Source organism: Pleurodeles waltl, chromosome 1_1 (assembly GCF_031143425.1).
Source record: "Pleurodeles waltl isolate 20211129_DDA chromosome 1_1, aPleWal1.hap1.20221129, whole genome shotgun sequence".
Taxonomy (NCBI): Eukaryota; Metazoa; Chordata; class Amphibia; order Caudata; family Salamandridae; genus Pleurodeles; species Pleurodeles waltl.
The window spans coordinates 767,169,256-767,241,344 of record NC_090436.1 but is presented as its reverse complement, the minus strand read 5'-3'; positions in this window follow the sequence as shown (position 1 = coordinate 767,241,344).

Genomic DNA, 72,089 nt, shown 5'->3' with positions numbered 1-72,089 from the left:
CTAGCAACAAGCCACTAACCTCCACATAGGTACAGTTAGGTCTCAGTAAATTAATCCCAGCTCAACCCTTGCTGGTTGGCAACGAGCGTCAAGGCTTAACTTAGGAGACAAAGTGTAAAGCATTCAAATATCACAAAACAGTAATTAAATAAAACACAGGAAACAGTTTAAAAATCCAAAACCAATTAATAAAAATAGTTTATATTTTTATCTTTAAAATGACACAAAAACGATTAAAATCGGTTCAGGGGAACCGGAGATATGAATTTTTAAAGAATTATTACTTTTCTAGCGCTTAGAAACAAAAAGCGCCAATCGGGTCATCTGGTTGCACCTCGACCGGGGCAAAGTCAAACTTTCAGGCCGACCGCGATGGAGCCCTGCTCGGCTACAGGTCGCGGGAGGCCTCATTAAAAAGTTACCTTCTGACTTAGTCTTTATTTTGAAGTTTTTCTTCACCGGGACGAACCTGCCAGTTGAATCCGACCTCCTGGAGCCCTTGTCCGGATACGCGATGTGGGTTTCCTCAGTGGAGACTTTTACCTTCGGACTTAGTCGTTTTTTCGAGATGAAAATCCTTCGATCGGGGTAAACCTGGATCTTCATCCGACGTCCATGGAGCCCTTCTCGGATACGATGGCTGGGAGGTCCCGGTCAACTTTTTACGTTCGGACTTAGTCTCTTTTTTGGATGTTTTTCTTTACCGGGACGAACCACGAAGTCAGGCCGGGTCGCGGTTGAGGCAAGCCGGCTAGAATTTCCGCGGCGGGTCAGTCCCTCTCTGGAGCTTTTTTCCAAAAATTCTCAAATCTTTTCCATACTTCTGGGGCTTCACCCAGATGTTCTTTTAAGGTTCTTTTGGGGTCCACAGCTCACCCCAAGGGTCCAGAAGTTCTGTGATGGTCCTTGGGGGGTGCGGACTTCAACTCCCAGAATGCACCTGGCGCAAACTCCTTTTTGGCCACTGGACAGTGGTCAGCTGGTCGCTTTCTTCAGGAGTTGGTGCAGGGGACTCTGGTTAGCAATTTTTCAACTGTAGCAAACAGGGAGTCCCTCCTTGAACAAGTTGAAGCCAGGCAAAGTCCTTCTTGTGGTGAAGCCCAAGTGTGCAGCTGGTGCAGTCCTTCTGAGTGCAGGGTCCAGGTGCAGGCCAGGGGTCCAGCAGGGCAGTCCTTCTTCTTCTTTAGTTCCTTTCTTGTTGAATTCTGGAGGGGATCTGAGGTGTGGGGGCAGGTCTGCCAGTTTTATTCTTGCTCCTGGGTGAAAAGCAGGGGGGCCCTGGTTCTCCAATCAGGTACAGGGTCGTCCCCCTGTGATGACCACTTCCTGGGAAGTGTGGCAAAAATCCATCCCAAAAGGCAACAGTCTCTAAAAATCCAACATGGCTGAATCTGATTTTTGGAGGTTACATCTGGCTGAGCCCACCCACCTAATTGTCTGGGGTTGCAGGATGTGGGGATGTTGCTGGGTGCTGCAAATGTCCTTCTCTGCCTTTGAAGACCAGTTTGGCAGCCCTCCCCCTTCCTGCCTCACCATCTGCTGAGGGGAGATTCTCTCCCCCAAGCACATTCCTTTGTGTGAAGCCTGGCCACTTCACACCTCATCAAGGCAGCCTGGCAGAAGCTGCTGCAGGCTGGCCAATCAGAGCACAGCAGCAAAAACAATGCAGAGCTGAAATTGGCAACTTTTTAGGTAAAGTCTAAACTTTTTACCTGAACAAGTTATATTAAATCCAACAACTGGAAGTTGTGGGATTTATTATAACAATCAATTTGATACCAAATTCTTGGTATGTAACATTTAAGGAGACTTTAACATTTAAAATAAAGTCTGCCCATTCTAGCCTATGAAGGCCATTTACTTCAATGAGGGAAAAACGAATTTGGCTGTTTTTACCTCACCAGGGCTTATAAATCTATTTTTATAAAGTCCCTGCTTATAGTTACATGGCACCCAGCCCTAGGGGCACATAGGGCACACCTTAGGGGTGACTTATATGTAAAAATAAGGTAGTTTAAGACTTTGGAAGTACCTTTAATTCCAAAGTCGAATTTGCATATAACTTTAATTTAAAAGCAGCCAGCAAAGCAGGCCTGCCTTTAAAATGAGACTGGGCACCTCAGCAGTGCACCTAGGTGTGCACCACCTATGCTGTGGTCCCTAAACCTACATGCCCTACCATATACTAGGGACTTATAGGTAGGTTAACTTAGCCAATTATAATTAGCCTAATTTGCATATCCATTTTACACAGAGCACAGGCCCTGGGACTGGTTAGCAGTACCCAGGGCACCATCAAAGTCAGGAAAACACCAGCAAAAAGAGGAAATTGGGGGCAAAAAGTTATGGGGCCTCTGCAATCAGCCCTGTTTTCTCACAAGTGGCTATGCCATGGAACTCACCAGCCTCCCCCCAGACCTTCAACCGTGGCTTCCTGAGTTGCTGACATGGACTCACACAGAGGCCCACACTTTTCAGTGGTTACAAGGACGCAGAATTATCCGATCTGGGGAAGTATGCTGCGAGACCTTTTTACTTAATGTAGAAGCTAAGAACGACCTCCGTCCTCCCTGATGACTGCATTGACTCACGATACATGTTCCTGCACACATGACGAGATGCTCGCATTTGTTCTTGTGTCTTCTGTCCCTGGCTAATGGCCACACTCCTTCATTTCTCCCACTGGACACCTTTTCTATCCCTAGACAGAATGTGGCTTTTTCTCACACTATGCGCCACCAAAGCAGTGATCCGACCCCTTTGGCAGCAGTGTGACCACCACATTACGACCGTGTTGGTTGCGCCATGGTTTGATCACCAGCACTGCCAGTTTACCATCACAGGAGGGACTGGCGGTGTGGGCTGTCCTAATCCACCAGGGCAACACTGCAAGCAGCACCACCCTGGGGATTACGCCTCCCTTCTCCAGCAGCTTTTACAAGGTGGTAGCATCACCATGTGAAGGCTGGTGGAGACGGGGAGCAGGGAGCCTGTGGGGGGCCCTGCACTGGCCATGCAGCTGGCATGGGCAGTGCAGGAGCCCCCATGGCTAGCTCTGTCGCTCTATTCACTGTTTGCCTTGCATACAGTGAACAGCGCGGCGGGTGCTCGTGTACCCTACGCACTGCAGCATTGCCGCCGGCTCAATTATGAGCCAGCATCAATGTTGTAGGCTGTTTCCGACCCACTGACCCACTGGGAAAGGGCCCGTAGGAAGGCAGCCGCAGGAGTTTTGTCAGGCAGCCTCTTCCATCTGCCAAACTCATATTGACCACCTATATGTGTCCCATGAGCCTATTAACTTATGTTTGGTTGTTATATGATGTTAATTGATGATGTGTACATGTCTGTTTCTATAATTGCACCCAGGTTATAACCGAATGGCTCCTGTTCTAATGCATATTGACCCGAAGCACGTGTGGCGATATGTCATTTATTGCTGTGTTGATTATACGCAATATCTTTGGTGTTAAATATAAACTAATAAGCAAATATACAAAAATAAGTCAATAGCAGTCAAAAGGTTGCTTTAGGTCATAAGGGAGCTGTGGAAATCCAAAGTCTAGGCCAGCCACGGTACAGGGTAGGCTGGCCACAGAACCCACGCAGGGTCCGGGGAAACAGTATCTTTGATGAAGCAATGCTCACATGGCGAGGACACGATGCATCAATGTTTTTACCACACTTGGGGTACTGTGTTGCTGTCGGGCTCCGTGGAAGTGAATGAGATGCTTCGTCCTCGGGCCGTGCAGAGCGTCGTCATTGGGCTGCACAGACTGTGAATCAGCTGTCATCAGACAACTGCTGCGTCGCTGTCAGTGAAGTGATGCACTGTCAACACCAGGGCCATGCGCGCTCTATTGACGACTAGAATGCAAAAACCCAGCACTCTCAAAACAACGTAATTTATGCATTGTCTGATATGTTGTTGTTTAACCTTTTGCATTGCAGAGTTCAATCCTGAAGACTTATTTTTAATGTGTTTCCAAATGCTGTTCATTTGCAATGTATTGCTGCAGGCTTTCAGAGTGTGTTAGGGTGTGGTCCCTTTCCAGGGCCTTCTAGAGACTTTCCCTGCAACATGCCTGGGTGTGGTTGTGGGCTGGGCCAAGACTCTATAAAAAGGAGCCCGCCCAGCTCCAAGTGCTCACTATTCAGAGTTCCCGGTGCAGAGCTGCAGCTACTTCCTGAGTTCCTGTCCCGGTGGCCTATTTGATCTTCCAGACATCTGACTTTCATTCTTCATTTGGAAATCCTTGTTCTGGGTGGTAAGACGGTGGTTGGGCTGGCTTCCCGATGCCGTTATCGAGAACTCTCATGTTCTTGGGCCTAATTCTTTTATGATTTGACAGAGTACTTTGCGCGTGTGAAATATGGGCTTGAGTGTTTGTGACATTTGCAGGGTGACTTGCGAATCGGCAAGACGCGCAATTCGTTTCATGATAATTTAATCTTGTTAATTATTGCGCGCTACCATTTCTTGACATTTACATGATGGCTTAAGAATCGGCAAGACGCGCGATTCGTTTTATGGTGTTTTAATTTTGTTGTTCATTGCGCGCTACCATTTCTTGACATTTACATGGTGGCTTAAGAATCGTCAAGACGCGCGATTGGCTTTATGGTGTTTTAACTTTGTTGTTCATTGCGTGCTACCATTTCTTGACATTTACATGGTGGCTTAAGAATCGGCAAAAGACGCGCGATTCGTTTCATTGTACTTTGATCTTGTTATTCATTGTGAGCTGTTATTTCTTGGCATTTACATCGTGGTTTATGATTCGGCAAGACGCACTATACTCTCCTCGAGTTTAATTCATGTTGTTTATTGTATGCCACTATTCTAAGATATTTATCATGTAATATTCGAGTTGACAAGTTATGTGATTTGTTTTTCCTGAATCCATATTGTGTTATTCATGGTGCCCAATCCTTTTATGGTGTTTACTATATATATATATATATATAAGTCTACAATGTGCGCAATTTGTGTTGAAACATTTTAAGAGTACACAGAAGATCAGAGTGTCTAGATGCAATATTGTATGGTCCTAGTATGCATTCTCAAAAAAGGATTTATATGACTGGTTTAAAATTTATTGAGAACGTTTTTCTGATTCTCATGTAAAGTAAAGTACTTGAATAAGAAAGTTTTCATTTAATCCATCTTGATTCCCTTACAGGTATCCGGCCATCTTGAAACTTAGTCATTTTAAACTTAATTCTTAGATTGTTCATGTTTTCAGAATGACTATGCTTAGAATCATAGTTTAGTATTGATTTCAGGATATATAATTTTCATGTTGTGTGTTCTAACCTTTTTCTTATTACAGGTCTCCTTCCCAGCTTTTTCCCTTCCTAATCCCCTCTTCCCCTCTTGAACTCTCTTAGCCTCTATGATTTATCTATCAGAGTCTTGGAGCTGTTCAGTGGTGGACGTGTTGGGAACATGCTCAGACCCCGAGGATTTGGTGACTCTGACAGAGGGGGTGAGCCCACGAATTATTATCCTCCTGGATTGTGTATGTTCTCAGCATGGCCATGCTGGACGGGTTAGTCAAGGCTATCACCCAGCTCCAGGCAGAGGTGGTATCATCCAAAGAATTGACAACTAGCTTAACTGAGAGAGTGAGTCAGTTGCAAGATAAGGTAGAGAAGAAGGAACAAAGTCCCACAGGTGTGTCCTGGCCAGGTACTTCTTCTCAGGCTTCTGGAAGAAATCCGACAAACATTTCCTGGTTCAAGTGGGACTACACTTCACCTGCAGACCACATACTTTCCCCGATGCCCAGTCCAAAGTAGCTTTCTTGTTATCATATTTGGATGGGGATGCAGCTACTTGGGCAATTCCTCTTGTGCGTAAAAATAGTCCCTTGTTGTACAACTGGAGAAATTTTGTTTGTGAGTTTGAGAGAGTTTTTGATCGTAGAACTGTAACACAGTCAGCAGATCGTGAATTATTAGATTTACGCCAAGGGAATCAAGACCTAGTGTCGTATTTAGCCAACTTTAACCGGCTGGTTGCCGAGACATCCTGGCCTGAAGAAAAACAAGCGGTCTTGTTTTACAAAGGACTCAAAGAGGAACTAAAAGATATCCTAGCGCAAATCGACCCACAACCTACAGACTGTCAAGAATTAATAAACCTTGTCTTGAGGCTTGATCATCATTTAGCAGAACGTAAAAGAACGCGCAATAAGATTGAAAAATATTCATGGCGTGTTCATGATAACCGAGACTCAAGAACTCTGAAAGAGAGAACGCCGGAACCGATGGAAATTGGAACCATCAGAAGACCTTTGACCAAAGATGAAAAGGACATACGCAGAAAAAATGGACAATGTCTTTATTGTGGGCGGAAGGGTCATTTTGCCAAAGATTGTCCAATAAAACCGAAGAACAAGCAAGGTCCAGCTCAGAAGGTAGCAGCCAATGCACCAGTTGAGTTGGAAAACTAAAACACCCAAGATGCAGAGAAGGGTTGCTCTTGGGTGTCACCGTGGACCCTTCACAATCTAGACATCTTAAACTGGAAATAAGAGTTCAGGTCAAGAAAAAGATCTATTTCAAAAAGGCTCTAGTCGATTCTGGGGCTACTAGGAACTTTGTTGATGTCCAATTGGTTCGTGCATGGGGGATCCCATGTATTGAAAAGAAGACCCCAGAAATCATCCAGGCAGTCGATGGAAAACTCTTGACTGGAGGTCCAGTAACTCTTCAGACTATCCCCTTTTCGATGATTTGTGACGATAAGAATCAAAGAAAGAAACATAAAGAGAAAATCATTCTTGATGTGATCCATGCTCCCAAATATGGGAGTATCCTCGGCTTCCCATGGTTAACTCATCACAATCCAGAGATCAATTGGGCAGAACGAAAAATTGTGTTCTCATCTGCACTATGTAACGAACAATGTCTCCAAAAGATTCAAGTACCAAAAGTTTGTAACTCTTACATAGCTACTGCCGCGGAGAAAGAAATTCAGCTGCCAAAACAATATTCATCTTACAAAGATGTATTTGATGAGAAAGGAGGAGAGACTCTACCTCCTCATAGATCTTATGACTGTCAAAATGATCTAGCCCCAGGTGCGATACTTCACAACTGTCGTATATATGCCCTGTCAGAACATGAAAATCAACATTTACGAAAATACCTAGATCAGTTTTTGGAGAATGGCTTAATTCGCCCCTCTAAGTCTCCTGCAGCTTCGCCTTTGTTTTTTGTTCCAAAAGCTAAAGGAGAACTTCGAATTTGCATCGACTATAGGGGTTTGAACAAAGTCACCATCAAGAATAAATATCCTTTACCCCTAATTCCGGTATTATTGGAACAAGTAAAGAGAGCAAAAATCTACACGAAGCTTGAGCTTCGAGGTGCTTATCATTTGGTCAGAATGAGAGAGGGTGACAAATGGAAAACAGCGTTCAAGACAAGATATGGCCTTTTTGAATACACCGTCATGCCTTTTGGTCTGTGTAATGCCCCAGCAGCATTTCAATTTTTCTTGAATGACGTTCTTAGAGAGTACCTCGACATATTTGCCATAGTCTACATCAATGACATTTTGATCTACTCTGACAATGAAAACGAACATGTCCAACATGTCAAGAAAATTCTTGCAGCCCTTCCAAAGCACCATTTATATTGGAAACTAACCAAGTGTGAGTTTCATGTTACCACAGTTGAGTTTTTAGGGGTTATTCTTACCCCTCAAGGTATGGTGATGGCAGAAAAGAAAGTAAAAGCCGTATCTGATTGGCCCATCCCAAAGACTGTTCGTGATGTACAATGTTTCCTGGGGTTTGCAAATTTTTACTGGAGATTAAATAAATCATTTCTCCCAGACAGTGGCTCCAATCACTAAGCTACTAAGAAAGAAAGAAAAGTTTGTATGGTCCCAAGAAGCTGATCAAGCCTTCTCGACTTTGAAGAAAGCTTTCTCCACTGCCCCAGTCTTGACTCATCCTGATGCGAATCGACCTTTCATAGTGGAAGCTGATGCTTCAGATGTAGCAATAGAAGCCGTCTTATCACAACGAAATAAAGACACTGGTCAACTTCATCCTGTAGCTTATATGTCTCAGAAGTTGAACGAAGCCGAACCGAACTATGTCATTGCTGAAAAAGAGCTTCTGGCGATTCGTGATGCCTTTAAAGAATGGAGACATCATTTGTTGGGTGCCAAATACACTGTCACAGTATATACTGATCATCGTAATCATCAATTCATGAGTTCCGCCAGACTTTTGACCCCTCAGCAATTACGCTGGATGCTGTTTTTTGACGAATTTGATTTTGTAGTAACCTACCAGCCTGGTAAAGATAATCGCTAAGCTGACGCCTTGTCCCGTCAAGAGTCTACCACGTTGCCTGCATTTCAAGCTTCCAGAGCTATCATTGCTCCTGACAAGGTTCGATGTATCATAAAAACTGAAGATTTCTTTAAAGAAATTTGCAACTCTTTCACTGTTGAAAAATGGCAAACATGGGCCCAAGCAGATCCCAAAAGGTCAATCAAGCAAGGACTACCCTTTCATGACACTCGTTTGTTCGTACCCACTACCAAACTTCGCAAGATAGTGTTTCATTGGTTGCATGTTATACCGACGGCAGGTCACCCAAGTACTCCTGAAACTCTTGAACTGATCCAACGTTATTTTTGGTGGCCTACCCTAACTAAAGATGTAAAAGCAATGGTAAACAACTGCAAAGTTTGTGCTCGCATTAAAACAAGTCATTCAAAACCAAAAGGGTTGTTACATCCACTTCCAACCCCAAGTCGTCCATGGGAGCACATTTCTTTAGACTTTATTACCGGTCTGCCAGTGGTTCAACAGCATTCAGTAATTCTGGTGGTAGTAGATAGTCTCACGAAATATGGACATTTCATTGCCTGTAAAAAATTGCCCACTTCTAGTGAACTGCCAACTATTTTACTGAACAGAGTGGTTCGTTATCATGGACTGCCAAAAGTTATCCTCACCGATCGGGGGTCGCAATTTGCCTCCAATTTCTGGAAGACATGGTGTAAAACACTCCAAGTGACATCTACGCTATCTACTAGTCACCATCCTCAAACAGATGGTCAAACCGAGAGACTAAATCAGACTTTGAAACAATACCTACGTGCCTATGCTGAAAAGGCACTTCATTCTTGGACATCTATGCTCTGGTTAGCTGAGTTAGCTTACAATAACTCATTCCACACTTCTGTTGGCGTTGCACCCTTTTTTGGTTTATTTGGCTATCATCCTGACACCCTGCCCATCACAATTCCTCAACAAAGTTCTCTTACTCCAGCTGTGTCAGAAACCATTCAGCATTTGCATCAAACCCAGAAACTGATTCAACAGCATTTAGAAAAAGCCAAACAAAAATACAAACGGCATTATGACAAGAAACATTGTGAGGAACCGCAATATCAACCAGGTGACAAAATGTGGCTTTCCACAAAACATATAGGGGGTCATTCCGACCCTGGCGGTCCATGACCGCCAGGGCGGAGGGCAGCGGAAGCACCGCCAACAGGCTGGCGGTGCATCCTGGGCTGTTCTGACCGCGGCGGTAAAGCCGCGGTCAGAAAAGGGGAACCGGCGGTTTCCCGCCGGTTTTCCCCTGGCCCAGGGAATTCTCCATGGCGGCGCTGCTTGCAGCACCGACACGGGGATTCCGACCCCCTTCCCGCCAGCCTGTTTCTGGCGGTCTTCACCGCCAGAACCAGGATGGCGGGAACGCGTGTCGTGGGGCCCCTGGGGGCCCCTGCACTGCCCATGCCTCTGGCATGGGCAGTGCAGGAGCCCCCTCACAGGGCCCCATACAGATTTTCACTGTCTGCTTAGCTGCACCCGTCGCACCCCTGCAACTCCATTCGGAGCCGGCTTCCTCGTTGCATGGGCTTTCCCGCTGGGCCGGCGGACGGCCTTTTGGCGGTCGCCCGCCGGCCAAGCGGGAAAGTTGGAATGACCGCTGCGGTCTTTTGACCGCGGGGCGGTCATTCGCCGGTAACCGCATGGTGGGCGGCGACCGCCGCCCGCCGCGGTCAGAATGACCGCCATAGACTTCAAGAAGAAGCACATGTTTAATCCCAAATTTGTAGGTCCTTACACAGTCCTTCAGCAAATCAATCCGGCAACCTATAAACTACAATTGCCCAGATCCTTACGGATTCATCCAGTGTTCCAAACTTCCCTATTGAAAAGGGCAGACGAAAAGGTCCACCCTCATCCAGCTCCTGTTCTAGTACAGAGAGAAGAAGAATATGAAGTTAAGAAAGTGTTGGATTCTAAACTACAAGTGAGTAATCTATGGTACTTGGGGCCAGATGTAGCAAAGTGTTTGCGCCTCGCAAACAGCAAAAAACGCCGTTTGCGAGGTGCAAAAGCCTCTTTGCTATGTAGAAATGCATTTTGCGAGTCGGATCCGACTTGCAAAATGCATTTCCGACTCGCAAATATGAAGTAAATATCTGCGACTCGCAATGCTATTCAATTTCATTTGGGACCGCGAAAGCGGTCGCAAATGAAATCGCAGTTACCATCCACTTGAAGTGGATGGTAACCAAATCACAAACGGGAAGGGGTCCCCATGGGACCCCTTCCCCTTTGTGACTGGAAATAACAATAATTTTTCAGAGCAGGTAGTGGTCCTATGGACCACTGCCTGCTCTGAAAAATACCGAAACAAAAGGTTTCGTTTTTTTTTCTAAGTGCAGCTCGTTTTCCTTTATTAAAAAGCAGTCACGGACATGGTGGTCTGCTGTCTCCAGCAGGCCACCATCCCTGTGAGTGCCCATACTCGCAATGGGGTCACAAACTGCGACCCACCTCATTAATATTAATGAGGTGGGTCTTTGCGACCCCATTGCGAGTTGCAGAAGGTGTCTGAGACACCTTTCTGCATACCAAATTGCGACTTGCAATTTGCGAGTCGCAGGGACTCGCAAATTGCAAGTCGCAATTTCCTACCTACCTACATCTGGCCCTTAATCTCATGGAAAGGTTATGGTCCTGAAAGTAACTCATGGGTTTCCGCATCTGATGTTCATGCTCCAGTACTTGTGAGATGCTTTCATCATCTTAATCCAGGCAAACCAGGCCCTAGAGCGTGTCTGGGAGAGGGGAGTACTGTCAACACCAGGGCAGTGCGCGCTCTATTGGCGACTAGAATGCAAACACCCTGCACTCTCAAAACAACATAATTTATGCATTGTGCTGATATGTTGTTGTTTAACCTTTTGCATTGCAGAGTTCAATCCTAAAGACTTATTTTTAATGTGTTTACAAATGCTCGTCATTTGCAATGTATTGCTGCAGGCTTTCAGAGTGTGTTAGGGTGTGGTCCCTTTCCAGGGTCTTCTAGAGACTTTCCCTGCAACATGCCTGGGTTGGGTTGTGGGCTGGGCCAGGACTCTATAAAAAGGAGCCAGCCCAGCTCCAAGTGCTCACTATTCAGAGGTCCCGGTGCAGAGCAGCAGCTACTTCCTGAGCTCCTGTCCCGGTGGCCTATTTGATCTTCCAGACATCTGACTTTCATTCTTCATTTTGGAGATCCTTGTTCTGGGCGGTAAGACGGTGGTTGGGATGGCCTCCCGACACCGTTATCGAGAACTCTCATGTTCTTGGGCATAATAATTTTATGATTTGACAGAGTACTTTGCACGTGTGGAATATGCGCTTTAGTGTTTGTGACATTTGCAGGGTGACTTGTGAATCGGCAAGACGCGCAATTCGTTTTACGGTGTTTTAACTTTGTTGCTCATTGCGCGCTACAATTTCTTGACATTTACATGGTGGCTTAAGAATCGGCAAGACGCGCGATTTGCTTTATGGTGTTTTAACTTTGTTGATCATTGCGCGCTACGGCAAGACGCACTATACTCTCCTCGAGTTTAATTCATGTTGTTTATTGTATGCCACTATTCTAAGATATTTATCATGTAATATTTGAGTTGACAAGTTATGTGATTTGTTTTTCCTGAATCCATATTGTGTTATTCATGGTGCACAATCCTTCTATGGTGTTTACTATATATATATATATATATATATATATATATATATATATATATAAATCTACAATATGCGCAATTTGTGTTGAAACATTTTAAGAGTACACAGAAGATCAGAGTGTCTAGATGCAATATTGTATGGTCCTAGTATGCATTCTCAAAAAAGGATTTATATGACTGGTTTAAAATTTAGTCAGAACGTTTTTCTGATTCTCATGTAAAGGAAAGTACTTGAATAAGAAAGTTTTCATTTAATCCATCTTGATTCCCTTACAGGTATCCGGCCATCTTGAAACTTAGTCATTTTAAACTTAATTCTTAGATTGTTCATGTTTTCAGAATGACTATGCTTAGAATCATAGTCTAATATTGATTTCAGGAGATATAATTTTCATATTGTGTGTTCTAACTTTTTTCTTACTACAGGTCTCCTTCCCAGCTGTTTCCCTTCCCAATCCCCTCTTCCCCTCTTGAATTCTCTTAGCCTCTGTGATTTATCTATCAGAGTCTTGGAGCTGTTCAGTGGTGGACGTGTTGGGAACGTGCGCAGACCCAGAGGATTTGGTGACTCTGACATGCACGAGTTTTTCTCCCACATTCGGGTGATGCATCGCTTTTTGCAGGTTTTAGATGTAGAACCCACCTCTGAGGCCCAGGACTGGAGGACGAACTTCAGGCAAGGGTTGGACTCACAGATGGCACAGTCCAGCAGCACTAGGAGAGTTGCAGACAGTCTTTGATGGCCCTGAGACTGCAGTAGAACAGGGTAAACCAACAAGCCCTTGGAGATTCTTGGGTTCACGGATGTAGAGAGCAAGTCCAGTCCTTCTCACTGCAGGCAAGAGGGAGCAGGTAGCAGGCCAACATAGCAAAGCAAGTAGCAAAGTGACAGTCCCTCCTACAGCACAACAAGCAGTAGGTCAGCACAGCAATCCATTTGCAGAGTTGCAGTCCCTCCTGGCAGCCCAACAGTCCTTCTTCCGGGCAGAGTGTCCTTGGTTCCAATAGAGATCGGATTTACTGGGGTTTGGGGGCCAGTGCGCCCAAATGTGTCTTTGAAGTGGGTGGTCTTTATAGAGGCATTTGAAGGTCATAAAGTCCCTGTCCTTCCTTCCCTGGCTCCAGCCACTCAACAGGGTGCTATGCAGTTCTTTATGTGAGAAAAGGCACAGTCGTATTCAGGGGTGTCAGCTACTTCCTCCCCATCTAGCCCAGGAAGACCCATCTGCCTGGTAATGGGCCAACGGGATGCAAATGTCACACCAAAGCTCCTTTTATGTGTGACAGTTCTGGAGGGAATGCACAAAGCCCAGCTCTCATCTTCCCCACACAAGTATTCAGACAAAATATTGAATGTAAAATATTCAGATACAGAAATATCACATTTTAAATATTGTGATCCACAAATATCGTGATGCAGGAATATCATTGACTAGAATATCGATTTTAGAGGTATTTATTATTGATGTAAAAATATTTTTGTTTTAAATATCGATGTTAAAAATATCTATTTTTGTAATATAATTTACAAAAATATCTATGTTGTTAATATCGATGTTAAAAATATCTATGTTGTTTACATTGTTTGCAAACATATTGGTGTCAATAATATTATTTTTTATTATTTTTAGATGTTTTCATATATGTTTTAATTGTATATGTTCTCAATATTGTTAATGTGTGTCAATTTAGTTGGTAAATTTTTTGTTGTTTTTTAATATAATTTATTTGTTTATTATAATTTTTCGTTTAGTAGAGGTTTGTGGGTTTTGTAGAGGTATAAGGTGAGAAGTAAATTAATGATAATTAATAATTAATTTGTAATTATGAATAATTTAATTGATAATTCAGTATGCACATTTTCTAATAATTTTTTTTAGTTAAGTTTTATGTGTGGGTTATGGGTTTTTTAGAGGTATAAAGTGGGAAGTAATTTAATTATAATTAATTAATAAATACCTTTTCCTCCTGTTTTACTTACTGGAGTGGGAATAGTACATTTAACCTCTCTTGAGTCCAACAGTTTCCCTAGTGTTTTACCCACTGGACAGGAAATAGTAAATTTCACCTTTCCTGAGTCCAACGCTTTCCCTACTGGTGCACTTACTGGAGTAGGAATATTAAATTTAGCCCCTCGGGTGCCTGGAACGAGCTGGTCTCGCCCTCGGCCACGGTTGCCGTGTGCCTGCACTACGTCCACGAGGGAAACTCTAGCGCTCCCCCAATGGGCCTCCCACTGGACAGGGATGGAAGGCGAATTGCTTCCCCTTCCACCCACGCCCCCCCGGTGATGTCTGCGTGCAATTGCGTGCTGATGTCATCAGAGGCCGCCCCCATCGCACTGGAAGCTATTGAAAGAGAAATGCTTTACATTTCTCTTCCGATCGGGATGGGGACAGCAGAGGACATGAAAGTAAAGGTAAGGCCTTTCCTTTCCTTTCCTTTCCTTTCCTTTCTTTACCTTTCCTTTCCTTTCCTTTCCTCTACTTTCCTTTACTTTCCTGTCTGACTGGGCATTTCTGCAGCCTGATTGTGAAGTGATCGGGCTGCAGAAATGCCCACTAGACACAAGGGATTTAAGTTTTGTTTCTTTACACAATGAAGGGGAATGACCCCTTGAGCAAGGGTCGCTCCCCCAGGGGGCAGAAACCCCTAGACACCAGGATCATTTTTTTTTTATTGTTTGCACATGGGGAGCGACCCCTTAGATGAGGGTAACTCCCCTGGGGGGCAAATTATTTTTAGGTCATTTCTGCCCCATCAGCCTATTTTTATTAGGCCAATCTGCCCCCAAGGGGAGCAAAAACTAATAGACACCAGAATCTTTTTTTATGTCAGTTACACGCAAGGGTGTGACCCCTGAGGCAAGTGTCGCTTCCCTGGGGGGCAATTTTATTTTAGGCCATATCTGCTCACCTTGAGGGCAGATCAGCCTATTTTTCTTAGGCCAATCTGCCCCCAAGGGAAGCAGAAACCACAAGACTCCAGGGATATTTTTTGCGCCAATTTCACACAAGGGGAGTGACCACTTAGGCACGGGTCTCTCCCCTGGTGGTCAAATTTATTCTAGGCCATTTCTGCCCACCTTGGGGGTAGATCGGCCTATTTTTATTAGGCCGATCTGCCCCCAAGGGGGGCAGAAACCACTTAGGCCTTATTGACCATTTGTATTTGTATTTTAAGTTTTGATTTTGTTTTTTTTCTGTTTTATTTTTTACATTTCTTTTTTAATTTTAAATTAATGTTGGTGCCATTTTTTTATTTTTGAATAATTTTTGTATTTTAATTTTCATGTTTGTCAAATATTTGTTTCACTTTGATAATTTTAATATTTTAAATTATTTTTGTATTTTAATTTGTATATTTTAATAATTTGTTGTTTTTTACATTTATTAGTTTTTATTTTTTTTATTTTCATATTTTATTTGTTATATATAATTTTTTTTTTATTTACATTTTTTATTTAATTCTGTATTTTGCCTTGATCCACCCATCGGATCCATTCCATCCATCCATCCATCCATCCACCAAAGACGCACAGCTGCAGTCATTTTATTAGGTGCAATTCCATTTCCTCCAGAACATCCTGGCTGTGGAGGATGGCAGGCTAATCAACAGCATAATTCATTCCACCTGGACCACCTGTCCACCATAGATTATTTTATTTAAAGGATTATTCCATTTACCCATGCACCTCTCTCTGACTACCCCAGATGTCTACTAAAACAGAAGGAAATAAAGCAAAGAGCTAGATCTGCCTGCTGTGCTGTCTGATTTGAATATAATGCTTTTTTATGGTGTGGTGGTGTTGTTTGCTTTACGATATTTGATTATATTCTAAGGGCCGGATGTACAAGAAAGTGGTGCATTTGTCCTTATGCAGCACGTTTCTTGTGCCACCCCTGCCCCACCTAACGACACCATGGTTGTGCCTTATTTACAAAAGGGCACACCATGGCACTCGTTTCCACAATAGCATCATAATTTATGACACAATTGTGGCGCTTTGCTGGATTAGCACCATAAATTAGGGCACTAGTCACTAGGGAGGCCCATAGAAAATTATGGGCCCGTCACTTTAACACCTGCCCGAGCAGGTGTTAAAAATGATGAAAAAAATGTCACAGTGAAATCTTGCAGATTTCACTGTGCCATTGTTTGCGACCTACCTGCATGGGAACCCTTGTATATATTAGACCTGGCACGGGTATAATGAGGCGAAGGAGAATGGCCTCCTTAATGCCACATTAGCGTAAAAAATATTACCCTAGTGTGGCGCTAAGAGGCTTGAGGGACTTGAAATCTGGCCCTCGGTATATTACATAAGTAGCGGACCACACTAAGATTGCAGTTCTCTCTACTATTTTCAACCTGCTGCAACAATGCCACATTTCATTAACTACATGTTTTTCTTGTTTGGTCTTTTTACGTGTACGAGAGAAGAGACCCCATATCACCTGCAGTACTGCCAAAGAGTAGGCCTTACAGTTACATCAGTCCACAAGCAACAAACTCTTTTGCTTGTTCATCTTAGTGCAACTGCCAGCATAGAACTAGTTAAGATGGGCCAAAGAAAGTTTTTCCCAAGAAAGTGGCCAGTGAGAAGAAGCATCTTTCTGCCAATGGCGTGACAACTACAACCTTTTTTCAGGAGACATGTGCCCGCTGCCACACTAGTGTGCCACACACAGGGCCCAGAAGTAGCCACTGTCTGCCATGGCCTTGACTTTGTTACTGCCATTGTCCGTGGCAGCAAATCCAACTTGAAGACCTCTGGGTCAAAGCCGTTCAGAAACTTTGCTATTAAATTCCTTCAAGATGTTTGCAGCAGTGTATCACTTCTCCATGGCAAACATGGCTACTGTTGCATGTCGCTGAAAGCTCTTAAACATTTCTTCAAGGCCAAGACCTGTAGCTAGCTTTTGCCTTGTCCCCAGAAAAGAGATCCAGTGTGCAGTGATGCACATGCAATCAGTCGCTTGACAAATGGTCCACATGTCTGTCATCAGGTGGATAGTGTGGACAGCACTTTGCTGCAAAGCTTGTCCAACGAATTGCAGCACATTGTGATGCAGCATTTGAACAGCAACTCTTGCAAAATAGGTCTGGCTTGGAACCTTCCATTTCAGGCAGAGGGCTGCCACAAATTCTAAGAATCTTCCCCCTTACACAAAACAGAAAGGGAGGCGGTCCATCTTTAACATTTTAGCCAGCTTGCCATTGTACAACCGTGCCATTGGACGGTTGCGGTCATAGGGCCTCACCTGCTAAACATGCTAGTAATTGTAGCCTGTACTTTCTTCTTTTGCAGAGCCACTGATGCAGGCAACTTTTCAGATGTAGGTGGTGGTAGACTGAATGTGTTTCGTGGCGCAGTCACCAAATGATGGGGTGTTTCCATCTGACTCTGTCTTCCTCTGCCATTGTGAGGTCGCTGAGGTGGGTGATTCTGGCACACTGCTGTAGACAGGGTTGCTTTGAGTGAGGATGATGTAATCCTCTTCTTCCTCACCTTCCACCATGATTTGACCGGGTGTAGCTGATGTTTCCTGACTCTCCTCACCACCGTGACCACATTTAACCATTTATTTAAGGTGCTGCTCCCACTGGATTGCGTGACTTTTTTTCATATGGGTCGGCTGGCCTCCAGTACCATAATGTGAACCAGAATTACCTTGACAAACATTCACGTGGTAAATGAAATATTTGGCAATTTTCTCCTCCTGTTTGCTAATCTTAAAAAAGTCCAAAACTGGAGAGGAGTACTTTCTTATTGGGCCACTGCCAATGCCTGAAGAAGAAGTCGATATAGTTAGTCGGGGGCGTGTTGATTGCCTCTCTGCAGTGCATACTTGTACTGATGTAGGGGTTATTGCAGGTTTCCACTACGGCCTTTCAAATGTGGGAGCTGCTGGTGCTGCCTGTGCTGCATCTCTCGGAGCAGGTTGGATAGTAATGTCAGACTCCTCTGTGCCAGCCTCCACAATGGCTGTGTCATCGTCATCATCCTCATCATCCTCTTCCATGATTCTAAGACTTTCTAGAAATGTTCTTTTCCCTCGCCTTTCCTGGTGTCTCTCGGACTCTGCCGGGGTTCACTCCATGTCCCTATCATTGTCTTCAGAAGTGGAGAAGATGGTGGAGTGATACCCTTCCTTTTTCTTGCTGGAGATCTGGAAGCCCTTGAATCTAAAAGAGGAGGGTCTTGCTCAACAGAAAGCTCGACCTTCTGTTCTGCTCCAATTTCAGGAAGGTCTGGCTGCAGCTGCTGTTTCCTGAAACAATCAGACACTACTTTGCGAAAGGGACAAATCTAATTCAACATCACTGCTCATTGGCATCGCATTGATTGCAGTGGCTGCCTCACTGACAGCCATGTCATGGGCTTGGGTTGGGGTGGTGAATTTGATGCAGGAGTGCTCCCAGGTTCCTCACCTTAGGCTGGGGTGCCAATCAATGAAAGGGGAGCTGATGCAATTGGGAGAGCTATGACCATTGATGCAGACAAATGGGGCCTTGTCAAAAGCCTCACATAGATGCTGCTCCCTTTTTAGATTTTGACCCAAGATGTGAGCAAGGTGGACAGTACAATAGGCCAAGAAATTCCATTATTTCATCTGCTACACGAACAGCTAAAGAAGATTTCTAAAAGGTTCACAATTGGGGGTTACTAGCCTAAGCCATCGCTTGACTTGTAATGCAAGGCTGCAAAATTACATCATCTTGTTTAAAGAGAACATCTGTGTCAGCCTACTTTATCCATGTTACCAAAAAATTCTTTACACTATCATTCCTTTTTCTGAAGGGGATGTTTCACAATAAAAGAGGTGGATTGTTGAGCAAGCAGGAGAACTGGAAGAAGAATGGCTGGAACTTGGAGTCCCACTCTGCAGTTCTGGGGTGCCGCCTTCAACTTCCAGAGAAGGTAGTATTGTCTCACATCTGCTAAACCTACCAACAAGAAAACCAGTGACAACAGCAACAGAAGAATATGACCCAACCTCTGCAGTGACTTGGTTTCAAGTCCAGTGCAGAGGCAAAGGAAAAAGTGGTCGAGCAGGTGGCAGCACCAATGACCATTTAGAGGATGTTCCAGGAGTATCTGGATGACCCGAAAGAGGTGTATGTGGATCAAAACCCATTGGTGTGTTGGTATGGGAAGATATGCCAAAGGGCAGAGCTCAGCAGGCTGCCAAGACAGTACCTGGCTTGTCCTGTAGCCATTGTGTCTACTGAATGTGTTTTCAGTGCAGCCGGTACAGTTGTAACAATCAGAACCAGCCTCTTATCTCAAAATGTAGAGAGATTACCCATGATTAAATTGAACCAGCAGTGTATAACACCTGATTACACCATTCCTGAAACACCACAGGAGGAAAAAGAGGATGATTGGTCAGAATCAAGGCCCATATTTATACTTTTTGACGCACAACTGCGCCAACGCAGTTGTGCGTCAAAATTTTTACCGCCGGCTAACGCCATTCCAAAGCGCCATGCGGGCGCCTTATTTATGGAATGACGTTAGCCGGCGCTGCGGACTGGTGTGCGCCAAAAAAAATTACTCACACCAGGCAGTGCCGGCGTAGGGGAAAATGGAGCTTGGGCGTCAAAAAATGGGGCAAGTCAGGTCTGACGCAAAATTTTGGCCTCAACCCGATTTGCGCCATTTTTGTTGGCGCCCAACCCCCATTGAAATGACTCCTGTCTTAGCAAAGACAGGAGTCATGCCCCCTTGCCCAATGGCCATGCCCAGGGGACTTATGTCCCCTGGGCATGGTCATTGGGCATAGTGGCATGTAGGGGGGCACAAATCTGGCCCCCCTATGCCACAAAAAAAAAAACGAAAAAAAATACTTACCTGAACTTACCTTAACTTCCCTGGGATGGGTCCCTCCATCCTTTGGTGTCCTCCTGGGGTGGGCAAGGGTGGCAGGGGGTGTCCCTGGGGGCATGGGCTCCTTCTGAGCCCACAGGTCCCTTAACGCCTGCCCTGACCCAGGCGTTAAAAAACGTCGCCCATCAGGCTGGGCGCTGTTTTTTAAGGCCTGCCCCCTCCTGTGCGTCAAAATGACGTCACAGCATAAATAAGGCGCACAGGCCTTAAAGTCATTTTTTGGAAGGGAACGCCTACCTTGCATATGATTAACGCAAGGCTGGTTCCCCCTTCCAAAAAATGACGCACATGGTGGAACTTTGAAGCCCGCGGGGTCGGACTTCAAAGTATAAATATGGGGCAGTGTTTGCGCCGATTGTGCGTCAAACATTTTGACGCACATTCGGCGTAAAGAGAGTATAAATATGCCCCCAAGTGTGTTAGTTGACAAACTCTATTTCCTGGAGTGAGTATGCCAGTGCCACAGCAGAAATTTTTCATTGTTTGACATTGAACTTCTTTTTGTCTTTCTTTGTTAAAAAAAGGGAAACATTATGCTTGTGTCTGATTTATGATGCCCAGCCATTTTATAGTCCCATAAAAGCCCAGGTTATATATGGATACATATGCGGTTAAGAAGCCCCCACATACCCTGAAGGACATTGGATACAATGCCTGCCTCCCTCGCATGCCATTGCCTATCCTATTTTTTTTACCTCACCTTGCCATCAAAGAGAAGATATTTTGTTTAACTACCATGCTTGGATTGGAAGAAGTAACTAGTGCTAGTACTAAATTAACTATTTTTGCACCAATGAGTGGTGACGTATTGAGTGTTTATATTTGTGAGTGGTGACTGATGTATGTGGTAGCTGACATTGAGGGAGGGAGTGTAAGAAATTTTGTAAACTTGTTTCCGAGGATTTGCAATGTTTGGGGGCTGATGGGTGATCATTTTTTCCTGAAAGTGATTGCTCTTTCATTCTTAGTGAAATTTACCTGCAGGGTCAACTCCTTAATTTTTCTTGTTCCTCAGAACAGGCCAGACACTTTAGTTACCAAGCACAAATCTGCACAAAATACTCCAGTTATGTTTCTCTATTTGTTCTAATCTTCATTTCAACTGCAGCACACTTCCCAGGTTTACCTTGCTGGGTTTGGACCTTTGCAGGAGTTACTCAGAATCTGGAGAAGGATGGAAGGACTAAGGACGGGACTACCTCAATAGCTAGAAGAAGAAAATGATCAACTTCAAAGAGAAACTATGATGATGGCAAAGGCTCCAAGGCCTACCACTCACTCACTCAGCTCTGTGAACTGGAGAGATGATCGTTGATTTGGAAATGTTGCTGAGTATGTATTTGCTGAATTGCTGGCTCAAATGTGAAACTCCTTATTTTCTTGCTCTGAGTCTTCTTGGTACACTCCTGATTCCTCGTGAAGCTTATGTTGCTCCTTTTGTCCTTCTCCTTTATAACACATCTACTATTTTCTCTCAATACACAAGCCTTCTCCTAGTCCACTCCTGCATGAACAAAACTTGGAGTAAGCTCAAGACTCCAGTTTACCTAACAGACAGGTTCAGACTTCAGACAGGCACCAGGAGAGACCAACATTCCAAGAAGAATGGAGAGATGCATTGCCAAATTTGACAATACAGTGTCATTTTCGTTTGAACAATCATAATTTTTAGAAATAGGTGGATTATCTCCAATCTTCCATAATTTATATTTTTCAAAAATAGAAGACATACCATTTAGGATATACCATCTTGGGCTTCACTAGGGCAGAAGGGCAGTTTGTTGCCAGCATTTAACTGAACTGTGGCAAACCTATCCCTTAGTTTCCACTTTCCTTCCATAACAGATCGATGATCGTGTGTTGCTTGGCGCACCAATGAATATGGCTGCAGTTCCTTTTGTGTAGAGTTTGTCTTTGTCACACCCTTCACCAAATCACATTTCCCATCCAGTCATCAAGCCCCTAACCTGTTTCCCCCGGGTTCTGTGATTTATTGAGGTATGACTTAATTTTACACCATAAATGATTCACAGACTTGTTGGGGCGGGTGTGATGGAAGCGATAGCAACTCACTGCCTGACCTTCTGCCTTCATCTACCTGAGCAATATTCCACACTGGCCCAATCAAATCATCATTATTCATGCCTTGTGTGTGTGTTCGGTAAACACTTAACCTGGACCAACCACTTGAGTCTGAACCCACTTCTCCTGACTCCATGATTTAATTTCCTATGTTTAGCTTTAATAGCACCTACCATTGCTCAGAAGAAACTGATATTGCTAGATTTTATTAACATATCAGGTCTGACTCTTCTTTGCTGCTTGTCAAATACTGTTATTGTGGTAGTCTGGTCTCAGTCTTTTTAAAGTTATGCTATGATGACCCAATAACTCTGTTTTACTTTTCTTTCAATCAAGTTGACAATGATGCATAATACTTTGATTAATCCTGTGGATGTATGAAAGCTTATGTGAAGTTCTGTCCAGTTAGCATGAAAGCTTGCTACTACTACCACCTACCACCCCTTAAGTGTTACAATGCCATCTTGGGAAAAAACTTGCAGTAAGAAAAATACAATTACCTGGCTTCATCTATTTAGGTAAGAAAAGAACTGTGGATTGACATAGTTAACTTGTTTAATCCCTAATCTAAGTCCAACTAAAGAAGATGGTGTCTTACCTGTCTATGTGTATCTACGTTTTTAGGCAAAATAGGCAATGGCAATCATCTACTAGCGATCAATATACTTCAGTTGCAAAGGGCAAATGAACAAGGGTAACCATATAAGTAAATGACATACACTTTTTAAGCAGATTTAAAAAATAGGCTACATTAAAAGACAGCAGTGCAAACCAAAACACCAAAATAAACATTTGACTGAGGCATGAATAAAGTAAAATCAATGATCCCCTCTATTTTGACAAATAGAACACCCACCCTTTCCACTCACAACAGGCCCTCCCTGCACCCAAACAAATACCCCATCCCTAAAAAGTCAAATGAAAAGTCCAGGTAACTTTCAAACCCCATCCCACCAAAGCAAAAAATATTTAAAAATGTTCCGAAGAGGGCGCTACCAAGTTTAGACTAGAGTAGGGTCTGGGTATCATTGAAGGCTGCCTCAATGCATGCCACCTGGCGGTCCAATTACACAAGGTGTTGTAGGATGCGGTATTGGAATATGCGGTTCCTGGGCCTGGCGTGGGGGGGCAGCAGTGGTGGAACTGGGACAGGTTGGCTGCCAGCTGCAATGGTATTGCTGGTGCCACTGGGAGGTTGGAGGCAATGGAGGCTGGCTGGAGGAGCTAGGGCCAGCGACCATTAGTGCTGCCTCAGCCTCCTCCTCCTCCTCCTGTAGGGCTACCAGCCACCAATATTCATTTCTGATGCCCTCCAGCCTCTGCTGCCAGAGCCATGCTGCTATCTCATGGCGAATTGGATGATGATGTCCACCAGGAGTAGCTATAGCAGGGAAGAAAATGGAAAATGACAAATTATAAACCGTGCTCTGTTCAAACAATTTTTTTAAAAGTACAGTGACACAGTAGCTGTAAATTGCTGGTCCTTTAAGGGCATTGGAATTAGATGTGGCTGATGATTTACAATGAGTTACAGGGCCATTTTGTACCCACACATGCCCCACTGTAGTTGAGTTGACCTCCGAATGTCAAAAGGGTAACATTTGAACTGGCATGAATCTGTTATGGAAGCCATGACATATTGTTAACTTATACATACATGTGGCACATGCCAAAAGGAATTTAAAACATTTTGTTTGGTGGCCTCACAGAATTTTGGAAATAAATAAAGGACAGAAGTACTGGGAGGTGACAGAGAGGGCACTGGGGAGGAACGGAAACACTTTTTAAAGTTTGAATGCATTGACAACTTTGAAACTGCTGCATTAACTGAAGCAGATGCACACATTGCACATAAAAACACTATTGTAAACTGACACACTGCAGTTACATACTCATAGTAGCATTGGTGACCAACGCGGAGGGAGGCAAGGCAATGATGGGTGGGAGGATACATATGAGCCTTGCTTCAACTACAGGGAGTTAAGGCGAAGACAGTAAATTGAATTACCCCAACTTTGAACCATAACTTTGATAACCATGCTAACGAAGCAAGCAAATTAGGTGAACAGCAGGCACTTCCCTCTCTACAACAGCGCTCTTATTGCTTCTTGTTCCAAGCAATTACACACTCATTTTTTCATTCATCTAATCTATTCACTCTTTAATACCTACAATTTGATTTAAGCTTGCACTCTCTCATCCACTCTTTCACTATTCCAATCCAGCCATCTATACTTATTCACCTGTCCATCCATAGACTAATCTATCCAGTATCCACCCTTTCAAACACCCTGCTTTCACCTATCCATCTGGCATTTACCCATGCATCCTTCATTACCAGCCACCATATTCTCATCTGAGCATACTCATTCACCCATTCTTCACTCACTAATTTATCCTTTCACCCCTTTCATCCCTTTCATCTATCTTCACCCATCCATGCATCTCCTATCATTCACCTATGCATCCTTCTTTTCCTTTCACCCACACATCCTTTCATTCATATACCATTTCACCCATTCTTTCTTTTAACCGTCCAGGGGAGAAGGGAAACTAAGTTTAGTAAATAGTAACAGAGCAGATGAAAGCTAATACAGACTCCAGACAGGAGGAAGTCGAGTACAGAAGAAACATGTAAATAAATAGATAAATGCAGGGATGACAAGAATTTCACAAAGCTTACTTAGAATGAAAATAAATACAAAAAAGTGGACAGGCACAGTAAAATTAAGGGAAAAGTTATTTGAAATGAGGAGAGGTAAAAAATAGAAATAAAACATTTGAACTGGCATGACTCTGTTATGGAAGCCATGACATATTGTTAACTTATACATAAATGGGGCACATGCCAAAAGGAATTTTAATTTTTTTTTTTAGTGGCCTCAGAATTTTGGAAAAAATAAAGGGCAGAAGTACTAGGAGGTGACAGAGAGCGCACTGGGGAGGAACGGAAACACTTTTTAAAGTTTGAATGCATTGACAACTTTGAAACTGCTGCATTAATTGAAGCAGATGCACACATTGCACATAAAAACACTATTGTAAACTGACACACTGCAGTTACATACTCATAGTAGCATTGGTGACCAACGAGGAGAGAGGCAAGACAATGATGGGTGGGAGGATACATATGAGCCTTGCTTCAACTACAGGGAGTCAAGGTGAAGACAGTAAATTGAATGACCCCAACTTTGAACCATAACTTTGATAACCATGCTAACGAAGCAAGCAAATTAGGTGAACAGCAGACACATCCCTCTCTACAACAGCTCTCTTATTGCTTCTTGTTCCAAGCAATTACACACTCATTGTTTCATTCATCTAATCTATTCACTCTTTAATACCTACCATTTGATTTAAGCTCACACTCTCTCATCCACTCTTTCACTATTCCAATCCAGCCATCTATACTTATCCACCTGTCCATCCATAGACCTATCTATCCAGTATCCACCCTTTCAAACACCCTGCTTTCACCTATCCATCTGGCATTTACCCATGCATCCTTCATTACCAGCCACCCATTTCTCATCTGAGCATACTCATTCACCCTTTCTTCACTCACTGATTTATCCTTTCACCCCTTTCATCCATTTCATCAATCTTCACCCATCCATGCATCTCCTATCATTCGCCTATGCATCCTTCTTTTCCTTTCACCCACATATCATTTCATTCATGTACCATAATACCCATTCTTTCTAAGCTTAGTAAATAGTAACAGAGCAGATGAAAGCTAATACAGATTCCAGACAGGAGGAAGTCGGGTACAGAAGAAACATGTAAATAAATAGATACATGCAGGGATGGCAAGAATTTAACAAAGCTTACATAGAATGAAAATAAGTACAAAAAAAGTGGACAGGCACATGAAAATTAAGAGAAAAGTAATTTGAAATGAGGAGAGGTACGACGAGAGGAAATAAATAAAAATAAAAGTAAGGAAATAAAACTAATGTAACAGGAAGACTTACTGGGGCCAGCTGATCTGCCAGCATCAGCACTGGTGGTGGCACTGGAAGTATTGGCACCCACTCCTTCCTGACCCATGGATGTTGTTGCCCTCTTCTTCCCTTTGGGTGGTGAGGTAAGAAATAAAGAAGATAAAAATAAAAGATTAGTGGCACAGCTAATCTCCCCAAAAATATTTTTTGACAAGCGGGGGCAAATACAGTACTTTTCTATATCAGATTGCCTAGTATGATGGACTCCACTTAAGTTGACCCATTACTTTTACTTTCATATTTCCTACACCTAAGCCCTATTCCAAATTTCCTAAACTATGAGCCATATCATTATTTACAATCTTTTGAGACAGGGCAGTGCCTCAAGACGTCTTGCAGCGCTTCCCTGGGTCAAAAGGAGAGGGCACAATTGAGCTGTATTTACAATAGATATGGTGCATTCCTGTCCTCCAATTCCCCTGCATTGGAACTCAATGGGCTGCCATGAGCCAATGCAGGCACCATGCACAATGCTGCAAGGGTACCTGCACTGAGATGAAGATTGCTTTCACTTTCTTGCAAAAAACAATTGCAAGAGGAGTTTTCCACTGTAACACCCATGACACACCTTCCTGTTGCAGGGTGAGTCAATGCAGTGACTCACATTGTGGAACAACAACACACAGAACTAAAAATAAACAACTGTTACTCACCAGGCTCAAACACCTCGACTCCCAGCAGGTCGAGCAGGTCCTGTTCGCGATCAATGATGTCCACTCAAAAGTGCATCAACTGCTGCTGGGTGCCCTGGCTCTCAGTGTGCTGACTACCAGCTGGCACACCTTCCCCCACAGCAGTCAATGCTCCCGAATGGAGTACCCTGAAATAGGCCTGCTAGGTATGTTTTTGAGTCCATACTCCCTGTTTAGTCTTTGCACAGATGCCTTCACCATGACATCCTCATGTAGGCATTTCAGAGTTGTGACATTGGCAGGTATCGGATGCTGTTCTGAGATAGGAAGGGGACATGGATTTTCCCAATTAATGCAGGACATAGATTTGGGTTGTATATGACCTGTGCCAAGGCAGCTTGAACAGTGTTTAGGTGGAAGGTCTGAAATGCACATTGTACTTGTTTAGTGTGCTGTGTTGGGCCAATTGCAACATGTGTGTCATCATGTGGGCAACCACACAAGTGGGCCCCAATGGTACAGATGGGGTAAGGCCATGTGGTAGGAATTTTGTGGCTTCATGAGGATTCATCACAGAAATGTAGGAAAATGCATGATTTCAGGCAAAGTTGGAAGTGTGCAGGGCATTGTGGGTAAGAGTCGGGTCTGATAGCCACTCACCATTGCAAGTGGGACAATATTGGGAGTTAACCAAGCACTCTTGGCCCATATGTAAAATCAAAACCCACAAGAACCAAATGTCCTCCTGCTTGCCATTTTTTTGTAATTCCTTGGCATCTAGTGGGCTATTTGCCCCTATGGGGGGATCAGGGGTAATATCTCTATCTGCCCACAGGGGACAGAAAGACTTTGCCCCCATTTATTTGGGGCCCCACCCCTCTTTAAAAAAATAATAATAATAATCTTTCCTGGTGTCAGATCAGATCAGTGGTAATAATCCCCATCAGTCTTTGCGGGGGGAGAAAGAATGTGGCTTTTTTGGGGGAGCTGGAGGCATTGCCCTGCCCATTATGGGCAGCTTCCCCCCTACACAAACAAAAGAAATTGTCACAGATTTTTTAGTGTGCTTTGTACCCCCCTGGAGGGTCAGATTGGGGGTAATAACCCCCATCTGCCTCCCAGGGGAGCAGACGGACTGTGTCCATGTGTTTTTGGGAAGGGAGGAACACTGTGATGTCCATTTTTGGCAGCCTCCCACCCATACATATTAAAAAAACCTCTGGTGCCCAGTCGGCTTTCTGCCCCAGGCAAGGCAGATGGGAGCACAAAGACCTTGGACTCCATTTATATGGGGCAGGGGCCTGGTCATGCCCATGGTGTGAAGCCCCCACCCCTCTCTTATGAAAATAAATTCCTAATGTTTAGTTGTCTTTCTGCCTTCCTGGGGGAGCAGAAAGACTGTGCCAAGTTATTGGAGGGGTGGGGGCATTTGAGTGTCCATTTCGGGCAGCTCCCACCCTTACATAAATATAGAAAAAATGAATCCCTGGCTCTTAGTAGGCTTTCTGCCCCCCTTGCAGGTGCAGATCAGAGGCTTTTGCCCCATCTTACCCCATGGGGTCAGAAAAACTGAAAATGGCAAAAAACATTTGGGGGAGGAAAAGTACGTGCCCAAAAGGCCGCTCTCTCACCCTGGTATCTAGTGGAGTGGATCCCTGCTTGGGTGTGACTATCATTGAGAGATCCCTAAGCAGGGATCCACTTAGGAGGGGTACCATTTGAAAGGGGAAATGCTTCCCTTTTCAACTATACCTCTCCCGCCTGCCTCAGTGCTCAGGGGGTTGAGATAGACCCCTCAGCAGCGAGGCAGGGAAAGTGAAATCAGCTGATTGTCCTCAACACACAAGCATTGAGACTGAGGACAACCCCCAGCCGTCCTCAACATGAAAAGAGGGGGAGGGGGTTGCCTCCTCTCTGAAACAATCTCCAGTGGAAACAGATGTTTGTCATTTTTCTGTCTGCTGTCCTTCCTCCTGTGAGCATAAGGGGGTAAGTAATTGGGGTATTAGTTGAGGGGGTGAGTACTGACCTCAAGTAATATCCAAAATGATTGCCAGGGTGAAGCAGAAAAGTCGCTAAATTAACCTGAGCTCAACCCCCTGGTAGGCATGTGTTACAAATTGAGTCTCTAGTTGGCACAGGTTTGCACCCTGTCCAAGTAGTGACTGCAATCCTCGTCAAGGCAAGTCAATGACACAACATAAATTAGCCTTTTGGTCACCCTCTGGTAAATTGGCACAGAGCAGTGGGAATGGTTTTGACACTTGCAGAGACCTTGGATCGCAAGCTTCTTGTCATTGCTGCTGTCCAGTTTCCACTTAAAAGAGAATGGGAGCATCCTGACAGATCATCGGTTCCAAAGTTTATTGGGCAGACTGTATTCTGTTTCATAAGTTAATTGGAGATTCCACAGCGTCTCTTCATTGATTCTCTTCCAGCAAATCTTAAAGGTACGACTTTCGTCTTGTTGGAGGTCATTTCATTCCTCCTTAGAAGAATGCAAAAAGAGCTTTGAGAACAGCTTATGCTAATTTAGGCCTTTCAGGTGACCAGAGATTTATTCTGTATATGCCACACAATCTTTAGTAAAAGACTTAGGGCCTCATTACGAGTTTGGCGGTCCATGGACTGCTGTGGCCCCAGTGGTGGTCCGACTACTGTCAGCTTGGCGGTTGCACCACCATATTACGATGCAGGTGGTCCAACAGAGGAAAGACTGGCACCGCCAGGCAGCGCAGACCGCTGTGGTGGCAAGAGAGACCAATGAGGCCATCGGAGCCAGTGTTTCAACAGGACACATTATGATGTTGCCTTCCACCAATGTGACCATGATGGTCCAACCAGCACATCCCAGCTGGCAGAAACAGAATCATAAAAGGAAGGAACTCACCTGCAGGAAGCAATACATGTCTGTGCCGCCATGGAGCCAATTGCACATGTACTGCTGCTGCACATAGATGGAGCACAAAATCTATGCCGCCAAAAACACAACCAATGCTAAGTCAAAACACCAACCTGTGTACCGAAACTCGCCAACAGATTGAGGAGACGCTGTCCACCTTGGATGTAGGTTACTCTACGTGGAGCAAGTACACTTGTCTTTGTGTCCCGGGTCAGAGTTAAACACAAAGAATGACCCATACAAATCCACCTGTGCCCCCTTTGGGCAGGTCACTGACACTGCTCCGCCACACTCCACAAAACACATGTATGCTCCTTACAGTTTCAGGGACAGTAAAGTGTACAGAACATCATGTCACACAACAGCCACCCCACATCAATTTCACACATAATTCAACTGACATCCTTACATTGATCACATGCCATGGACTGTTGTGAGATTGAAGACACAAATATATGGATGTGTCATTTACCACAAATACCACTCCCATGAAACATCCTTGTAGTGGACCCACACATATTACCAACATTGCAACACAATGGAAGGTGAATAGGATGCACAAGATTTTGTGGGACAAATATCCTAAGCTCACAAAAGAAACAATACCTGCAAAATAGTGATAGGGGCATTAGGAGCACTCCTGGAAAGATACTGACCCAGGACACATATCACTCTGCACATGGCCCAAAAGACCATTTGCACAGGAACTGCCCATTCGTGTATCTCTGGGACAAACAATAGTAGAGTCCATTGATATGCCTATCGGCCAAATGTGCATGTGCAAGTCAAGAATGCAAAAACAACAGCCACAGCATGGGCCATACATGTAGATGAAGCAGCTGGAAGGTACACACATCAAAATGGAGCTATGGTCAGTCAAATGTAAAGGAGGGTAGCACAATTGAACACCCTCCATTTATGGACAAACAAAACTCTAGCTTCCACACATGAGACGAATGTCCAATCCATATCGGGGGAACAAATCTAACACAATACTTGCTGATATTGGCCCGCCCAAGATTAAATACTTACCACATCAAACAAAGCACAGTGCAAGGACACCCCAGCTGGATTACCAACCACATATCCAAACAGTGAACATCTACCATTGTCCTGGGTGCAACCAGCACTGCCTACAAAGTTAGATTTTGAGGGGATGAGTAGGGATATGGATGGGGCATCTTGGGTTTTGAAAGGGGGTGGAGGTCACAGGAGAAAGGGCAAGGTCAAAGAGGAACATTCCTTGGGAAAACAGGTAGGGTCTTTTGAAGGGATTTGGAGGTTGAGGGAGCAGTAGTCTTGCCTGTGGGTGTTCATGCTTTTGGTGTATGTGTGCTTGAGGTATGCTGGGTTTGGGAGGTGTTTGTTGTGTGCGTGAGTGTGGGCGTTTGTGTGTCTTGGGAGGCTATGAGGTAGAGGTGCTGGTTGATGTGGGAGTAATAGATGTATATGTAGGTGTTAGGGTGGTGTCTATGGGTATAGTGGATGTGATGGATGCATCTGTGTGTGTTGTGTGGTATCTGGATGTATGGTGTCTGAGGTGTGTGTGTCTGTGGGTTGTGAGGCGTTGTCTGGAGGTATGGTGGATCTGTCTGTGGGTGTTGTGGTGGTGTCTGGGAGTATGTTGTCTGAGGTGTGTGGGTCTGTGGGTTGTGAGGTGTTGTCTGGGTTTATGGTGGGTATGGTGGATGTGTCACTGGGTGTTGTGGTGGTGTCTGTGGGTATGGTGGTTGTGGTGTGTGGACTGGTGGGGTTGGCAGGGATGTCTTCAGGAATAGTGGTTGTTGTTGTGTGTGTGAGTGACTGTTGAGTGCTTCCATGCCAATGTGTCACGTGGTGCTTGTGTTTATGTGTGCTGCTTGTGTGTGTTGAAGTGAGTGCATGCAGATGTGTCTGTGCGTTTGGGACAGGTAGGGGAATAGGGAATTTGGACTGTGAAGAGGAAGATGATGGGGGAAAATTGTGGGTGGTGGATGGCTGCCATCAGTAGGAGACCAGAGCCTGAAATGAAAGATCTCTGTAGGCCAGAGATGTCATTATGAATGCCTTCCAGGTACGCATTTGTCTGCTGGCGTTGGCTAGCCATACCCTGAATGCATTCAGAACAGCATTCTGCCCTACAGAGATACTCCTCAGGAGGTCAATAGCCTCCTTACTCTGGGCAGCAGGGGTAACAGGGGCTGGGAGTGAGGTGCCTCAGCTGAAGGAGATGCCCACCCTCTTGGAGGGGCAGACACGGCTAACTGGGTGTGGAACAACAGGGAAGGTGGTCATGGAACTGGGGTCACAGACAAGGATGGTACAGGAGCAATTCCTGATGGGTTCACCACAACCAGGGAGTGGCCATTGGAGGTAGAACCAGAAGATGATGAAGTCCATCATGTGCCCTCCATGGCATTCCCCTCACCCTTCGGGCCACTGGGTCCCTGCTTATCAGTGGTGTCATGACTGGAGGTACCATGGCCAGATGCTTCCTCACTTGATTTCACACTGTCTCCTTCACTTGCCTAGGATGATGCTGAAAATACAAAGAGAAATAGGGTCACTACATGTTCTTGATCACACTTGAGCAACAGCTGTGATTAGCAAACATTACCATGACATAAAGTAGGCCCCAGGAACATACTCCACCAAAGTGGCTCCTACATTCCCACACCATATGTATGCATGCCACATGAACTGACAACAGTTGTCCACAGGAAATTCAGAATCACAGACAAATCCAATTGCATGGATGAAGTTGTGCAATCACAGTACCCATTGAACAAGTAGGAGACCGTATCACCTTCAATGGTTTGCCTCATGTAGCATTCCTCAGTTACCTGTTGTCATACAATAGCAGGACAATGCTAAGTTCAATTACACAGATCACACACAAGGTCATGTACACAGCTAATCGTCACATATACTAATACTAATACTGCACTCATATTTCCTTATACTAATCCAACCCTTTTGGGTTCCGGAGTAGTGAGCTACTCGCTGAAAAGTTCTTCAACACCAGGGGTAGTAAGAGCTATGTAATACAATTACAATTCCATACCCAATACTACAGTATGAATAAATGATGCTCCAAAATCCTGGCATGTTAATGACAGAAGTACAATAGCCTGAAGAAGGTGCCTTGGAAATACCCATGTCACACTGGAAATAAATCAACAATGCTCACCTCCCCATGTGTAAATTGGCCTAAGGGAGCCATGGAGGTTGTACTAATGTTGCTCAGATAGATAACTCATCTAGCACGGAAATGTACACTGGAGAGAAATTGTGCACAATGTCAGGGAGATGTCTCCAAAATCCACAACACAATGAATCAGCTAGCCCCAGGGAAATCACCTCTCATGAGTGGTACCCCTGACAATAACATACTTTGATTGCAAAGGTAGAAACCAATAGTCTTTTTAATGTTGGAGAGACCCAGGGTATCTCAAGTACTTGTGGAAGGCCCTCAACAAATGGCAAGCCATATCACTGACTCCATTTTTGTCCTGTAAACATAGATTTACATGGATAAATGGCTATATACAACCACATATGATTCCCACATAACTGCAAGTCACTCCATGATGCATGCCAACAGTTAGCTAATGGGCCTTCCCCATTTCACATGTGCAAAGCACTTTGCTACATGATGCCACATCATTGGCATGGAAATGCACATTGTGAATAAAAACCTGTAGTTCTACCTGTTATGTCCATGCAATGACGGATGAGGATATGTGTGAGCCACCAATCAATGGTGACACACCCCTGTCTGTGGCAACAGATGAAAATGTAGTCCCATGAAATATGTACAATGCCAAGCACATGTTGGCATGCACACATATGTGAGGGAAATCAGAAATCATCCCATGAAGGCATGTTTACCATGCATGAAACAGCAGTGGAAATGATTTGGCAAAAACGAAAGGTACACATGCTAACATGTAGGCACAAGGAATGATAGAAACAGTGATGTCACAAAAATTGTCAATGGCCATTCCCCACTTACCAAGGGAAAGTATTGCTCTGTAACTGCACTCAAAGAGCAATATATGCTTTGGCAGATGTATGATGGCCACCTTCACATGATAGACAGTAGTGAGGCATCAGCAACTGTGACCCACTGAAGACAATTGGACTCTGTAGGACAGATGTCAATATACTCATTTCAGCAGAGAGATGCCTGAGGACAGTGGTCCATTATGTCATTTTGTTTGGGCTGTCACACTGAAAAGTAGTGGACTGTTGTGTACAAATTGCACCCACAACATCAAACAACATGACCTGATTGATCAATGTACACAGCCATGTGTTGGCTCTGGAGAGTAAATTGTGTGTGGCGGTTACTCAGTTGTGTCCTAGGTCCCTGGGCTAATAGGCATGGAAAATCAACATGCACCAACTTCCATACCTACACAGTCACTTATCTTGTGTGTCACACATGGCACATTCCCAATATTTAGGGGGAGATGGCCGAGCGGAATACATCATCTTGGGAATGAGACAGGCAAGGATATGCCCTGGATTCACCCCCGTTTGGCTGCTGCGCTCCTCTCAAATGCCCATCAAGCTCCGAGTTGTCCAGAATGCAGGCCATTAGGGGGGTTAGGCTCTGACGTGCCCCCACCCACATTGAAAGGAAAGCTCCAGCTGGACCTCTACAATCTTCCGGACCCAGCATCTCAGGTCCTCCTATCTCTTCTGACAGTTGACCCTCTGCTGACTATGAACCCCCAAGGTCTACACCTTCCGGGCGATGCCTCCCCAAATCCCCTTCTTCTGATGGGTGTTGACCTGTATGAATGCAAGAGGCAAATCAAAAGGTTACAAACACAGGTTTTTGACCAAATGGTTGTGTCACCGCATCAGAAACACCAAGCACAGAATCTGGAACTTGTCAACACACCACAAGTGTGAACCACACATGCTCATGAGTACAGGGGCATGACTACACATTTTTGGAGTTATCAGCACACAAACCTACTACCCTGCTCATGCCCTACACTGACTAAGCACGCCTACTGACATCAGGTAGCTCAGGCCCAAGCAACGTGTACTGTGATGTGAGCCACAATGAAACACTATTGACCACTGTGGCTTCTAAATGGCCCTGACTGGACCAACAGATTTACGTTCTGCAACATTGACTCATTGCATACCGTCACCACAGGCAATTACCATAGTACAGACTTCACACTTACACTTGAGTGACAATGAAAGGGCTGGCATGGTGGGTAAGAAAGTCTCTTCCCTGTGCATGTGTGGACATGAGGCCTACCAAATGCAGACTTGTGCCACTTCAGGGTGGGTTTCTGTGGTATGTACCTGTACCACAGACACACCTTTGGACATATGTGCAAACCTACAAAAATGGCATCCAACATACAAACGTTTGGTTTAATTCCTGCTATGTAACCAAGCTACTAAGATACATGTCATGACCTCCCTAGAATCTACACACTAATTGCACTGTGGGTTTGTCAATTGTGCAATACACCTGTACTGGACAAATATGACTTATGTAAAGGTGACAACAGAGCTGTGGGAGTAAGGGACTTGTCATGAGTCAAAGACACACATTGACAATGTTGCAAAATGCACATTTGCACTAGTTCAGGGATTTACCTCCGTACCCATTCCTAATCTAGTCAATGGACTGAGGCATTCAGGGTACGTTTTGCCAATAGAGCCTCAAACTGGCCACATGACACGATCTGCAGGTCTACAGGGAGTGGGCACAGTGCCACAGTTGCATAGCCACAGTGACCCTCCCACAGCCTGGAGTATGTCCCATACTGGGAAATAAATTTGACAGGCCCTGGTCTCTGCAGGCTGAGCATACAGAACCCACATGACAGTCACACTTCCGTCACTTACATGCATGAGAGTACATCATGTGGTCATCATCAATGTGGCCTGTGTGGCAACCCGATGGGCACAGTAAGTCATGATATGCCTCTTAAACAACAGTTTGGCAAGGCCCAATATGGGGGGAAAGATCTGAGGCACAATACACATTGTTTACAAGATCCTCAAATGACTCAAACATGATGCATACACAGCACATTTTGTCATGCACATACATGTTGTTTGGCAGTTACAACCATCATATCTAAAGAAATATCAGTGTATGGCAGAAAAGTCTCCTTCGCTAGACATATGCATCCAACACAAAGAGTATCTAGGCCTCAAAACATATCACGCAACACAATGTGAATGTCATAAACATTTAGTACTGTTCTCCAATACCTGCACCATGTACATCCCATTGATGCCACACAAACTTCAACAACAGGCACACAAGTAGTCTAACTGGCACACAGGGGCACATTGTAGCCTCTGAGGAGGGAAAGGATGGTTTTCAACAGAATCAATTGTGCTTCTGAGATTCTTACATGCTCCTCTGGTGAGCAATAGAGCTCACCATACAGGGATAGGAGCACGCCAATAAGCTTCTCTAGCTCCTCTGGAGATAAGGCAGGGGCCCTTTTACTGGCTGGCCATCATTATTGCCTCCAGAGGTGGCACACAACAGCTGAAGTGGTGGAGGTGTTGATGACAGCAGTGTCAGGAGTCAAGTGACTGATTTTGCAAAACACGGCACACATATATGCCACGTACGCGGTCATCATGTATTTTCACACACAGGTACCCTGGGAGAGGGCGTATGTGAAAAGCTCCAGTATAGTGTCCATTGCCAGACTTTCAAACCAAAGAGGAACACCACATACTATAACTGTACTATCTAAAAAGGCAAACAATAGTGGTTTATGCCATCAGTTGGAGCCAGATCCGATGCTTGAAAACACAAATCCAACATGCATACCACCCATTGTGGGGCTTATGGGAGTATTGCTCTTCCTGGCCACAGGGTCCTTTCAAGATACAGTGGCCATATCTGGTTGTATGTCCCAACCTATGTTCAGTCTTGTGTTGATAGATTTCTTATCAGCAATGTTGAAACACTTCGACAGCTCTATCATGTTCCCCCGACGTGAGTATTTAGCCAATGTAAAGGCTGACTTTTATGGTTTGGTGCACCTCCCACATGTGGTGGGGGGCCATTGATGGCACACATGTTGCCTTGGTGCCACCGCAGGCAACTGAACAGGTCTATTGCAACAGGAAAAATGTCCATTCTATCAATGTGCAAGTTATCTGTTTCTCTGATCTCTACATCTCAAACACCCGGGGCCATTTCCCTGGATCAGCCCATGATTCCTTCATAATGTGGAACAGCACCATACCCCAGCTGATGTCACAAAGAGAGAGGGCCTGGCTGGTTGGTAAGTCATATCTGTCCTGATTGTGTGTGAGTAATGTCGGGTGATATAATCATGAAGTGAGTGACTGATTTTTACACTTATGTCCCATTCCTAAACAGGAGACTCAGCATAGCCAAACCGTCCTTGTTTATTGATGCCTATGAGGAATCCAACTACGCCGGGGGAAGTCCACTTCAATAAGGCCCATGGAAGAACACAGTGGGTAGTGGATCAGGCCTTTGGGCTCCTGAAGGCCAGATTTCACTGTTTCTACAGAACTGGGGGAGCACACCTCTACTCACCCAGGAAAGTGTTTCAGATCACTGAGGTATGCTGCATGCTCCACAACATCACCTTGAGGAGGAATATCCCTTACATCCAAGAGAAGGGGGAGCCTACAGTGCCACCAGGTGAGAATCCTGAAATGACAAATAAAGATGACATTGTTGAAGAGGAAGGAGCTGACTTGCGAGAAGATCTCATCATCAGCTTCTTCTCATGAGTGTAAGTATGTCATGTGATGTTATGAGTTTATCTGTACTATGTAGTTGTGAGAATGTGTGGAGTTAATTATTTCAAATCATTAGGGACCTGATAGTCAGACAAAATAAGCCAAGGGCTGTTTGATGAGATAACTTTTGACACATCCCCACCTTGATAATGCTGCTTTGTGTGCGTCAGACTTATTTTAATATACTTTGTTTTTCAGATGCTCGCTATGTGACTTGTGTCATATGTCTGGTTTCCTGCCTATACTCCTTATTTAGTTCTTTGTTCAGGTACCTTCACCATGACATCTTCATGTGGGTATTTCAGAGTTGTGACACTGGCAGGTATGTGATGCTGTTCTGACATACGAAGTATGGTATTTTCCAGGGGAATGCAGGTCACAGAGTTTGGTGTAGGAGATCTGTGCCAAGATAGCTTGCACAGTGATAGGATGCAAGTTTATGAGACTCCATTGGACTTGTTTCTTGTGCTGTGCTGGCCCCGATGCATCATGTGTGTCATCATATGGTCAGAAAATATGCAGTGATAGGCCACAAGCATGTCAGTTACCCTTCAGATTGTCTAAGCACTCTTTTTGTATGACATGTATGTAGCTGTTGATATGTTTCATCATTGTAGGACAAAGGCCCTCATTACAACCCTGGCGGTCAGTGATAAAGCGGTGGTTATACCGCGAACAGGACAGCGGTAAAATGGGATCACGACCACAGCGGAAACCGCCAACATAGACAGCCACTTTAACCACTCCGACCACCAGGGTGGCAGCAACCAACACCCCAGCGGTCACCGCTAATAGACAGGCGGAAGACAATGTACCGCCCACCGTATTTCAAGGCACCAATCCGCCAGCTTTTCCGGGGGGGTACCAACTACATCAAAAGCACAGCGGAAACAGTACACTGAAGAGGAACCACTCACCTTTCGACATTCAACGAAGAACCAGGACACCATGGAGCCCGAACTGCAGGTCCTCCCCATGCTGGTGTATCTGCTAATACACCAGGAATTTCAAAGAAGGTGGCGGCGACGACCATGGTGAGTACTGCACCTAGCACACAGGGGAGAGGGGAGGAAAAAGAGATTGACAAACACACGCAACACGCAACAACCCCACCCTCACCCACAACACCATACACACAAACACATGCATCAACATTACATTTACACACCGTAACCCACTGGAAAAACACCATGACAAAAGGAATTGGGTCAAATCTGTGATATTTAGAAAATGCATAGAAAGTTAACGTTTGTAAACAACGGTATATACAAATATTTAGAATATGTACAGAATGCCGTACACTGTCCAATGTAAGTGTCCGTGGATCATTGGTGAAGCCCACACTTGAATCCCGCTTCAAAAAGGAGAGAACACTGCAGGGGCATCAGGTCGAAAAAAACACAGGGACCTCAGGGGGAAGGCGAGGGGGGGCACCTCAGCCGGAAGATGGTACTATGCCACTGCTCCTGGAGGGGGCAACATGCCCACAGCGATGTCCTGGGGAGTGCAAAGCCACAGTCTCACAATTCTCACAGGTGGGTGGTTTGCCCACAGCGATGTCCTGGGGAGTGCAAAGCCACAGTCTCACAAGTCTCTCAGGTGGGTGGTTTGCCCACTGCTTGGTCCTGGGGAGTGCAAAGCCACAGTCTCACAAGTCTCTCAGGTGGGTGGTTTGGCCACTGCTTGGTCCTGGGGAGTGCAAAGCCACATTCTCACAAGTCTCTCAGGTGGGTGGTTTGGCCACTGCTTGGTCCTGGGGAGTGCAAAGCCACAGTCGCACAAGTCTCTCAAGTGGGTGGTTTGCCCACTGCTTGGTCCTGGGGAATGCAAAGCCACAGTCTCACAAGTGGGTGACATGTTCCACTGGTTGTGGAGGGGGTTTTGTGCCCAGTCTGCTTCATCCTGCCAAGGAAAGGGGGAGTGGATGCATCTCTCCACTGGTTCTGGAGGGGGCTTTGTGCCCAGTCTACTTCATCCTGCCAAGGATAGGGGGAGTGGATGCATCTCTCCACTGGTTCTGGAGTGAGCCTTTTGCCCAGTGAAGCTGCACCTGGTATGTGGCCGTTCCCATTCCCTCATCTGGGTGTCTGAGGCACGAGATGTGCAGGGAACAGGTAGCATGATACTCCATGGAGGCAGAACCAGACTCCATCCTGCGGCGACTTAGGCTGCAAACTGCTGGTAGTGCCAGTGCTGGTGGTGGTGCTTCAAGTGGTGGGTGAAGGGTCCAGGCCACCTCCTGCAGCCTCAGACAACTGCCCACTTGGGATGCTGCTGATGTCTGATGTAGTGGCACTGGCTGGGTATGTGGCAGAGCATCTGGCGGCGCAGGTGGCGGTGCCTGCTGTGGTGTCTGTGGCAGAGATCCTGCCGGTGCTGCCCGTGGTGCAGGTGCCGGTAGCAGTGGAGGGAGACACCAGGCCATCTCCAGCAGCCTCACACGGCTGCTCACTGAAGATGATGCTGGTGACTGTCGATGTTGCAGCGGCGGTGCAGGTGGTGGTGCAGGTGGCGGTGCTTACCGCGGTAGAGTTAGCTGGCCTGTCAGGACTAATGGTGGTCAGCAGTCCCTCACATGGAGGCTCCGAGCCCTGAAGTGACTTGCCTCTGCTTTTCTTTCCCTTCCTACCTTGGTAGACGCTGATGGGACCTTGGCACTGTCCTCTTGTTTCTTAGATGAGGCCTTGCTGGGTGGGTTGTGTGTAGCCAGGAAAGGTTTTTTAGACACACTGGGATGGGAAGATGGAGGGGTGTGGGAGTGGAGGAAGAGGTAGTAGTTGTATAGGTGTACGTCTGCTGAGTTTGGGTGAAGGTGCATGGGCTGGAGGCTGTTGTGAGGTGGAGGACTGTTGAGTGGGTGTGTGCCTGCGTTTGTGTACTTTGGGAGGAGGGCTCACAGACACACTGGGAGAGGACACAGGGGACGTGTGTATGGTTGTGGGGGTGCTGATTGCTTGTGAGGGGTGTTTTGTGATGGGCGTGCTGGTGATGGAGGAAGTGGCTGATGATGTAGTGCATGCAGGTGTGAGTGGAGACGCTACTGGGAGGGAGGTGGACGAAAAGGAGGTGGCGGACACAGTGGAGGCAGTGGATGTTGGTATGTTTGCATGGGTATGGTGCTTGTGTGAGTGCCTGTGTGATGATGTGGGGTGCTCATGATTGCCTGAGCCACTTTTGCGTGGTGATGTGTGTTCATGCTGGTCTTAAGGTGTGCTTGAGATAGGGTGAGGTAGAGGGAATTGGGTCGGGGTAGTGGGATTTGGAGGGGGGAGGCTGGACATAGGGACAATGGCTGCCATCAGTTCTGAGGCCAGAGCCTGAAATGCTCTCTGTCGGGCCGCCTCGCCTGAATGAATGCCCTCCACGTACGCATTTGTTTGTTGCAAATGCCTCTCGACACCCTGGATGCCATTCAGAATGGTTGACTGCCCAACAGAGAGGGATCTCAGGAGGTCAATAGCCTCCTCACTGAGGGCAGCAGGGCTGACTGGGGCAGGGCCAGAGGTGCCTGGTGCGAAGGAGATGCCCACCCTCCTTGGTGAGCGGGCACGGGAAACATGCTATGGGGCTGCTGGGAGGGCAGTGCTGGTAGGGGGGCTGGCGGCTGTACCTGTAGTTGGGGTGGGCACAGAGGTGTCCGCCACCGCCAGGGAGCTTCCATCGAAGGAGGAATTGCTGTCACTGGTATCCCCTTCTGTCCCCGTCGTGGAGCTCCCCTCGCCCTCCGTCCCACTGGTGCCTTCACCCACAGTGGATTCGCCTTCATGGGCCATGTGGGATGCAGCTCCCTCCATCGCTGGTGCCTCTGCTCCTCTGCCAGATGATGCTAATACACACAAGGACAGGGTGACAAATCAAAAAGGGGGGGAGAGACAGAGGATACACTTGGTCAATGCCAGCAACACCACTACGGTTGGCGGACACAACACACAGGGAGCAGCCCTATGCACAAGGCCATGCCAACCCAGTCACTAAGGTAGTCACCAGCCCATGGTGTACAATGCCTAACACCAGCATCTGCACACCTGACACCCACAGGACCCTGCCCAGTAGTAGTTGGCCACTTGTACCATTGGGTTTGGAGTGTTTCAGAGCCTGCACACAAGGGACCTACCCTGCCATGATCGTCCTGGCCTAGGGGCGCCCAGAGCCCACATCCCCCACCCAGCTAGCTCCTAAAGCATGCAAAGTCATCTTTTGGAATTTGTACTCACCCCCTTGTGGCTGCTGTGATGCCCTCAAGCGCCCATCCAACTCCAGATAGGCCACCGCCAGAATGCGGAACATCAGGGGGGTCATGGTGTGACGGCACCCCCTCCACGTTGGGAGGCCAGCCCCAGCTGGGCCTCCGCTGTCTTCTTGGTCCAGCAGCGCACGTCCTCCCATCTTTTGCAGCAGTGGGTGCTCCGCCTGTGATAGACCCCCAGGGTCCGCACCTCCCTGGCGATGGCACGCCAAATACCCTTTTTCTGGTGGTCACTGACCTAGAGGGAAAAGACAGGGGAAAATGTAATTACTCACCCGTCCGGACCGGCATACTCATTGCCCCCCGGTTCCCACCCCGTCCCTGACGCACATACACTGACCACCTCTCATGCAGCACTCAGTCCAGGATGCCTCAGCACCCCCAACATGTGGCCTACATACACACCACTCAAAACATGCATTGCCCACACATCATGCTCTCAGTGTACTCACCTGTTTGTCTGGAGGACCGTAGAGTAACTGTACTGAGGTAGGACCCCATCCACCAGTTTCTCCAACTCCTCCGCAGTGAAGGCAGGGGCCCTTTCCCCAGACACTGTAGCCGTTGTCGCTCCAGACTCAGGTCACAGCAGCACTTGTAGTGTAGGTCCTCTCCTGTTGAAGGTCAGGTAGCAAGTGAGTGAATAGCTAGAAAATGGCGGTGACGTCCACGGCAGTGGGTACCGTCACCCCCGACGTACATCACCATTGGCTCCTGGGACCCATAGGGCCCAATTATAACCAATGTAAAGTTGCGCCACGGACATCGTCCGCCTACCATGATGCAGCAGAACGCCACCGCACTTCCCTCATTTCCCCTGGTCCCTCCTCACAGGTCAGGCAGCCGCCATTTCAGGGGGTCACATCGCATGGCACCTAGCCGCGTCACAGCACATATTGGCACATCTACTGACTCTCAACTTCACACACTGCTTCTGTGACATACATTCAAAAACAGTTGTGTAATCCATGTGGAAATAAGACCTTCTGCTCACCGTTCTCCTCCATAGGCTACAACCAATGAGGCAGATGATGAGATGGTGGCATCCTCCAGTGTACAGACCCCTGGTGGACCTGGCGACAATGGAGGACCGACACATTATAATCACATACAGAGTTGATTGTGCCACAATCCAAGAATTGTGTGCCCAATTGGAGCCAGACCTGATGTCAGCTATCCATCAGCCCACAGGAATCCCCCCTCTAGTGCAGGTCCTGTCAGTGCTCCATTTCCTTGCAAGTGGTTCCTTTCAAACAACAGTGGCTATTTCATCAGGGATGTCTCAGCTAATGTTCTCCAACATGTTGACCAGAGTCTTGTCTGTCCTGCTGAAACACATGCGCAGCTACATCGTATTCCCCCAGGTGGAGGATTTGGCCACAGTGAAAGCTGACTTCTATGCCCTGGGACATATCCCCAACATCATTGGTGCCATTGATGGTACACATGTGGCATTTGTCCCCCCCGCAGAAATGAACAGGTCTACAGGAATAGAAAAAGCTATCATTCGTTGAATGTGCAAATGGTGTGTTTAACAGACCAGTACATCTCCCATGTGAATGCCAAATATCCTGGCTCAGTGCATGACACCTATGTCTTGAGGAATAGCAGCATCCCTTATGTGATGGGACAACTCCAGAGGTACCGGGTGTGGCTATTAGGTGAGCCAAAGGTTCCCACACAGTATAAGTTGGGGTCTGAGTATGGGGTTGTCCCACTGTTGTCCCTCAATATTTGCAGGTAACTCTGGTTACCCCATCTCTCATGGCTACTGACCCCAGTGAGGAATGCCAGGACAAGGGCAGAGGAACGTTACAATGAGGTACATGGGCGTACAAGGAGGATTATTGAGAGGACGTTCAGCCTCCTGAAGGCCAGGTTCCGGTGCCTCCATCTGACAGGTGGATCCCTGTACTACTCACCCAGGAAGTTGTGCCAGATCATTGTGATATGCTGTATGTTGCACAACCTGGCCTTGAGACGTCAGGTGCCTTTTCTGCAGGAAGATGAGCCTGAAGATGGTCTTGTGGCAGCAGTGGGGGTTGTGAACAGTGAGGAAGGGGAGACAGATGTGGACAACAGAACAAACATTATAGAGCAGTACTTCCAGTGACATACAGGTAAGAGACTGTAACTCAACTTCACATATCAGTAAGAAAAAAAGAAAATTCTCCCATTAGCAAAATGAAAACTGTGTTTGGACATTGTACATGGCTGACTCTTATCCTAAGTCTATGAACACTGACTGTTCCCTTTGGATTCCCTTTTTTCAGATCTGTGTACCCCATTCTGGCTCCTGCTATATGTATTGCTGCCCACCCACTGTCATCCTGTGGTATAATTAACTGAACATAGATGTTGCAATACATTGAGAAGGTTGTAAGAATACATATTTCCAATCATTACACTGACTCCAGTATAGTTTATGTTTCAAGAGTGTTTATTTTTGGTTCTAAATAGTATGGGGATAAGTGCAAGGGGCTGGGTTGATGGTGGTGGTAGGTCCAGGGTAGAATCAAGTCTATTGGTATCACAGGTGCATATTCCAATGGGGCATAGGAAGTGGAGTGATGGCTGTTCAAGTTGGATAGGGTGACAGAGAAGGACAGAAGGGTGACAATCAGGAGAGTCCTATTTCTTGGAGGGGGTCTTGGCAATGTTCTCTGTCTTCTGCCTGGATCGCAGGGATCATTTGAGGGGTGGTTCTCCTTCTGCAGGGGGTGGAGTGCTGGTGGCCTGTTGGTCCTGTGGCAGTGCCTCCTGTCCACTAGCGCTGGTGGAGGTGGAGGGCTGTTCATTGGTGTGGCTAGTGTCAGGGTCCCTTTGTTGTGCCACTGTTTCTCTCATGGTCTTGCCCATGTCAGCCAGCACCCCTGCATTGGTGACCAGGATGGTGTAAATTTTTGTGAGGTCCTCCCTGATCCCCAGGTACTGTCCCACCTACAGCTGCTGGGTCTCCTGTAACTTGGCCAGTACTGTGCTCATGGTTTCCTGGGAATGGTGGAATGCTCCCATGATGTTTGAGAGTGCCTCGTGGAGGGTCGGTTACCTAGGCCTGTCCTCCCCCTGTTGCACAGCAGTCCTCCCAGCTTCCCTGTTGTCATGTGCCACTGTCCCCTGAACGCCTACTGTCATTAACCCCAGGTCCCTGATCATCCTGTGTTTGTGGGGTTGCCTGGGGTCCTTGTAGTGGTGGACACACTGCTGATTGACATGTCCTGGGAACAGAGGTATGGGCCCGCTGGGTGGGTGCTATGGTGGTGTTTCCAGAGGGGGGAAGCTCAGTGGTGGTTTGGGACTGTGGCAGGGGAACCGACTGTCCAGAGGTCCCTGATGGGCCAGGTTGGTCATCGTAATCCAGGTGTGCAGAGCTGCTGTCATCACTGTGGTCCTTTTCTGGGGGGCTGGATGTAGCTGGCACCTCCTCTCCGGTGACGTTGGGTAGGGGTCCTGTTGGGATGCAAATGCATTGTTATTGTATCTGTGTGTGCCATCTTGTGCAACGGGTGTGTTTCCCTGTATATTTGTGACTTCCCTGTCTCCTTGGCCTTGTGTGAGTGGTGATTATGTGGGCTGGGTGAGTCTCTCTAGTGTGCATACTGTGGTGATGGGTGTCCATGCAGGTCTGTGATGGGTGTCCAGGCATTGTTGTGGCATGCTGGCCTGGTATTGGGATGGGTGGGTTGTGATAGTGGAATATTTGTGAGTTGATGGAGTGATGGGAGTGAGGGAAAGGGTGGGGGTATGTGATGGCATGCAGGTGGGGGGGTGAAAGTAGTAAAGATTTGACTTACCAGAGTCCAGTCTTCCTGCTACTGAAGCCAGGTCCTCAGGATGCATTATTGCCAAGATTTGCTCCTCCCATATTGTTAGTTGTGGGGGAGGAGGTGATTGTCCACCGCCAGTCCTCTGTACAGCAATCTGGTGTCTTATAACCACGGAATGCACCTTCCCCCATAGGTCGTTCCACCTCTCCCTGATGTCATCCCTGGTTCTAGGGTGCTGTCCCATGGCGTTGACCCTGTCGACGATTCTCTGCCATAGCTCCATCTTCCTTGCAATGAACGCCTGCTGCACCTGTGATCCGAATAGCTGTGGCTCTACCCAGATTATTTTCTCCACCATGACCCTTAGCTCCTCCTCTGAAAACCTTGGGTGTCTTTGGGGTGCCATGGATGTGGTGTGAGTGATATGTGTGTGGATGTGCGAGGTGATGTGTGGGGTGATGTGTTGGGGTGTATACTGTGAAGTGCATGGATGGTGTATGGGTGATGGTGTTCTGTGCCTCTGATTGAGTGGGTGCTCTTTGCTTGTCTCTCTGTGCTTGGTCTCTTTTTTTCATTGTAAGGGGTTGTGGGTAATGTGGGTGTGTGTTTTATAGTGGTATGTGTATGTGTGTCAGGTGTGTGTATTTTGAATAGTCCAATGTGGTGTGGTTTTGTAACTGTGTGTGTATTTTGAGCGCGGCGGTGTGTACCGGCAATGGTTTACCGCGGTTGAAAGACGCTGCGTTGATTCGTGGGTCGTGATACTGTGGGTGTATTCCTGTCGGCGTATCGGTGCGGGTTTTGCTATCGCCAGTTTATCACTGACCTTTGGTGTGGCAGACTTGTGTGGGTGTCTGTATTGTGGGGGTATTCTTTGTGTGGGTCAGAATACCCGTGGTGGATTACCGCCGAGGTCACTGTATCTTGGCAGCCGTCGGCGCAGCAGTGAACAGCATTTACCGCCAGGGTTGTAATGAGGGCCTAAGTGCCTGTGTCAAATCACTGACATGTTTGTCTCATTCCACCAGATGCATGAACATTGGATTGTAATGACCCTGTGATCAGAAACTGTTGTACTGCCATATGTCTGAGTCTTGCATTATATCATGTTGGATTACGTTGGTGAAGTGGGTGGTATGGCTGATGTCATCAGATGGGTGGTATGGCTCCATCTGATGACATCAGCTGCATTAATGTTTGCCTTTTCTACAGGACAATGTCTAACAATTCCCTTCCTCTATGGTCTGTAGGTCTGCACCTGTAAATATGTTAATTTTCTCTGCATGATTCAATCATTTATGATTAGCTATGTTTCAGACATATTGGCAGCCTATGTGCTGAACAATATAATAAAATGTCTTCTTTGACAAGACACTTGTATGTCTGTGTTTTTGTGGAATGGTTATAATCCTGAGCTGGAACTGTGTACATGCAACACATCCCATCTTGAACAAGTATGTTGGATCTTCATTGTATTGTTCACATGGTCTGACAGAGCCACATGGCTAAATAAGAAATAAAGACAGCAGACAATGAGACAGTGACAGGTGATATTATTGGGAAGCTACAACTAACAGCAAATATATGTCACATGATTCAACAAAAATTCAAATGTGAAGTGGTCAGTCATGGTGAATAAAATCATTGGAGTAGATGCCACATCACTGGAAGTCCAAAGTCCAGAATACTTTACCCATTAGAAATGGAAAGTGGTTCAGGATCAGGCCACAGAGTTAATGTCTGACACACTCATTAAGGAAGTGGATTCTTACTGGCAATGGTTAGTGTCTTTCCATTGGCACCACTTGCGAGGGGGGGGGGGTCAACTGCTTTAGAGGCAGGGGTGTCTGAATCTGTTTGCGCCTGTTAGGGCCTCCCTCCCTTTGTCTGCCACACATGTCGTTTGCATCATGTACTTTCCACACAAGAAAAGGTAGATGTTGGGAGTAAAGCACTGATCAGTGTGATGTTAATTTCTCACAGCACCCATGTTAGGGTTCCCATTTCGGTACTATGGACATCCATTCAGTCAATCATGACCCTCTGCAGCTGCTTAATATTCTGGAGATCAGTCAACCCATGGCCCATCACGCCTTGGAACTGCTGATAGACCCCCAATACATGGCTGATGGTCTCCTGGCCCACAGAAGCCCCAGTGGCCTCACTCCACTGACCCACAGCACCCATCTCACACACCCTACCCCCACGAGCCTGTGCCCTTTCTACAGGGTGCCCTCTCCAACTGGGTCCTGGACCCTCAGCGTCTGGAGTGTAGAGATGCAGCTCAAGATCCAGGACTGGGGATCACAAGATGGTGGAAACAGTGTCAGGTACACAGGTTGGGGGGACACTGTTGACTGGGATGTTGAAGCAACACGCGTGGGGGTGATATTGTGGCCACAGTGAGACTCAATGTCGCTACATGACCAGTTTGTCCAGTTGGGCCAGGACCTTCCTCCACTTCCATAAGTCCAGGAGTGTTGTCAGCACTGAGGGCTTCATCCAGGGAGGTAGTGGTAGTCTGTTCTGTGGCCTCGGTATGCACAAGTGGCAGCTCAACCTGTTGATGCACAACGTACATTGTTATTGGTTGGATTGTTACATCTACCTCCAAAGGTTTTGTGTTCTAGTACTCAGAATCCCTTTGACATACTTAAGTTGTAGGTTATTGTTAGACCTGACAGCCTTAGGGTGGTCACCCCTAACTTTTTGCCTGCCTCCCTCCACTTTTTGGAAAATGTTTTTGCTGGTTTTAAGACTCTGCACACTTTACCCCTGCTAACCAGTGCTAAAGTGCATATGCTCTCTCCCTTTAAACATGGTAACATTGGATCATACCCAATTGGACTATTTAATTTACTTATAAGTCCCTAGTAGAGTGCACTATGTGTGCCCAGGGCCTGTAGATTAAATGCTACTAGTGGGCCTGCAGCACTGATTGTGCCACCCACTTAAGTAGCCCCTTAACCTGTCTCAGGCCTGCCATTGCAAGGCCTGTGTGTCCAGTTTCACTGACAATTTGACTTGGCATTTCAAAGTACTTGCCAAGCCTAAAATTCCCCTTTTTCTACATATAAGGCGCCACTAAGGTATGCCCTAGGTAACCCATAGGGCAGGGTGCTGTGTAGGCAAAAGGCAGGACATGTATCTGTGTAGTTTACATGTCCTGGTAGTGTAAAACTTCTAAATTAGTTTTTACACTGCTGTGAAGCCTGCCCCCTTCATAGGCTAACATTGGGGCTGCCCTCATACATTGTTTGAGTGGTAGCTGCTGATCTGTAAGGGGTAGGAAGGTCATATTTAGTATGGCCAGAAGAGTGATGTAAAATCATGCTGACTGGTGAAGTTGTATTTAATATTACTATTTTAGAAATGCCACTTTTAGAAAGTGAACATTTCTCTGCACTTAAATCTTTCTGTGCCTTACAATCCACGTCTGGCTGGGTTTAGTTGACAGCTCCTTGTGCATTCACTCAGACACACCCCAAACCTAGGATACTCAGCCTCACTTGCAAACATCTGCATTTTGAATTGGTCTTCCTGGGCTGGGAGGATGGAGGGCCTGCTCTCACACAAAGGACTGCCACACCCCCTACTGGGACCCTGGCAGACAGGATTGAACTGAAAGTGGACCTGGTGCACTTCTAAGCCACTCTTTGAAGTCTCCCCCACTTCAAAGGCACATTTGGGTATATAAACAGGGCCTCTGCCCCTACCAACTCAGACACTTCCTGGAGAAGAAACTTGTAACCAGAACCTGCATCCTGCCAGAAGAACTGCCTGGCTGCCCAAAGGACTCACCTGACTGCTTTCTGTGAAGGACTGCTGCCTTGCTGTTGCCCTGCTGCCTTGCTGCCTTGCTGCCTTGCTGCTCTCTGGCTGAGGTGAAGATGAGCTCTCTAAGGGCTTGGATAGAGCTTGCCTCCTGTTCCTGAAGTCTCAGGATCAAAAGGGCTGCCAGAAACGACGCACAGCCTGCACCAAAGTGAAAATTTAACTGCACTCCGAACCGGAACGACGCAGCCTGACTTTGCAACGAAATGATCGATGCAGCACCAGCGTAGCGACCGGAATTTCGATGCACGGCCCACTGGATCGATTCACAGCCGAGCCGGAACGACGCAGCCCGACTTCCAGAGAGAAATCGACACAGCGCCTGCCGAGCGGTAGAAAATTCTATGCAACGCCCACCGGATCGATGCAGCTCCTGTGACTTCATCCTGCCAGTGAAGGAAATCCATGCACCATCCCCGGGGCATCTGAAAACCCCGCAACCCGAAGAGGATCCACGACCGAGCGCCGGAAATAGACGCACAGCAGTCCCTGCTTGGAAACTAAACGACACATCGCCGTGTGCAGCCTGAGAAATTGATACACACCCCTTTGTTTCCACGCTTCTCCTCATCTGTGGCCCTTTGCGGAGATTTTTCACATGAACCAGGTACTTTGTGCTTGAAAGAGACTTTGTTTTCTTTTAAAAGACTTAAGACACTTTGGGGGTCATTCCAACTCTGGCGGTCGGTGATAAAGCGGTGGCCAATCCGCCAACAGGCAGGCGGTCAAAAAAAAGGAATTCTGACCCTGGCGGGAACCGCCAACACAAGCCGCCACTTTAACACTCCGACCGCCACGGCGGGACAGACAAACAGCGCGGCGGTCACCGCCAACAGGCAGGCGGCAGACAATGTACCGCCCACCCTATCACAACTCACCAATCCGCTACCTTTTCCGGGGCGGGAGCCCTGCCGATAAAAACACGGCGGAAACAGACTACGAACGGGAAAACGCTCACCTCTACACACTCCACGAGGAAGGAGGACAGCATGGAAACCGAATTAAACATCCTACCAGCTATTGTCTACCTGCTCATCTACCAGGAGTATGAACGCCGGCGCAGACGACAACGGTGAGTACTGCACCTACGACACAGGGGAGGGGGGAGGAGGAAAGCTTACGGGCACACACATGCGCCATACACCCACCCCCCACCCCAAATACCTACAACCCAATGCAAAGCAACAAGTCAGAGTGACACCCCCCAAACCCACCGGAATAATGCAATGACACAATTAAAATGATCTATAAAATATATGTATAAATAGCTCCATTGAAGGTATGGGAAATATGCAATATGAAAGATACAAAATAAGGAATGAACATAGTCAAAAATATATACATAGGCAATAAGTCCTGCCCATTCTGTCAAAGTTCCATAGTCCGTGGGCCAATGTGCACAAACACATGGGCAAAGCCCACACAGGAGACCAGATACCATTGGAGAGAACACTGCTGGGGCATCAGATGATAAAACTACAGGCACCTCAGGGGGAAGGGAAGGGGGGGCACCTCAGCCACATGAGTCCACGACGCCAGATCCACAAGGGGCCTCCATGCCCACTGTCCCATCCTGGGGAGTGCAAAGCCACAGTCTCACAAGTCTCTACAGTGGGTGGCTTGCCCACTGTGCCATCCTGGGGAGTGCAAAGCCACAGTCTCTCAAGTCTCTACAGTGTGTGGCTTGCCCACTGTTCCATCCTGGGAAGTGCCAAGCCACAGTCCATCAGATGGATTACCGACTCCACTGTTAATGGAGGAGGCATGGTGCCCAGAGTGCTTCGTGAAGCCCTGCTCGACACAGAACCGGCACTGTCAATGGGCCAGCGGTGCTTGAGATGGCGTTGGCCAGCGGAGCGGTGCTTGACAGGAAGGGCCCAGCGGAGCGGTGCTTGAGATGAAGGGCCCAGCGGAGCGGTGCTTGACAGGAAGGGCCCAGCGGAGCGGTGCTTGAGAGGAAGGGCCCAGCAGAGCGGTGCTTGAGACGGCGGTGGCCAGCGGAGTGGTGCTTGACAGGAAGGCCCCAGTGTAGCGGTGCTTGAGATGAAGGGCCCAGCGGAGCGGTGCTTGAGATGAAGGGCCCAGCGGAGCGGTGCTTGAGATGAAGGGCCCAGTGGAGCGGTGCTTGAGATGAAGGGCCCAGCGGAGCGATGCTTGAGATGAAGGGTCCAGCGGAGCAGTGCTTGTGATGAAGGGCCCAGCGGAGCGGTGCTTGAGATGAAGGGCCCAGCGGAGCGGTGCAGAGACGGCGGGGCCCAGCGGAGCGGTGCTCGAGATGAAGGGCCCAGCGGAGCGGTGCTTGAGATGAAGGGCCCAGCGGAGCGGTGCAGAGACGGCGGGGCCCAGCGGAGCGGTGCTTGAGATGAAGGGCACAGCGGAGCAGTGCAGAGACGGCGGGGCCCAGCGTAGCGGTGCTTGAGATGAAGGGCCCAGCGGAGCGGTGCTTGAGATGAAGGGCCCAGCGGAGCGGTGCTTGACAGGAAGGGCCCAGTGGAGCGGTGCTTGAGATGAAGGGCCCAGCGGAGCGGTGCTTGAGATGAAGGGCCCAGCGGAGCGGTGCTTGTGATGAAGGGCCCAGCGGAGCGGTGCTTGAGATGAAGGGCCCAGCGGAGCGCTGCAGAGACGGCGGGGCCCAGCGGAGCGGTGCTTGAGATGAAGGGCCCAGCGGAGCGGTGCAGAGACGGCGGGGCCCAGCGGAGCGGTGCTTGAGATGAAGGGCCCAGCGGAGCGGTGCAGAGACGGCGGGGCCCAGCGGAGCGGTGCTTGCAAGGAAGGGCCCAGCGAAGCGGTGCCTGAGATGAAGGGCCCAGCGGAGCGGTTCTTGTCACGGCGGGCCCCTGTTCAGCGGTGCTTCTCACGGCGGGGCCCTGTTCAGCGGTGCTTCTCCCGGCGGCGCCCTGTTCAGCGGTGCTTCTCCCGGCGGGGCCCTGTTCAGCGGTGCTTCTCCCGGCGGGGCCCTGTTCAGCGGTGCTTGTCCTGTGTTTCTAGGGAGCCAGACCTGGCCAAGACTTCCCGCTCAGTCGCCATCCGGCCTTGCAGTCGCGGGGCCCTCCTGTGATGGAGTCCTGGGCCCGTGGGTGTCGTCCGTCACAACCGGAATGGGGCTGGTGGGGCCCTCCTGGGCAGCTCGCCTGCTGCCTGACTTCTCCGCCCTGCTGCCCATGCCCTCCTTCGCTGAAGCTCTGTGGCCCTTGCCTCCCTTTGATGATGTGGCAGGTGACGGGGCAAGGCTACTGTCCTTGGTGGCAGCCGTCTCAGGCTTGTCGCGCCGGCCCTTATTTTTTTTGTCCTCTTCCCAGGGGGTGGGCTGGCTGTCCCCTTGCTGCTGGCCGATGTTCCTGCCCTAGGAGCTGGTGGACTCCAATAGCCCTGCACTATGGTCACAGTAGATGCAGGGCTGGTGGTGGCTGAGGTGCTTTTTTTACTCTTACCAGATGGAGGGGGGGGGTCAGTGATTGGAACGAGCTCAAGGTTGGAAAGGAAAAGGACTTTGGAAGGACAGGGACGGGTAGGTGTAGTGGCTATGGGAGTGGAGGAAGAGGATGTGGTTGTAGGAGAGTCAAGTGTGCTGTCTTTGGGTGCAGGTACTTGTGACGGAGGCTGTCGTGAGGTGGATGGCTGTTGGGTGGGTGACTGCCTGCGTTTGTGTGGTTTGGAAGAGGGGGTGACAGACACACTGGGAGAGGACACAGGGGACGTGTAAATGGCAGTGGGGGTGGTGACTGCACGTGTGCGGACTGTAATGGAGGGTGTGCTGGTGATGGAAGTACTGGCTGATGGTGGTGTGCATGCAGGTGTGAGTGGAGATGTCACAGGGAGGGAGGAGGGAGATGAGGAGGTGGGGGACACAGAGGTGGTATTGACTGTTGGCATGTCTGCATCTGGATGTTGCTTGGGTGAATGCTTGTGGGATCTGTGGTGCTTATGTCTGGATGAGCTGCCCTTGGGTGTAGAGGTGTGTGCATGCTGGTCTGATGGTGTGGATGGGATAGGCAGAGGAACAGGAGACTGGGACTGGGTGGAGGGAGTCAGAAGAGGGAGGCTGGAGACAGGGACAATGGCTGCCGTCAGTGCTGAGGCCAGAGCGTTGAACGATCGCTGATGGGCAGCCTGACCCGAATGAATGCCCTCCAGGTATGCATTGCTCCGATGCACCTCCCTTTCTACACCCTGGATGGCATTCAAAAGGGTAGACTGCCCAACAATGAGTGTCCTGAGGAGGTCAATGACCTCCTCACTGAGGGCAGCAGGGGTAACTGGGGCAGGGCCTGAGGTGCCTGGGGCGAAGGAGATGCCCGCCTTCCTGGGTGAGCAGGCACGGAGCGAAGGCTGAGGGGCTGCTGGGAGGGCGGGGCTGGTGCGCTGGGTGGCGGCTGTACCTGTTGTGGCGGTGGGCACGGATGTTGCCGTCACCGCTAGGGAGCTCCCTTCCAAGGACGTGTCGGTGTCGCTGACGTCTCCACGGGTCCCCGTTGTGGAGCTCCACTCGCCCTCCGTCTCACTGGTGTACTAGGAGTCTGTTGCATGGCCCTCCGGGGCCATGTGAGATGCAGCTCCCTCGTGCGCTGATGCCACTTCTCCTCCGCCTGATGATTCTAATGCACACATGAACAGGAAGACAGAGAAAATGGGGGGGGGGAAATGAAGACAGGTTGAGTGCATGCATTGGCAACACCGTTGTCGGAGAGGACAGACACAGAAGCCCCCTGCACTAGGCCGCGCAATCGGGGTACACTACTCAGTTATTGTGACTAGGCCTACAGGTCTATGGACGACAAATGCACACATGGGTGAGGCCGGACCATGGATAGCTGTACTTGGCACCCTACAGAGGTGGGGGGCGGGGGCACAGGGCCGTGTCTAACGGAGGGGCCTAGCCTACAGAATGCGCCCTGGCCTAGAGATAGCCACAGCCCTCCTCCCCCACCCAGACACCTTCACTGCGCGCAAAGATAGCAGCATGTGCTGATACTCACCCCCTTGTGTCTGCTGTGATGTCCTCACGCGCCCATCCAAATCGGGGTAGGCCACCGCCAGGATCCGGGACATCAGGGGGGTCAATTGGCGGCTGGCACCCCTCCTACGTTGGGAGGCCATCCCCAGCAGAGACTCAGCGGTCTTTCTGGTCCCGCGGCGGATGTCCTCCCACCTCTTTCGGCAGTGGGTGCCCCGTCTGTTGTGGACCCCCAGGGCCCGGACGTCCTTGGCGATGGCACGCCAAATGTCGATCTTCTGATGGGCGCTGACCTATGTGACATGTACAGGGTGGTAAAGGAAATCGCATCAGTTTTCTGCCTGGTCAATGTGAGTGGCCCCCGCTCCCCAACCTTGCCATGTGGCACATGCTCTCATCTTTCGTGCGTTGCACTCCTCATTCGCTCCCCTCCCCACCATCTTACATACACCCCACTCAACACAGGCATAGCCCATTCAACGTGCACCCTGTGTACTAACCTGTTGGTCTGGAGGACCGTAGAGTAGCGCATACTGGGGGAGGACCCCATCAACAAGTTTCTCCAATTCTTCGGAAGTGAAGGCAGGGGCCCTTTCCCCAGTAGCAGCAGCCATTGTATCTCCCAGACCGAGGTCACAGCAGCACTTGCAGTATCGGTCCTCTCTTGTTGATGATCAGGTCTCGAGTGATTAATCAGATAGAAAATGGCGGTCACGCCTGCGGCGGTGCGTACCGCCGCGGTGCGTACCGCCGCGGTGTGTACCGCGACCGCAGGCGCCCATCCTCATTGGCTACTGAAACCCATAGGGTGCAATGTTAACCAATGCGGCTTAGCACCGCGGTCTTCGACCACCTACCGCCACGGTGTGCCACGCCAGCGCAGTGACCTCACATCCCACTGTCACACTTCACAGGTCAGGCAGCCGCCATTTCAAGGGCCCACATGGCATAATTTCTACTGCGTCACACAGGCCTAGGCCTTGCATTGCCACTCATACAAGCCTTTCAATGCATAGCGATTCTTGTACTGTGCAAGCTGTGTGAACGAACCTGTGGGTTGCTTGACTCTGTGCTCCATGTTGTCCTTCCTAGGCACCGTCCGCTGGGACTTGCGAGGAGAAGGATGAATCCTCCTGTGTACCGACCGCTGGTGGACCTGTCGACAATGGAAGAACGACATATCATACTTACATACAGGCTTGACAGAGCAACTATACATGAACAATGTGCCCAGCTGGAGCCAGACCTGATGTCCCCCATCCACCAACCCACAGGGATTCCCCCTCTGTTGCAGGTTCTGTCAGTACTCCATTTTTTGGCAAGTGGGTCTTTTCAGACAACAGTGGCCATATCATCTGGGATGTCTCAGCCTATGTTTTCTAAGGTTTTGTCCAGAGTGTTGTCTGCCCTGATGAAATACATGCAGACCTACATTATTTTCCCTGAGGTGGGCGAATTGGCTACAGTGAAGGGTGATTTCTATGCCCTTGGACATATCCCCACATCATTGGTGCCATTGATGGGACCCATGTGGCTTTGGTTCCCCCCAAAGAAAGTGAGCAGGTGTACAGAAACAGAAAAAGTTATCATTCGATGAATGTCCAGGTGGTCTGTTTGGCTGACCAGTACATCTCCCATGTAAATGCCAAGTTCCCTGGGTCAGTGCATGACGCGTATGTCATGCGAAATAGCAGCATCCCTTATGTGATGGAACAGCTACAGAGACACCGTGTGTGGCTAATTGGTGACTCTGGTTACCCCAACCTGTCGTGGCTACTGACCCCAGTGAGGAATCCCAGGACCAGGGCAGAGGAACGGTACAATGAGGCCCATGGGCGAACTAGGAGGATCATAGAAAGGACCTTCGGGGTCCTGAAGGCTAGGTTTAGGTGCCTGCATATGACAGGGGGATCCCTAAGGTACTCACCAAAGAAGGTGTGCCATATCATCGTGGCCTGCTGTATGCTTCACAATCTTGCTTTGCAACGCCATGTGCCTTTTCTGCAGGAGGATGGTCCAGATGGTGGTGTTGTAGCAGCTGTGGAGCCTGTGGAGAGTGAAGAGGAGGAAGACAACGGGGACGACACGGACAACAGGGATACAGTCATACAACAATATTTTCAGTAGCACACAGGTAAGAATCACCCACGCCATTTTACATTTACTTAAGGCCTCATGCGTCTCCACTGTCTGTGTTTCCCCCCAGTTCCTGTTAACTGATTTGTGACTTTTCCTTCCCTTTTCAGAGCTGTATGACCCACTGCCTGACTTCTGCTTTGTTTGCCCATGGACTAAAGCTTATTAAAATTGGTATGTTGTCATCACAAACTAACTGTACATTATTGCACCGTTATGTGTAATACATTTGTTAAGAATACAAGCAGACTCCTGTTATTTTAAGTGCAATAAGTGATTTATTTTAAGTGCTACATATAGGTACATGATTGTAAAACGGTGATGGGTGGGGGTGGAGTAATGTCCATGGCAGAGTCCAGTTCTCAGTCGCACAGGTGCATTGTCCATATGCCTGTGGAAGGATGGAGCAGGGGCAGTTAAAGGTTGCACAGGGTGACAATGTGGGACAGTGGGATGACATCAGGGGGTATCTTAGGCTGGCGGGGGTCTTGCAATCCTACTCTCTCTTCTTGTGAGATCTCAGGTTCCGCTTGCGGGGTGGTTCTTCTTCTGCAGGAGGTGGGGTTCTGGTGGCCTGTTGTTGTGTGGGGGCCTCCTGTCCACTAGCGCCGGCGGAGGTGGTAGGCTGTTCCTGGCCTGGGCTAGTGACAGGGGCCCTTTGGGGTGCCACATGGTCCCGCAATGTGGTGACTATCTGGGTAAGGGCCACGACGATGGTCCCCATTGCGGAACCGATGTTCCTCAGTTCCTCTCGGAACCCCATGTACCGTTCCTCCTGCAGTGCCTGGATCTCCTGGAACCGGGCCAGTACCGTCGCCATCGTCTCCTGGGAGTGGTCATAATCTCCCATGATGGAGGAGAGGGCCTCTTGGAGAGTTGGTTCCCTGGGCCTGTCCCCCCCCTGTCGCACAGCAGCCCTCCCAGTTCCCCTGTGTCCTTCGGCCTCTGTCCCCTGGACGGTGTGCCCACTACCACTGCCCCCAGGTCCCTGTTGTTGTTGGGGTGGTGGGTCAACCTGGGTGCCCTGTAGTGGTGGACACACCGCTGATTGACGTGTCCTGGAGACAGAGGCATGGGCCCGCTGGGTGGGAGCTGTGCTGGTGTTCCCAGAGGGGGTTGGGTCTGGTGTAGCCTGTGGCTGTCTGTGGGGAACCGACTGTCCAGAGGTCCCCGATGGGCCGGGCTGGTCATCTGGGTCCAGGGAGACAGAGCTGCTGTCATCGCTGGGGGCCTCTTCTGGGGGTGGGATGGACATCTCTGGACCCTCCGTGGCGGTGTGGTGGCGTTCGGGTCCTGCAGGGGTATAAAGGTATGGTTATTGCTTCTGTGTGTGGCATTTCGTGTGATGGGTGGGTGTCCGTGTACCCAAGTGCAGGCATTCCCTTGTGGGGGCTTTTGTGAGGGTGGCATGTGGGGGTGCTGTGTGTGTGCAGTGGGCATGCTTTGGTGATGGGTGTCCATGCTTTGTGGTCGCATGCAGGGCTTGGTGTTGGGATGGGTGGGTTGTGATGGTGAGCCTTTTGCTAGGAGTTGGTGTGATGGGGGTGGGGGTGAGGGTGGGGGTATGATTTGGCATGCAGGTGGGGTGGGGGTGGGAAGCAGTAGTGAAGATTTGCCTTACCAGAGTCCATTCCTCCGCCTACTCCTGCGAGGCCCTCAGGATGCAGGATGTGCAAGACTTCCTCCTCCCATGCTGTAAATTCTGGGGGAGTAGGTGGGGGTCCGCCGCCAGTCTTCTGCACCGCAATGTTGTGCCTTGATACCATGGAACGCACCTTCCCCCGCAGTTCGTTCCATCGCTTCCTTATGTCATCCCGATTGCGTGGATGCTGTCCCACCGCGTTGACCCTGTCCACTATCCTTTGCCATAGCTCCATCTTCCTGGCAATTGTGGTGTGCTGCACCTGTGCCCCGAAGAGCTGGGGCTCTACACAGACTATTTCCTCCACCATGACCCTGAGTTCTGCGTCAGTGAACCTGGGGTGTCTTTGGGGTGCCATGGGGTGGTGTGGATGAGGTGTGGGGTGGCGTTTGTGGTGATGAGTGAGGTGCGTGTGGTGGTGTGTGGTGTTTGGTGCGTGGATTCTGTGTGGGTGATGGTGTTGTGTGCCTCTGTGTTGTGGGATTGTCTATTCTGTGCTCTCTCTCTAGCCTTCGTCAATAATTTCGGGTCGTAGGGGTTTGTGGGTGATGTGGGTGTGTGTTTTATATTGTGTTGGGTGTGTGGGAGTGGTGTTAGTATGTGTATCAGGTGTGCGTGTTTCAAACTGACCAATGTGGCTGAGTTTTCTATGTGTGTGTGTATTTTGAGCGCGGCGGTGTGTACCACCAATGGAATACCGCGTTTGAAAGACCGCCGCGTGGATTTGTGGGTCGGAATGGTATGGGCGTATTTCTGTTGGCGTGACGGTGGAGGTTTGGTCATCGCCATTTTTTCGCTGACCTTTGGTGTGGCGGACTTTTGTGGATGTCGGGTTTTTGGCGGTTTGCAAGTTGCAGGTCAGAATGACCGTGGCGGTTTACCGCGGCCGCGGCAGTGTTATGGCGGTCTTCTGACCGGCGGTAAGCGCCTTTTACCGCCGAGGTCAGAATGACCCCCTTTGGGCCTGATTACAACTTTGGAGGAGGTGTTAATCCGTCCCAAAAGTGACGGTAAAGTGACGGATTTACCACCAGCCGTATTACGAGTCCATTATATCCTATGGAACTCGTAATACGGCTGGTGGTATATCCGTCACATTTAGGACGGATTAACACCTCCTCCAAAGTTGTAATCAGGCCCTTTATATCACTTTTCAGTGATATCTCTACATTTACTTATTGCATCTTTGATCATTTTGACCTGCATTTATTCAGATAAATATTATATATTTTTCAAAACACTCTGTGGTGTATTTTTGTGGTGCTATATAGTGGTATTGTATGATTTATTGCAAAAATACTTTACATATTGCCTTCTAAGTTAAGCTTGACTGCTCAGAGCCACAATTTGGATTGTGTGTGACTTACCCAGACTAGAGTGAGGGTCCTTGCTTGGACAGGGGGTAACCTGATTGCCAACCAAAGACCCCAGTTATCTTACTGTGCCAAGATACCATGGTACTAGGATATTTGACATGACATGTGTGAAGCATGCCTAAACTATTTGACTCAAGCAGCTCATGAGATGTGTAGCTCGGTTGTACTTTGGAAGAGGGACTGACAATGGCATCTTACCACCAGTGAAGCCAACACAGTCCAGAGGCACCTTTTGGCTATGACCATTTGGAGGCCTGGATGAGTGGGATACAGGCAGACACAGGACTTTGTTATATGTGTGACAGGATTCATCATGTGCACAGTGCTGTGTCAATGTGTAGGCTGCTGGCACCAATCTGGTGATGCAGCTTTGGGCCTTAGGAATACTTGTTATACACACTTGGTAGGTGTCATTCCTGTCCTTAATAGTTTCATCTTAAGTTAGCAGGTCAAGATGGAGCTAGGTAGACAGACACGTCTCTGAGTTGAGCATGATCTGTATCTTGCTCACTCCCAAGTGAGTAAACGTCAATTGAGAGTTAAGAAACAGGTGTATGTGGGCAATGGAACACTGGGCTGGTGTTTGTAGTTCAAAAACAAGTCCTCCTGAGAGTTGCCATCAGTTCACTCCCTTTACTTCCCAACACTTGACAAATGGTATATTCCCAGGTGGGTGTAGAGCATTAGAGAGATGACAAACAGGAGTATATGGGCAAGTGACCACTGAGCTGATGTTTAGAGTTACAGACACAAGGCCTCCTGGGAGTTACAGTCAGTTTACTCTCTACTACACACACTATACATATGGTATCCTCCCAGGTGAGTACACTTCAGTTGAAATTTACCAAATAGGGGTATTTGGACATGTGACCACTGGGCTGGTGTTTGGAGTTATAGACATTGGCCTTCTGGGAGTTGCAGTTAGGTCGCTCTCTCTACTACACACACCATAACTATTGTATCCTCCCAGGTGAGTATGCTTCATTTGAGAGTTAACAAACAGGGATATATGGGCAAGTGAACACTGTACTGGTGGTTGGAGTAAGTGAAATAGGGCCTCCTGGGAGTTGCAGTCCGGTCACTCCCTCTACTTCCCATACTTGACAAATGGTATTTTCCCAGCTGAGTACACATCAATTGAGAGTTAAGAAACGGGGGTATATAGGGGCAAGTGAACACTGGGCTGGTGGTTTGAGTTAGTGGAACAGGGCCTCCTGGGAGTTGCAGTCAGATCACTCTCTCTACTACACACACTATAAATATGGTATCCTCCCAGGTGAGTACACTTCAATTGAAAGTTACCAAACAGGGGTATTTGGACAAGTGAACAATGGGCTGGTGGTTGGAGTTACAGACACAAGGCCTCTTGGGAGTTGCAGTCATGTCACTCCCTCTACTCCCCAACACTTGCCAAATGTTAGATATTGCATATCTGTATGCAGAGTGCATTTAGGTTAGAGCATACATTAACATTTTGGGACATACCAAGAATCCTGGATTTGTTTGTGGCTTTTGTAAGATGTATAGCCACCATTTGGACAAATGGCATGTGATGGGCCTTAGTAGCTGTGATGTTGGGTCGAATAGTACACATTGACAGTGTTACTCTGGGTATTGAATGTTGGTGAAGTACATGAACAAGACAGTGGCAAAAGCTGAGCTGTGAGCATACAGGACATTGCAGTTTTGTGACAGTTTTTTTGTGGTAACTTACCAGACTCCCCCCACCATGGTATTCCTGTCAAGCCCTCAGGATGCAGGATGGCCAATGTGGGAAAGTATCATCTTGCCTGGCATGTTACCCCTATTTTATACTTATATGTCAGTTTGTTTTTCCCTGTGTCACTTGGATCCTGCTATGCCAAAAAGTATCTCAGAGGATATACTCCCTTAGGAGGTAAGTAAAATACACAAAATATACACACAAACCAAAATTAGTAAAGTACCTTAGAAAAGTAGTGCAAACACTGTAGAACACAATAGAATGCAATAGGAGACAATAGGCCTAGGGACAACACAAACCATATACTCCAAAAGTGGAATGCGAACCAAGAATGGACCCCAGGCCTAGTGTAGTGTGTAGAGGGTCCCTGGGAGTGAAAGAAAACACTAAGGGTGTCCAAGATACCCCACCCCAAGATCCTGAAAAGTAGGAGTAAAGTTACCCTACTATCCCAGAAAGACAGTACAGCTGAGATAGGGGTTTCTGCAAAGACAACAACTGACTGCAAAGCACTGAAGACGGATTTCTGGACCTGATGACCTGCAAAGGAAGGGGACCAAGTCCAAGAGTCAGGCAAGTGTCCAGGTGGGGCAGGAGCCCACTAAACTCCGGATGAAGGTGCAAATGGGCTGCCTCAGGGTGGAAGAAGCCGAAGATTCTGCAACAACGGAAGGCGCCAGGAACTTCTCCTTTGGTCAGAAGATGTCACCCCGTGTGCTGGAGGACGGAGAGTTGTTTCCACGCAGAAGGACCACAAACAAGCCTTGCTAGTTGCAAGAGTCGTGGTGAACATTATGGTTGCTGCCCAGGCACAGGAAGGACCAGGAGGTCGCCCCTTGGAGGAGGAGACAGAGGGGGCGCTCAGCAATACAGAGAGCCCACACAGAAGCAGGCAGCTTCTGCAGAAGCACTTGAACAGGTGTTCAAGATATCTGAGCACAGCAGTCATCTCAAAACAACAAAAGAGGGTCACACGAAGCCGGAGGTCAACTCGGCGAGTTGGGCAATGCAGGACGGAGTGCTGGGGACCTGGGCTGGGCTGTGCTGTGAATGAAGGAAGTCTTGCAAAAGTGCACAGAAGCTCTAGCAGCTGCAGATCACGCAGTACACAGGATTACTGTCTGGCGTGGGGAGGCAAGGACTTACCTCCACCAAATGTGGACAGAAGGACCACTGGACTGTTGGGGTCACTTGGATCCAGCTCCTGTGTTCCAGGGACCACACTCGTCAAGCTGAGAGGGGACCCAGAGGACCGGTGATGCAGAAGTTTGGTGCCTGCGTTGGCAGGGAGAAGATTCCGTCGACCCACAGGAGATTTCTTCTCGGCTTCCAGTGCAGGGTGAAGGCAGACAGCCCTCAGAGGATGCACCACCAGGAAACAGTCGAGGAAGCCGGCAGGATTAGGCGCTACAATGTTGCTGGTAGTCATTTTGCTACTTTGTTGCAGTTTTGCAGGCATCCTGGAGCAGTCAGCGGTCGATCCTTGGCAGAAGTTGAAGAGAGAAGTGCAGAGGAACTCTGGTGAGCTCTTGCATTCGTTATCTGAAGAGAAACCCACAGGAGAGACCCTAAATAGCCCTCAGAGGAGGATTGGCTACCTAACCAGGTAAGAGCCTATCAGGAGGGGTCTCTGACGTCACCTGCTGGCACTGGCCACTCAGAGGTCTCCATTGTGCCCTCACACCCCTGTATACAAGATGGCAGAGGTCTCGGACACACTGGAGGAGCTCTGGGCACCACCCCTGGGGTAGTGATGGACAGGGGAGTGGTCACTCCCCTTTCCTTTGTCCAGTTTTGCGCCAGAGCAGGGGCTGGGGGATCCCTGAACCGGTGTAGACTGCTTTATGCAAGGAGGGCACCATCTGTGCCCTTCAAAGCATTCCCAGAGGCCAGGAGAGGCTACTCCTCTCAGGCCCTTAACACCTATTTACAAAGGGAGAGGGTGTAACACCCTCTCTCAGAGGAAATCCTTTGTTCTGCCTTCCTGGGACTGGGCTGCCCAGGCCCCAGGGGGGTAGAAACCTGTCTGAGGGTTGGCAGCAGCGGTAGCTGCAGAGAAAACCCCAGAGAGCTAGTTTGGCAGTACCTGGGATCCATGCTGGAGTCCCGGGGATGCATGGAATTGGCACCCCAATACCAGATTTGGCTTGGGGGGACAATTCCATGATCTTAGACATGTTACATGGCCATGTTTGGAAGTTACCATTGTGAAGCTACACATAGGTATTGACCTATATGTAGTTCATACATGTAATGGTGTACCTGCACTCAAAAAGTCCGGTGAAATTGCTCTGAACAATGTGGGGGCACTTTGGCTAGTGCCAGGGTGCCCTCACACTTAGTAACTTTGCACCTAAGCTTCACCAAGTGAGGGTTAGACATATAGGTGACTTATAAGTTACTTAAGTGCAGTGTAAAATGGCTGTGAAATAACGTGGACGTTATTTCACTAAGGCTGCAGTGGCAGTCCTGTGTAAGAATTGCCTGAGCTCCCTATGGGTGGCAAAAGAAATGCTGCCGCCCATAGGGATCTCCTGGAACCTCAATACCCTGGGTACCTAGGTACCATATGCTAGGGAATTATAAGGGTGTTCCAGTGTGCCAATCAGAATTGGTGAAAATAGTCACTAGCCTGCAGTGACAATTTTAAAAGCAGAGACAGCAGAAACACTGAGGTTCTGGTTAGCAGAGCCTCAGTGATACAGTTAGGCACCACACAGGGAACACATACAGGCCACAATTATGAGCACTGGGGTCCTGGCTAGCAGGATCCCAGTGACACAGGCAAAAAACAAAGGTGGTCATTCCGACTCTGGCGGGCGGGAACCGCCATTTGTCCGCTACGCGTCAGAAGACCGCTGCCGGCATTCTGACCTTCCCGCTGGGCCTGCGGGCGCTAACTATGTTAGCGCCCGCCTGCCCAGCGGGAAGGAGGGCTGCAACACAGAAGCCGGCTCCGAGTGGAGCCGGCGGTGTTGCGGCTGGGCGACGGGTGCAGTTGCACCCGTCGCACTTTTCACTGTCTGCTAGGCTGACAGTGAAAAGCCGGCCGGGGCGCTGTTAGGGGGCCCCAAGACACCCGTTCCCGCCAGCCTCTTGAAACTGGCGGGAAGGGGGTCAGAATCCCCATGGCAGAGCTGCCTGCTTGCAGTGCTGCCATGGCGGATTAGCTCAGACGGGGCAAAATCGGCGGGAAACCGCCGGCCCCGGTTTTCTGACCGCGGCTTTACCGCTGCGGTCAGAATGGGCTAGGAAGCACCGCCAGCCTGTTGGCGGTGCTTCCGTCATTCGTGGCCCTGTCGATCTTAGACCGCTAGGGTCAGAATGACCCCCTTTGTCTCCAAATAATTGTGTCTCTACTCTCATGATTTCATCACCATGACTCTAAACTCATTTTTGGAATGTGACATGCTGGACAACTGAAGTGGGCACCAGGGACTTACTTAACATGGGAAGTGCAAGAGGGTGTGAATGGACAAAAGTGAGTGCAGGTGTTCTATGAGATGGTGAAAAAAGGGATGCCTAATCTATGTAATACACAAAAAACATGGTTGGTTTTTTTTGGCTTCTTTTGGAAATGCAAGGTATTGAGGCCTGTGAACAGGTGTGTTTTATAGTGTGATTTGCAGGTGTCTTCACTAGACCATTGTGTATCAGCTGTGTTGTTTTTGAAGTCATCCAATGTGCACTTGTCTGTTACTTACCTCAATTGGATAACCACCATGAGGAGACCACCACAGCGAGTGTGTTTGTAATAGGCAGGGTGGTTGGTCATGGCGCTGATGGCACTGGAGATCAGACTTTCTAGATACAAGCTGCCGCTTCATTGGCAGTATGCCTTTTTTGTTTGGTGGGCGGCGGTCCTGCCTGTTTGCATCATAATACGGCAGTCTGGGGACCGCCGGTGCAGTGGTCTTTTTAGGACCACCAACATGGTGTTTTGGAAGTCCGACCACCAATCTCGTAATTAGGCCCTTAATCTTTTGTCATTAATATTCAAGAAAGGGATGCTTGTGCTCTGCTGCTTGCACAAATGAAAGTTCAATAAAATACCTGTCAGATATGTTTTTAGAATTTGAGATCTTAAGCAATTGCATTTTAGGGGTTAGAGAAGTGAACTACTTTTAAAAAATGCTTTTTACCTAGAATGTAGTTTTCTAGAATAAAGCTGCAAGGAAAAGAGTTGGAACGTATCCTTTAGAAAACTTTCAAGAACCAAAAGCACACCCAGCCATTTCATCACACGTGTGGGTCTTTTAAAAAGAGCAAAAGGCATTTTGCAAAGGAGTAATTGTAGGAAACAGGACTGTTCTTTCAATCATTCAGCTTCAAACTTTAGAAATCCAGAATAATGATTCCTCCTATCTGGGTTTAAAGGAAAATGAAATTTATAAATTGTGTCTGATGATGTAGAGAGAGCAGAATACTCAGATCCTGAGGAAATCGGTTGGATTTGTTTCAGGAGCAATGTATCAGTATAATCACAGATAAATGCGTGCTAGAAATATTCTTGCAGGGTTACACCTAGGCCTTTCTGTTTTACATATAATAGCTGATACAACACCACCAAAAGAGAAACAGCCCTCATCGATGTAAGCAGATAGACACTGATACACCTGCACAACTACAAAGTAAAATGACACTTAACGACAGGAAAGTGAGAGAGAATGAGTCATCTTTATTTCCTTCTGAAGGGGCCAACACAACACAAGTTTGTTATACATGGTAGCAGCAAGAAAGACTGGTCTAAGAACTTTCTGTTTGTGTTTTGGCCTTTAAGGATGTCCCTAAAATGTTTTCTTTTTCCTTTCAGTTCCTCCAGTTTTGAGTGCTTCTATAAAAACTGCAAGGATTGGAATCATATTTTAGTTCAACCTAATTATTTCATATACTGTAGAGAATCTGATAATATTAAAACTATATTCAAACTTTTGGCTGTGTTTAATACTTTCACTGATTGGTGAAATGACTGGCTCATGAAAATCTTGGGCAATATTTATGATCACATTGCCCCATTATCACAGAACCTATAAAACCCTTTAATAGAGCCCTTTTCTAACAAGTCGGTATTGATACTAGATCAGCCAGTCAGTTCTTTATTTGGTACAAACAAGTCGACCATAAAAGACATATCATCAGAAAATACAATAACTAATATCCAGTTTCAAATCATTTACATACGTCATAATTCATTATAAAAAGAAAGAAAAATCGAATACCCAGGCACAATACTTCAGTAAAATTACTTCATATCATCCGAAAGAACAATGCTCTTCCTAATGTTTACCGCAGCCCATATAAACAAGGCAACATTAAAGCAGAGAGATACATGTGTCAAGGTATTTTGAAATTTTAAAGCAGATTTATAGTTTTTTATGTAGTTTTTTTAAAATAAAAGTTTCAAATAAAATCGTCTCACCTCATCATACAGTCAACATAAAAAAATTAAGTGCTCAGTGCTTTGCTTTGAAGTCCCATCACAGGGGCAGGTAGCCATTTCTACAGGCCTTTATTTCCTAACAGGGAAGGCCACTATATGATGCACATTTCCCATCTGCAGTCTTATTAAAATGAATCAGTGCTGAGGGTGTATACCCACAGACAGGTAGGGTTGGAAACCTTCAGTATGTGAGTACATGATATATGAGCTGATTGTTACTTCCCCCTTCTATAACTGCCTGTTTTTCATATATGATTCAGCAAGAGGGCTTTCAGCTCAAATTTTTGCAGATGTAATACACCATCAAGTAGTTCACAGGTGATGGGTCCACAGAAATTCTTTAAACCATTATTAATATAAGAAAGACAAAGGATATGAAAACAGTAATCAAGGGTGAGACAATCCTTAATAACAGTTTTCATAAAACCTGTTTCAAGCTTTGACCAAATTGCACACCAAATAAAACTGGTTGGAGTAACAGTCGATCTTCAAAGTGGTTACGCCCCACCTCCTTCAGAGTAATGTATGTTGAATCCAAGGAGTGAATACTCAGCAGCCGCTTGAGGAAGATTTTCTCTTCTACCTGAAGGGGACCACTCTTCACATAACCCCAAATACCTCCTCCATACGTAGCAGTAGACAATGCTTTAGCTTGATTAATAATAATCATTTTTTTAATTGGGCGGCTACCAAGCTTTTGCGCAAATCTAAAAACATCTTCACAGACACTGGTCATTTTTAGTCTAGCACCTTTTATATGTGTACCCCATAAACGTCACTGGTAAATGATACACCCAAATAATTAAAAGATTAGACTCTCTTGATTTGAGAAGCTTGAATAAAAAAGGTTTGATTCTTCTGGGAACTCTCCCTCCATTCCATAACAAAGGTCTTAGTGGTATTTATCGCCAGCCTACTTCCTTCCATAAAAGCAGTTAACTGCATCATTGGCATAAAGTAAGATAGGCGCTGGATATCCAGTAACAGTTGGCACATCAGCTTGCAGGACCCTACGGTCACCATCCACCATGTTAATATAGAGTGAGAAAAGGGCCAGGACATAGCCTTGTCGTATTCCCTTCTTAACTTTAAAGGAACTGGTGCATTCCCAATTGGGTCCAAAGTGCACTTCCTGTGTAAACTTGCCAAAAAGCTAACAATGTTCACTGGACACCCTATTGAAACTAATGTTTGCCATAATATTGAGTGATCCACCAAATCACAAGCACTGCTAAGGCCAGCAAAGCATATGTATAATGAGGCAGGCTTAGGCCCATATTTATACTTTTTTAGCGCTGCATTTGCGCCACTTTTTTTTTTACAAAAACGGCGCAAACGTACAAAATACAATTGGATTTTGTAAGTTTGCGCCGCTTTTGCATCAAAAAGCGGCACAAATGTGACGCTAAAAAAGTATAAATATGGGCCTTATTCTTTATATATTTTTCAATGAGTAGGTCTACATTAACGCTCTGCTTCATTGTTCCCAGCCCTTTTTTAAACCCATACTTGACTTCAGACAATACAGAATTGCCATCAGCCCACTGCTCCAGACTTTGTAAGAAGACCTTCTACATCAATTTGGCCGAAGATTCCAGTAGGAAAATTGCGATATAGCACTTAGGGTCCGATCTATCCCCTTCTTGAATATTGGGATTATAAGTGAATCAGACCAACTAGGGGTGGTCATAAACTCCACAGCTGCATTAAGTACATAGGTCAGAATGGGGTGTCAGAGTTTTAAATGCATCGACTGTGGCACCATCTGTGCCTGGTACTTTGCCCCCTACACTACAATATCTGGCAAGAATAACATCCTCCAAAGTTATATATAGGGGTTTTCTCGCTTTGTTGTCATCTGTCTCAGTTATATCATCCAAAGAGGATTGAAAGATTCCCAAAAAATGCTCAACACATACATTAGATGGAACATAAGCGGTGAGCTTTGGGGCTGCCTCATCTTTCAAAAATGAAGCATTTACCATATTCCAGAACAGAATAGCATCATTAGCTGAAGCTGCTTGGGCTAGATTGGCCCCTGTAGTGAGTCTGAAGACAGGGCAGGAAGGGCAGCACCTCTGTGCACTTTAAAGACTCTTCTTTGAAGACTCCCCGCTTCAAAGGTACCACCAGGTATAAGACCTGGACCTCACAACCCACTACTTCTGTACACTTCTGGATCTGTGGTTATTATACCAGGAGGAAGAGCTGCTGTGCTACAAGTACTGCTACTGTAATGGACTGCTACTCTGCTCCTGAGTGCTGAGCTGTGCTGTCTGCTGCCCTCTTGCCTGGCAGTGAGAAGGACTGGACCTGCATCTCTCTGCCCCAGAACCCAGAGTGACTCCAAGGATAGCTGACTGGTCTCCTGATCTAAAATCTCATGGACATAAAAGACTTTCAACCTACCCACTACTGCAAATGGACTGTGCCAGCTGTGAACCTGACTTGCCAAGTGGTGCTACCAAAGTACTGGGCCTTTGGAAGCAGATCTAAGGTGCTATTCCAGCAGAACCACTGCATCCCTGCAGTTGCATGGGCAGAACTGCAGCATCACAGTTGGAACCAACATTATTGTGCTTTCTTTGGTGTAAGGTTCCTGCAAACCTGTTGCAACCCTGTTGGTGACAGCCTAGACGATGATGTGAAACTCTGCATTGCATTCACTGTGCTTATAAGAATCAACACCTCGACGTCGACATAACCAGCCCCCAAACTGCATCACATCTCAGCACCAACACATCACCACTGCTGCATGGGGAACATCGACATCCCCTCAACTGAGTGGGAAAAATGAAAGCATCTCCTCTAGATGGTTTGGTTCACCAATGCAACGTTCCTGCATTAGAATTATAAAGTATTTTGATTCAGCGGGCCCAAATGGGTCCCTCTACCCGGCCCACACTCCATCGTGGTCAGTCTGACCTTTTGGCTTTGCCCAAGTCCGGCATGAACATATATCTGGCACTTCTTGCTTTTAATCGCTATGTTACAGTTTATTCTTTAAAGATTCATAACTCAAGATCTGCTGATTTGATTTTTGTCATTTTGCTCTTGTATTATTTATCAAATTAAGCTCTATTTCCCTAACCAGGTGTGGTATCTTTTTGTGTGCTGTTGTCCCTGGTTTTCTGTTTGAAGTGTTGCACAAAATATACACATTGCCTCTTTACTTTCAACATGAACAGAGAGGCATGCTACAGCGTGTTGTTTTGTTTTATTGCACGTTTTCAAACCTCTAACAAAGGCATCACATAATACATCTGCTCTTCTATTACATGCAGAATTTGCTAACCAGTGCTAAAGTGCATGTGCTCTCTCCCTAAAACATGGAAACATTGTCTAATACCCAATTGGCATATATGATGTACTTGTAAGTCCCTAGTAAAGTGCATTACATCTCCACAGGGCCTGTAATTTAAATGCTACTAGTGGGCCTGCAGCACTGATTGTGCTAACCACATAAGTAGCCCCTTTAGCATGGCTCAGGTATGCCATTGCTAGGCCTTCTTTTGGCATTTAAACCTACTTACCAAGCCTCAAAACATTCTCTTTTCTACTTATAAATCACCTCTAAGGTAGGTCCTAGGTAACCCATAAGGCAGGGTGTTATGTAAGTAAAAGGCAGGATATGTACATATATGTTTTACATGTTGTGGTAGTGAAAAACTCACACATTTTGTTTTTCACTACTGTGAGGCCTGCTCCTCTCATAGGCCAGCATTAAAACTGCTCTTATATACTTTTAATGGGATATTCTGATCTGGAAGGAGTAGCCCTGTCATATTAAGTATGACAAGAATGGTAATAGAAAATCCTACTTACTGGTGAAGTTGGATTTTACATTAATATTTCAGAAATGCCACTTTTTGAAAGTAGGCATTTTCCTGCACTTATTACCATTGGTGCCTTACAGCCTGTCTCCAATCCATGTCTGATCTGTGCTGGTTGACAGTTCCCGCTGGTGCATTCCGCCCAGACAGTCATAAACTCAGGATGCTCAGCTGCATCTGTATTCATTTACATACAGATGACTTTCCCTGGGCAGGAAGGGTGGAGGGTTGTTCACTCACAGTTAAAAAAACAGTGGCCTGCCTTCACACAAAGAACTGATAACCCCCCACAGGGATCCTGGCAGGCAGGGATGGGTTGAAAGGGGTCCTTGTGCACTTCAAAACCACTCTTTGAAGATTCCCCCACTTCAGAGGCTTTTTTGAGCACATATACTGGGTCTCTAACCCCACCAAATCAGACACTTCTGGATCTACCACTGGATTCTGTCAGAGGCACTGTCTGGCTGCCCAAATGACTCAGCTGGACTGCTTTGCTAGAAGGACTGCTGTCTTGCTTGTTGCCCTGCTTCCTGCCAGCCCCTGACTTTGCTGGAAGGATTCTGCCTTCCTCTACAAGTGCTCTTCAAAGGCTTGGATTGAGCTTGCCTCCTGTTCTGAAGTCTCAGGGCCAACAAAGACTTCACCTACTAGCTTCTAGCTAGTTCACTGACTTCATGCCTTCAGCAACTCTAGAACCAGTGCAGCCGTCCAACGTCATACCGCAGCCTGTTCTGGCTCTGTGGTCCTCGCTGAATGCAACGACTAGCCTGCAACGTAAACTTGATGTCTCCGCACCGCTGCTGAAGTTCAGTGGTCTGATTGCAACACGGTGAGGTCGATACATCACGTGTTGACCGGCTGTGTTCATCAACCCCGCTGAGTCACAAGGAACTGAAGCTGCACCACCGATGCAGCATAGGCTCTTCTGAAACTGGATGGAACCGATGCCTCACCTCCCTGGTAGCCATAATGAACCAACGCTGCACCGGCACCAGTGACGCCTCACCTCCCCGACTCCGTGCAACATCTTTGTTTCATTGTTTTCAAAGATACTGTATCTGGGGGTCCATGCAATTCCGTGACTGGCGCCGCACTCCCTTGCGAGTGACGTCAGACTGTTGGGAATGACTCCATACAAGACAATGTGATAGCCCCAGTTGGAGCTATTGTGTTTCTGAACGCTTTAGTGGAATTTAATTTTTAAAAATGTGTATCTTTGCTTGTGCACATTGGATTCCTGACATTTTGGTCTCATTATATTCAGATAAATATTATCTATTTTCCTAACCTGTTGTGGTGTACTTTTTGTGGTGTTTTCTCTGTGTCACTGTATGAGTTATTGCACAAATATTTTACACATTGACTTCTAAGTTATGCCTGCCTGCTCTGTGCCAAGCTATCGGAGAGTGAGCACAGGATAATTTGGATTGCGTTGTGACTTATCTTGACTAGAATTGTGGTCCCTACTTAGACAGGGTGCATACCTTTACAGACGAGTCCCAGTTTCTAACACTGTCCACCAATGTATTTGGGCTTAGAAGCAGAAAGTGTTTTTGGAGATGTGCCAAACATAATAGAATGCATCCAAATATAAACATTAAATAATCAGGCTGAAGTCTGTGGCTGTTCATTGCCCGAACCACTTTTCAACACTATAAACGAGTACCACAAATGGACTATTAGTACATCTCATAACGAGGTTAGGGCCTGATTTAGAGGTTGATCAACAGGCTACTCTGATGCAAATAAAACAGGGTACACTGTCTGCCAAACCCTCCGTCGGCAATCCTCATTTAGTGGCGTGGCCGGGCCACGAAACAAGATGGCCGCTTAGAGCGAGAGCTCCGCGCCGA